A 72,089-nucleotide genomic window follows, 5' to 3' on the forward strand; every position below is an offset into this window, starting at 1 on the left:
AAGTTTGAACTATGAGCACTCAAAGAAAATATAATATTAAACATTCCCGGTATATGCATGATGCATGATGCTTTATATGCAAGCAAAAAGGATGTTCATATGGTTATTAAGGTATAGTTTACATATAGTTCAAATGATTATTGCCATCACATTTAAACAATTAATAATTGTGTGTCTATGCATGTAGAGAAAGCCAAATGATGTTCAACTAGAAGATGAAATTGGAATTTCTGAAGTTCTTTTGGCTATCGTAAAAATTGGTCCTTTTAGGGTTTAGATTTACGGATATGGGTCATTTTAAAACTTTGAGACCATATATGGATCGGCCAATTCCTTCAGCTGAAATATAGGTAATTTTATTACACAATGGTCTCAAAGATTTACTGATCCATATATGGTCTCAAAAGAATCTAATATAGTTTTATTACCCATCCATTCCTTCTGCTGAAAGGATATGATATGTATCAGACACAAATATGTATGTATGTCAAAGATGTGTTCGAGCAACGAATTATATAATCCTGATTCCTAGTATATCACATATGGTGCGAAAAAAATTTCAAAAAATGAAGTAGCTACAGACAGAGTGCAAAGGTGAAAAAGAAAAGGATTTTCTGTTTCTGTGTTTTTCTTCTTCCTCCTCCTTCCTCCCGTCTTTGGTGTTTCAGATCCTCTCGGCAGACCCACATTTACCTACCTACTCTTCTCCAAGGAAAGATTGTTAAGAAAAAAGAATCCAACATAAAGCAGTAAACAACGGTGGCTACAGGAGCTGTGCACTAGAAGGAATACGAGTGCCAACCCCTTCCGTATGTATTCTCTTAATTATCTCAAATTCAATCTCACTCTCATGTTCAACCTTTCTTCGCAACTTTGTTCTTATGCTTTTTCTTCTTTTCTTTTGTCTATATTACTAATACACATCTTTCTTTTTACTTGGTTCTTATGGTTTTGTTGTATGTTCTACATATTATGTATATGCACACATTTGGATGCATATTTTCTTTGAAGTTGTTCTTATGATGTTTGTCTTTGGTAATGTATCTTTTTTTGTCTACCAGTGTATATTTGTATATAGATGAATCTTTCAACTTGTTCTAATTATAATGAGTTTCATGGGCAGACTAGTTTGGCATTGAATATAAGCTAATGCATTTATTTCATTCCTTTTTTCTATGTCTTTCTATCAATGCATGCATAGCTTTGAAATTGCTTGTTCTGATTTGTTTCATAGGCTGATTTTGGCCAAATTAGATGTTATTACATATTGGGATGTCCTGCTTTCGTTGTCTTCCTCTCAATGCATTGCATAGAGCAATCGTTGAGATTTATGTTCTTATGATTTCTCATTGGCTTATTTCAACCTCTTTGGAAATGCTTGGATGAATTTTCAACAGATCAGGAAAACCTATCGTTAAGATCCCACCAATTTTGCCTGAACCTTATTTGGATATTTCATATTTTCATCTATCCGTTTCATATTTGCCTGAAGAAGAAGAAGAAGAAGAAGAAGGAAGATGATGGAAAGGAGGGGGATGGGAAGGATGAAACTTGGTTGCCATGGATTCTTCTTCTTCTGCTCACTCTTGGGTGGCTGTTGTTCTTTTGCTTTTTTGCTTTCGTGCCTGGAAAGCTATTGTTTGTGTAAATGTATTGTGTTAAATGTGTGAGTGACACCGGGGGCATTCCTCGGCACCATGTGACAAGCATTGCGTTTTCCTTCGGAGAGACCAGCACACTGCTCGCATTGCACATCTGAGGGTTTGTTCCATGGGATTGTCTTTGGAACCCTTGGTTAAAGTAATGTAACATGTGCCGAATTATCCCACAAATTAAGAAAATGCTTGTCTTAGATTAAATAGATAAAATAGTCCCAAAATTTGAAAACTTGGTTAGGCATAGTTGGGTGGTTATTTATGGAACGCTTCACAAAAACACACACTGATATACTATAACTATACTATAGAGAAGGCAACCAGTCAATTTATAAGAGTACTCATAGACAAATTTTCACCTTATTGAGATTCTGATAGATAGTGAGTTTAATTTGGCATAACATTCTTAATAGAGAGGCTTGGCTTGTTCATAATTTTACAGACAACATCTCCAAGTCTTTTTCTTTTCCATAAAAAATCCAGAAAAGAGGACAACAATGTGTTTAAGGAGACAAACATGAAGTTTAAACCTGTATTTTCTTCGAAATAAATAGGACATTAATTGAACGGGAGAGAAACAAGACCTAGACTATGTTTTCTCCTTTTTTACTTAGTTTTAATGAATTTTTTTTTTAGAATTTGATGGGTGACCATGATTCATAATAATTATCATAAACCGAACACCCCCTTGCATGGCATGGCTGCCTGAATGGATACGAATTGACACCAGTTTCAAATGCCAGGAACCATATACAATCACCCCTATTTTCCTCCACCACTGGCCCACTAATCCTCATTCATACACAGAAGGAGCCCCTACATATGAAGACGCTTACACATAAAACGGCACACTCTTCAACCTTGGTCGTGCGGCCCTCTATGCCCTTGTCATGGGTGGACTACCGCTAGACGCAGTCGACAGAACAATGTCACCACCACCACCACACCCATAACAACTCAAAGGGAGGCCACAAATGGAAGGAATATGTACATACATACTTAATGGCACGATACGACATCATAGCTAGCTAGCCCCATCAATAAGTTAGAAAAGACATGGATGCAAGCATTACAGAGTTACAAAAAGGAGGGAGGGAGCCTTTCCAAACTTAAAAGAGGATGCTGGATGGATTGATTGAATGAATGGAAGAGAAGCATAATCGATCTTCTTCTTCCGGCCTGCTACAGTAGTAACAGCAGGGCTCCTTGCCAGAGGAAGAAAGATGATGAGAAGGCGGTAGCAGCAGCAGCAGCAGCAGCTATGGAGTACAACAGAGTTGGCAACTGAGCTGAGGTCCAGCAGAATTTGTGCTGATCTGAATGATGAATTTAAAGCTGCTTACAGATAGATCCTTCAGCTATGCCCATAGTTCCATGTAGAATATCAGATATGTCCATAATTACTTGCAGTAGAACCTCAACTATGTCATGAATCCCGCACAGTGTTACTTATTCACAGATAGACAGCGTTCCTGCATCTTAATGATTTTTGAATGCTGTACTTCCTCATGAAATGCTCTAAACTTTAGAGGTTCAGATGTGTGCAGCTACTTTACTTTAAACTTTACAGAACCAAAGTTATGCTTCTACAATAGTTGTTAAACTTTATGGATCTCATATAATATTCAACTGGCATAGGTCGATTATGGCTGTTGCTGGTATAACTGGACTCCTAAAATATCAAGCTCAACTTCCATTGAAAAGTGCAGCAGTCCAATAAAAACGACGATGATGATGCGAAGGCTGGTTGGAGGAGGTAAGTCCTGTCGTTCCATCTATTGAGCGTCTCTACAATAGACTAGGTGATAACGAATTCCACAAAATAGAATCACGGCAGGCGCTAGGAACTTCTGTTGTCATAGAGAGGAAAGTACTTCAATGTACAAATGCCCTCAGACATCATTGTTCTTAGCTGCCCCAGGCTTCCGATCTATGATGATGATGACGAGGCCATCATTATCCTTTTCCGGGAGCAGCAATGATGGTTTGTATGCCTCTAGAGCAAACACTAGCAAGCACGATTGGGGATTTCGTAATGGAAAGCAAGATCAGGCTCCTGATGTTTTACAATTCCTCAATTCCTTGAGAAATTATGAGAAGGTAGGCGTGCCCAATGGTGCTGGTACTGACTCCAACCAGGGTTTTGAACTTCGTAGAATGCACCGGCTACTCTCATGCCTTGGCAACCCCCTTGTTCACTATCCTGTAAGATCTCATGAAACTAAGTACAATAACTATGAAATTTTTGCCAGCAGTGCTTATCTCATTCCCTTCGTACAGGTCATTCATGTAGCTGGAACTAAAGGAAAAGGCTCTACAGCAGCATTTATCAGCAACATTCTCCGTGCAGAAGGCTATTCTGTAGGGATGTATACAAGGTATGCTTCCCCAATTCTTACATATAGAACTATCTCTTAATCATATGGCTCTGCTGCATGCAAGGTATGATTCTCTATTTTTTAGTGCTATCTGCTGCATGAGCTGAGCACACAGTACACTGCTAAAGGCTGTTTGGAAATCCACGAAGCAAGAAAACATCATTCTTTTATGGGCTCTGCTCTCCTTGATAAGGGCTTGGAGGGTCAATATAAGGTTCAAAAGTGTTGGGCCCATTTTGAAAGCCGTTCTGTTGAGCTGAATGACAGCCATATTAACATCTTTTAAGAGGGCAAAATGGCTTAAAAGTGCGGATAGTACATTGCTGAATGGCAGCCATATTAACATATTTCAAGAGGCCAACAGTGCCTAATAGAACAAATCATAGATTACGTCTTACAATGTTTTCTCAATATCGACAAGAAAAAACCAAAATAAATACCACTATACATATGGTACTAAACAATCTACATATTTAAGAACTTATATTAAACTTGGATTGATGGAATCTTGTCCTCAAAATATTTCAAACACGGGCCACCTCAGCTGGAGAGATCTCCAAAGAGAGGGAAGACCTTTGGTGCTAGGCTGACAAGGCCGTTATCCAGATGGTTATGGCCTACGTGTTCAACATATTGGTGTTGCTTGATCTATTTAAACCACTTTCGAGTGTCTTGGTTGAGAATCCACTTGTGACTTTAAGCAGGAATGGTGTGGCTAAAGAAGTCATATTGTTCTCTGTTGATAAATGGCCATCCTTACACAACTTCTCTGTATGTCTCTTGAGTTCTAGCAAGTCGTAATCCATAGCATCGTTATTCTCGTGTTCCACGATATTGCGTAGTGGGTCAAAGCCTTGTTCGAAGAGGCAATGTTATCTCCCTGTTATTTCATAAAGAACACCATAGTGGCAGACCTAATTTTCTTCCAATTCCACCCTGATAGCACAGTTGGCATATCCATTCTTCCATAGGTTTGTGTGCATATTTGCCTGTCTCAATTTGTAACTGATGTGAAGATGTCTTGCGCTGATCTGTCACACAACAGTGTGCACGAGATAGATGTCTATCCATCCATATAAAAAGGCCTGTTAATAAATCGATCCAGAGACATATGTCAAAAGAGTGTCTTGAAGTGGGCCATCTTCCTACCAAGAGATGCTTTTGGAGATGATCCATGTTTTTCCAGTTTCCAATTTATTGATATTAGCTCGGATCACTCTATTATTCTATACTTTAATCATGTTTAGGGGTGGACAATCCAAGCCATGTGGGTGGAACCATTCTTGTGTTTCAGCATACCAACAATGGTTGTCTCCATTTAAAGCCAGCTGTTTTGATGATCTATATACCAATCTTGGGATACTGGTCACTTCAGAATAAGGTCTCAATTACTATCAGGGCTGCTCCCATCTCCACACAGAGTATATCATGGAGCACTAGTGTTTGGCTCTTTATCATGCGGGAAAACATCAAGACTAAAGGTTTGTTGAAATCTGTTCAATTATGAGTCAACGGAGAGGGAGCTTGAGAAGGGTCAAAAAGTGACATTTATACCTCTCTAACAAAAGTGCTTTGCCATAGGTGGCTCAATAACAATGGCCTCAACATCAAGAACTCACCACCCTTTTGATATGGTATACCTCCCCAAAATGACAAATGGAACAATGTATTGTGGCAAGCTCTATGGTAGCTCTACATCCAAAAGACTTGGATCATACTTAAGGAGACCCTTTCCCAAATATGTCAACTAGAAAGATCATTTTATGAACTGAAAAGGATAGATTCATACAGAGATCGAGGTACATGAACACCTACATAACATATAGTACTTCCAAAGCATGCCCAACTCAGGTTTTCCTCTCATCAACTAGAGATAGAGGCAGGACAAACACATTGCATACCTAAAGCCGAAAGATTTTGCAAATTATGTGAAGGAGAAATTGAAATCAAGGAACATTTTTTGTATAGATGCCCAGTTTACAGCACATCAGAGAGAAGTATGTCACCCTCTATGCAAAGTCCACCATTCGACAAATGATGGAGAAGGCTGAACAACAATATTTTGGCCAGATATTGTTCGGGCTTGAAAAGCATGGGGAATCAACCTTATATAAGCATGTGTGAGACAACAGAAATCTCACTTTACCTATTTCTTTCATATCTCCACACCCTCACTGACAACATGCAAGCAGTCGGCATAGAGAGAGCAAAGGAATGCCAATGATTGTTGATCACAAGTACTAGGATATATGGCACATGGGCCATATCACCACTAGCTCATGGAGATCATTGCGCACCATGTTCAATCCACACAAGGATACCTGGATGCACTTGTAACTTCTTCATAGCCTCATTCCCCTGCGCCACTTGTTGAACTTTGTCATAAGCTCATTCCACTGCACCAACCAAAGTCAGATATGATATCCAGGACAGCACTAGTCAACCCATACATATTAATTGTGCACTTCATGCTTGTAAACGATCTCCAAAATCATTTCACCACGTGCATTAAGATCATGATCATGGAGCTTTAGCAAACCTAGAGCTTTTATTCTTGTTCAAATATGGATAATGTGAATTCACCCATATTTGTAATCACGATTTGTCTCACATGCCGATTTTGGCTTGTAGACATTAGTATATCTTTCTTTCAAATATCCGATATACTTATTGTGGAGGAAATTCTTTTGTATAGACCTAAATTCTACATTTGTGACATATGAACAATGCTAATCATGCTATATTCTTCTTCACTTGGAGCCCTCATATGACGAGCATACATGAGAGGATTATTGCTGGAAAAACTGGAAAGCCAATTACACCAACTTCTTTTCAAGAATTGTTTAGAGATAATTGGAAGGCGTTAGATGCAGCTATAGAAACAGAGGAAGGGTCTCTCACCCATTTTGAGGTGAGCAATTTAACCTAGTCCTGAAACCTAAACGTTTCCTCATTAATGGTGAACTTTCCACACAGATCTTAACTGCATTGGCTTTCAAGTACTTTGCTGAAGTAGAAGTAGATATAGCTGTTGTCGAGGTTTGATTTGATATATACTTGAATATGTTGATTTCATAGCTTTTATTTTAGGCATAATATAAACACATTTACTTCTTAATTTCAGGTAGGTTTAGGTGGGGTACGAGATGCAACCAATGTCATTTCACCTTGTGGACTTGCTGTTGCTGTTCTAACAAATATAGGGAAGGAACATTTAGCTGCCTTGGGTGGATCACTAGAGAGCATTGCCTTAGCGAAATCTGGGATAATAAAGGAAGGCCGTCCAGTATGAACTCCAAATAGTTTCTGTTCATCAGTCCTCAATTGGAAATGCATGAATTTATAGTCTTTTATTGACTAGGTTGTATTAGGTGGACCATTGGACTCACACCTTAAGGAGATATTGTTTGAAGTTGCTGCCTCCAAAAATGCTAGGATTGTCACTGCTTTTGGTGAAGGTATGAAGTATGCCATTGCTGATATCAAGTGGGAAAAAGATCGAGTTGTCCAACAATGCAGCATCTCTATCAATAATGATTTTAAGGTTTGGCTTTAGTATGTTTAATCATGCATCTATAGAAGGAAGCTTGCTTGCGTTTTGAATGATACATCTGTTATATTAAAAAAAAAATGTAGATTACCAGAGGATGACTTGACCATGTGTCAGTGCATATTGTTTATATCTCTATAACCTTAGAAGTGAAAGTACAGTTTCTATTTCCTAATTGAGGTAACATGAAGTAATGGCATTTGTGTCTTCAGAAATTAGAAAACCAGTCACTTCAACTACAGATGTTGGGATGCCACCAACTTGATAACGCTCTCACAGCCATCTGTGCAATACAATGCTTGCAAGAACAAGGTAAAACTTACATAAGAAATTAACGTTTCTCTCCGTTATTGTCAAATCTTGGGCTGAATCGTTTTATTTACTGCATATATAACATTTTGGGCAGCAAAGTAACGTTCTGTCTGATTTTTGGCTAGGGTGGATGGTGCAAGACAAAGCAATCTGGGCTGGCTTGGAACAGACATGTGTTGCAGGCAGATTTCAAGTGATATCAAAAGCAGACTCTCTAAAGCTGCTCGGAGATCAGGAGCACTTGGCATTGGTTCTTGATGGAGGTGAATTTATTGCTGCATTTGTCACTACTTTTGGTATAATGATTTGCTAAGATTCTATTTCAATATGCAGCACATACAGAGAGCTCTGCAGCAATGCTAGAAAGAACACTAAGGATGGTTTTCATATCTGAACCAGTGGCACTTATCGTTGCAATGGCTTCAGATAAAGATTCCTACAATTTCTGCACACGACTCCTTCCAGGTCTGTACTCTAGTTTATTCAGGGAACTTATCCAGGTATATGTATATCTTTAGGTTTAATGTGTTGTCTAAGCATGGAAGGGAATGTATGTAACAGGAAGTTTGGCAAAGGTGGTGGTGACCACTGAAACCTCAATTTCTGGGGATGTTCACCGTTCCATGTCAGCCTCTGTCCTGATGGAAACATGGTATCGTGTGGCCAAAGAGTACAATCTCAATGCATATCGGTATGATGATCCTCAAAAGGCTGTCAATGAAGCTCAAAAGAACACATCTTGCATTGTCATAACAAAGGCAGATTCTGTGATCAATGCACTTAAGAGTGCCACTCTATTACTTTCTTCAACATACAAGAAAGGTGTAATATGTGTCACTGGTTCTTTGCACGCAGTGGCAGCAGTTCTTCCTCTGATACAGGATGAAACCAACCATACATAGAAGAAACTGGAAGACTCTTTGATTTGGAGAAGTTCAGAGAATTATGCAACCAGTGTTTCCCCCATTTTGCAAGAGTTTAATATATATGATGCTTTGATTGGTGAGAAATTATGCTCATGTGTTCTGGAACAAGGCAGCCTACCATCAATATATTGTATCTCATGATAAACTGTTTTTTAGTCAAATGTCTAAAACTGGTGAATGACATTCTAACGGAGGTGTTCCAAGGTTGTAAGATAATTCACAAATAGACATTTCCTGAAAATCAGTTTATCATGAGATATAATATATTGATGGTAGGCATTGCCTGATCATAAGAATGCTCAGTGACAGGGGAATGTCACAGCAAATAATTGAATTATTAGGGCAAATAAAATTTGGGGTGCTGCCATCATAGCTTTTATTGGTAATCACATTTATGTCTCGGCCAATTTGAGGAACATGAAATTTATAGTCCTTAATAAATCTCAAGTTTAATATATCCAAGCTGTTTTGAGAGATTTTTAAGCTCAATCCATATAGTTCAAAAGATCCAAACTATTAGTCATAGTTTTGGTTCAAACCAAATTAGTGGCCATTGTAACATCAATTTTCAAGAAAGGGTTAAACTTTAATGAATTGTTAGGGTTCAAAGTTAAATCATGATAATGTATATTAAATAATTCATATATGTAATCAATATTTCAAGTGTTCCCCAAAACTGTCAACCAGTAATTTGACACCAAATAAACCACAAATAACTAAGCCAAATAAACCACAAATAAAGGCTCAAACTAAACTAATCCAAACCTCGGAAACCCCTGAGTCAAATTCAAGTTAACAAATCTTTAAACTTGAACCAAATTGAGTTTATGCTCCTAAACCCATCCAAGGTTTGACAATCTGATTCAGGTCAAAGTGAATTATTGAGCATTCTTGTTCGTTTGTAAAGGAGTTTTGGTAGCTTGTAAGTATGTCCATTATGCACTTTTTAACCTAGTCCTTAGCCATTGGCTATGATTGAACCACATTGGAAAGTTGAATTTCCATCTAAAAACACCTCATAGATCTCTATCTTTAATCTAGGTGTTTAAATTCATTGTTGACAACATCCATGATAGTAACTCTCCATATCAATGTCATATTTATGATGTACCAAGACTAACATTCAAGCCTCTTGATGTGCCAAATCTATAAATCACATCACCTCACCCTCTTAGTATATAACGTTTCAAAATTTCCACAAAATTTCTTCATTGTCATTGTGAAATCATAGAACCATCAAGTTTACAGAAAACTTGGTTTCAAGTGAAAAATGTTCACCGTACACCTGGAAGCAAAAGGAAATTGGCATTAGTGGATGTTTGGAGCATATCTCCTTCCAATTACATCCAAATAAATCACCCTCGATATTTCTTTATTTGCTATTATGCTTCTACCCTAATGTAGCACTAAGTAGAAAGTAGGAAGGTTTACTTGCATCAGCATGTGTGAGTAGTACGTGAAATCGATGGAGAAAAGAACTCTTCCACAAATGATAGAAGTGGGTTGTGGTGCTAGTTGAGATTAGTGATGTCTCAAGCTTCCACTACTTCCTGTCCCTTGTGCCCTCTTTGAATGATCTCTTTCTCCCTCTTTGTTTTTTTCTTAGTCCCTATTTTGTTTTTCATGATATTGTATTTTTTCCGTTTGTTTTCAGCCAAAAAAGGGTTTTTGTTTCCTTATTTGTTTAGTGACTAGTCTACCCCTTGATAGTGGCATCTCAACAATAAGTAAAAAGTAGTGCAACAATTACACAAATAGCCCCTACCCTTTTACTATCATCGCATTTTAGTTGTGTGTTCCACTTGAGGGTAAAACCCCCCCACACAACTGGCATTACACAATAGGAGGAGGCCCCCCACATAATGAAGACACTTACACAACACATTGGCCACTCTTCAACATTGGGTGGTGTGGCCCTCCACACACCCTTGTCACGGATCGGATGGTCGCAGCTGACAGATACCACCACATGCACAACATCTCAAAGGGAGGCCACAAATGACGCAATAAGTACATACATGACTTAAAAAAAGTCAGGGCAAGGCAGCTAGCTATCTATATATAGCCCCTTCAATACGTAGTTAGAAAAGAAGAGGAGAACGGAAGGGAAGCAATGCATACATACATATATGTATTATGATATATGATATACTACGTAAAATTCGTGTTCGTCTAGCATAACATTCGTTATTCAAACATTCGTGTGTGTGTGTGTTTTTTCCCCTTTTTTAAAGTGTTTTTTTTTTTGTCTTTTTTCCTTATTTTAGGTTTATTTACCTCATAATAAATAGTTTATCCAAAAAGAATGGTATTTACCATACTTTGAGGTGTTTACCATACTCGAATGATTGAAGCATAAACATGATCAATCGGTCTTCTTCCTGCCTGCTGCTACAGTAGTAATAGCAGAACTCCTGGCGAGAGGAAGAAAGATGATAAGAAGGCAGTAGCAACACACACACACACACACACACACACACACACAAGCTATGGAGAGTAGAACAGTGTTGGCGACTGAGCTGAGGTGCCAACAGACATTTGTGCTGATCTAAATGATGAATTTACAACTGCCCACAGATGGATCCTTCCGAGTGATGGAGCCCAGGCCATTGAAAACATTTGGTGGAACCTACACATTGATAGGCAGTAGCAAAACACACTGTACACACACAAGTATGGAGAGTAGCACAGTGTTGGCGACTGAGCTGAGGTGCCAACAGAAATTTGTGCTGATCTAAATGATGAATTTACAACTGCCCACAGATGGCTCCTTCTGAGTGATGGAGCCCAGGCCATTGAAAACATTTTCCGGAACCTACACATTGATAGGCTTGGACGCTTGAGAGTGTAACGAGCGTCTGCATGTTTAAGCTCGAGTGTTGATATAAAAAGAGGTAACTGGGGCCTACGATGTCTTCGAACTGGACCTTCTGCGTGGATTCAAAAACTCATATCAACACTAGATAACAATGATGACAGCGGGATGGTGCAAGATAAAGTTTGGAAGTATTGTTAATCTGTTTGGATAGTGAAGGAATTATGATGACTTCGTGAAAATTATGAACATTTTTTGCCAAAAGAAACGTGTATGCATAACTCTCCAACCAAGTGGCTGAGTAGATCTGTTTGTTTGTTTGCATTTTGTTACTTCATTGTAGATTTTGTCCACCTTTTCCACAGGGGGCATTCCATCATTTTACATGGTGTACAGGATACAATTGATTGCTAATGGTGATCTCCAAAGAAGCCACCATCTTATGGAACGAGCTCTTCCAACATCCCTCAAATTTTTGGGAAAATCAACAGAACAAGGTGAAACACACTTATTCATCTCTGATAAATTTAGGAAGTCCTGTATATATGTACCCACACACACACATACACATGTATTCAATTCAAATCTTGAAATCTCTGATGATTTTGGAGGCCCTGTATATATGTGTGTATATGTATGTATTCAATTCAAACCTTGATTGGTGCCATTACAGAAAAGCTGCATGTATCCAGACTTCATTCACGAGGAAACAGGGAAAGCTTTATGGATACAGCGATGTTACAATCCACCTTGCATCAGAGAGAAATTAAAAGGACTCCTCTTGCTTGATGCAAAGGTTGTTGAGAATGAAGTGCCAAAAGTGAAGATTCATGACAGAAGTAGGGTTTGGAATCTGAAGCGTTGCCAGAAAGAGAAAAACATATGGAAAGCACGAAGGATTCATGCCAATCTTCTTGAGGAGAACATGATCGCAAAAAATGATCGTATTGCTACCACTCTGATTACTACATATGCTAAGTGTGGTGCGTTAGAGGAAGCACGGATAGCGTTCGAGAAGGTTCTAGTACATGATGTTGTATCTTGGAGTGCGCTCATTGCTGGATATGCCCAAAATGGGCTTGGCAATGAAGCGTTGGAATGTTTTACTCATATGCAAAAATCAGGAATTCGTCCGAATGATGTGACATACATTTGCATTTTGAAAGCTTGTGGTATTGTTGGGTCATTATGGATTGGGGAAGAAATAGAAGTTGAAATTAGAAATCAAGGGTTATTGGAGAAAAATATTGTGCTTGGCACTGCCTTGGTGGATATGTATTCCAAGTGTTGTGCAATGGAGAGAGCACAAGACGTGTTTGAAAAGCTTCCAATGTGGGATATCGTGACTTGGAATGCCCTTATTGCTGGATATGCCCGAAATGGGTTTGGTGATGCAACAATGAGATGCTTCAGACAAATGGAAAGTGCAGGCATACGTCCTGATGCAGTTACTTACACTTGCATTTTGAAAGCTTGTGGCATCTCGAGGTCTCTTGAGATCGGGGAATATATAGATGCCGAGGCCAGAAAGCAAGGGTTATTACAAAAAGACAATATGTTGGGTACTGCATTGATGAATATGTATTCCATGTGTGGTGCATTGGAGAAAGCACGAGAAGTGTTTGAGCAGCTTCCGGTGTGGGATGTTGTGTCTTGGAGTTCCATGATCGCTGGATATGCCCAAAATGGGCATGGTGGTCAAGCATTGAAATGCTACAGAAGAATGAAAGATGCAGGAGCCCCTCCAAATGCAATAACTTATATTTCCATTTTGAAAGCATGTGGCATGGTGGGGTCTCTAGAAATTGGGGAAGATATACATTCCGAGCTTAGAAAGAAAGGGTTATTGCAGAACGACATTGTACTTGGTAATGCATTAATGGACATGTATTTCAAGTGTGGTGCTGTGGAGAAAGCACAAGAAGTGTTTAAACAACTTCCATACCAGAATATTGTGTCTTGGAGTACTCTGATGGCTGGATATGTCCAAAACGAACTTGCCTATGAAGCTTTAGAATCCTTCAGACAAATGAAAAATACGGGAATCCATCCTGATGTGATAACTTATGCTTGCATTTTGAAAGCTTGTGGCATCGTGGGGTCTTCAGAGATTGGAGAAGTTATAGATTCTGAAGTAAGAAAAAACGGGCTATTGCAGAAAGATTTTGTGCTAGGAAATGCATTGGTGGACATGTATTCCAAGTGTGGTTCACTAAAGAAGGCACAAGAAGTTTTTGAGCAGCTTCCAGTACGAGATGTGGTATCTTGGAACACCATGATTACTGGATATTCCCAAAATGGAATGGGTGATGTAGCATTGAAATGCTTTCATAAAATGAGAAATGAGGGAATCTCGCCAAATGGGGTGACTTACGTTTGCATTTTGAAAGTTTGTGGCATTTTAGGATCTATAGAGATTGGGGAAAATATCAATGTTGAGATCAGAAAGAAAGGATTATTGCAGAAAGATGTCATTCTCAACAATGCATTAATGCACATGTATTTTAAGTGTGGTCAGTCAGAGAAAGCGCGAGAGGTGTTTGAACAGCTTACAATCCGGGATATTGTATCTTGGAACTCCTTGATCACTGGGTATGTACTTAATGGGCTTGGCGATGAAGCACTGAGCTGCTTCAGACAGATAAAAAATGAAGAAATCTGCCCTGATGTGGTAACTTATGCTTGTGTTCTGAAAGCTTGTGCCATTGTGGGATCTCTGGAGATCGGTGCAGATATAGAAGGCCAGGTCAGAAGACAAGGTTTTTTGGAAAAGAATGTCATGGTAAGCAATGCGTTGATAAGCATGTATTCTAAGTGTGGAATGTTACAGAAAGCACAACAAGTGTTTGAGCAAATTCCTGTACAAGATGTTGTATCTTGGAATGCAATTATAACTGGACATGTCCAAAATGGGTTGACAAATGAAGCATTGAAATGTTTCTTTCAGATGGAAAGTGAGGGAGTATTGGCTGATGAAGTAACTTATATCTGCATTCTGAAAGCTTGTTGTACTGTGGAGTCTCTAGAGATTGGTCAAACTATAGATGCCAAAGTTAGAGAGCAAGGCTTATTGGAGAAAAATGTCATTCTTGGAAATGCATTGGTGTGGATGTATTCAGAGTGTGGTGCACCAGAGGCAGCACGAGATGTTTTTGAAAGCCTTCCATTACGGGATACAGTGTCTTGGAATGCATTGGTTGCTGGACATATCCAAAATGGGCTCTGTGATGAAGCATTAAAATTCTTTCTTTCCATGCAAAATGAGGGAGTGTGTCCAGATGTAGTAACTTATATCTGCGTTTTGAAAACTTGTGGAATCATTGCATCTCTAGAAATTGGGGAATTCATAGATGCCAAGATCAGGACACAAGGGTTGTTAGCTGAGGACGTTGTGCTTGCCAATGCATTGGTTCACATGTATTCTGAGTGTGGTACAATAGAGAAAGCACGGGATGTGTTTGAAATGATTCCAGTGCGGGATGTGGTGTCTTGGAATGCACTGCTCACTGGATATACTCACAATGGCCTAGGTCATGTGGCATTAGAATGCTTCAGAGAAATGCAAAATGAGGGAGTCTGTCCAAATGTGGTAACTTATGTCTGCATTTTGAAAGCTTGTGGCATTGTTGGGTCTCTAGATACTGGGGAAGTTATAGATGCGGAGGTCAGAAAACAGGGGTTATTAAATAATGATGTGGTTCTTGGAAATGCATTGGTGAATATGTATGCCAAATGTGGCATGCTGAAGAAAGCGCAAGAAGTGTTCAAAGAACTTCCAGAACGAAATGTTGTGTCCTGGATTGCTCTGATTGCTGGGTATGGTCAGTCAGGTCATGCTAATCTAATTTTGGACATTTATAACAGAATGAGGACTGAAGATGTTGTGCCAAATTTGGCTACTTTCAATGTCTTGCTGAATGCATGTAGTCATGCTGGTCTATTGGAAGAGGGAGAAAAGTTCTTTGATGAAATGTATGCTGTCTATTGTCTCACTCCACAAATAGAACACTATACTTGTATGATCGATCTATTTGGACGTGCAGGATGCCTTGACAAAGTGAAAATCTTGCTTGACAAGGTTCCTCATTCTGACCATCTTCCATTTTTTCGGAGTATATTGGGTTCTTGTCGAAAATGGAGGAATGTGAAGCTTGGAAGATGGGCATTTGAGCAGTTGATATGGTTGGATGAAAAGTGTGCTGCTGCATATGTCGGCATGAGAAATATATATGCAACAGGTGGAATGCAAACTGAGGCAGATAGAAGTGACCCTTTGAGAGAGAAGAATAAAGCTTAGAATATATGAAGAGGGATGGATGCCACTCAATAATAGGATGTATATCCTATGGAAAGCAGGGGCCCATCAGAAATTAACACATCAAGGGTATTGCCAGATTTTCGAGATCGACTTAACGTCTGACAATAGCAAGCCGCTATCTACTGTACATTTCCTGGTTAATATACTCGAAGTTATGCTCGCTCGAGTTACATGCCGCTATCTACTGTACATTTCCTGGTTAATATACTCGAGGTTATGCTCGCACAAGTTACATGGATTTGTGGTGACTGCCATTCTCCACCTCTCTATCTATAGGCCATTTCGGCCTCTTAAAAGATATTGATATATTTTTTAAAAGAGTCGCTCAGAACCCAGGTACTGAGTATAAGCAAACAGAGATTCTTTTAGAAGACACACTCAATACAACCGATAAACTTTTACATATCCCTTTTTATATAACAAAATGGTTACTGTTTTGGGGATAGGAAAATGAATATTATTTATGGTGACAACCTTCTATTTAATTGTGAGTTTGTAAGTCCTGTCCCTTTAGACATCACATTTCTAACATTACATTTGAATCAAAAGAATGTTTATTTATTTAATTAATTTAGCATATCATAAGAAAAATCTTTGCTTCTTCCTTGCCATGAATCTTTCAATGCTGCTAGACAATCTATTATTGGGATCTTGATATTGATTAAGTTGAGTGTAATTGGTTTTTTCAATCCAGATTCATAAACTTTATGGCAAGGATGGTTGCATGATATGGCTAGGACCCTTAAGATCCAGAGTCAAAATCCCTAAAAGATCTATGTTACTTTGAATTAAGATACAAGTGGCCACTTTGACTTGCGTTAATTGCTTATTGTTATTGTGACAATTACAATAGTTACTATATGGGAAGTTTCTTGTTTCCCCTTTGTTTTTGGGAATTGTTTTTATAAGAACGTTAGATAACGTCAAAGCTCACTTAGGGGAATAATGATCTTAAACAAGTGAGTACCAAGTGCCAAACCAATTCCATAGAGCAATAGATTGTGCATCCATGGGCCATAAGTTGAGGAACTCAAAACTGATGATGAGAGAATTGAGAAGATAGTTAGGTGGAATAATGATTAAGGACCACACTTATAAATTTTATAACCAATTGCATGAAAAAGGAACCCATTGACATTTCACAAACACAACATCGAATGTTTAGAGGAAAAAGGTCACCAAATTACAAGGATCAATTTTGTTAGTCCTCATCATAATTTTTATGCCCAACGATTTAAACTATCCTAAAAAGCACAAAATCTAAACCCCAGAAAAAGCTTGGCCTAGGGAGCAACAGTTTGGGTCTCCCCTTATGAAGTGTACGATATTTCCTCAAGATGTTTCTAATCCTTTCCTGGGCGAAGAGGAAACTTGGATGGAACTCAGACATCTAAAGAAGATGACGAAATCATGCGGACACAAAACTGCTAGAGAGCAAAAGAAGAGGGATAAGAAGGTGAAGCCGAGAAGTATTATTTGAAGAATGCGTCTCTCTTCTTCATGTAGCCAGAATTCGAAGCCATTTCTAATACTCACATATTATGTGTGTGTGAAACCTCAAAATCGATTCCCACACACATACTTTTTATTATTATCGTAGTTACCTTACCCTAATGGTAAGTTGTTAGCACTACAAGCACTACGTTGTGGGTTCGAAACCCAACTTCCTCACCTCTTTATTATATACTTCTTATATATCTCTTAATTCACTAGATGCCACTGTGGAATGTAGGGGTTGAACCCATGACCACCTGGTCTCCATTGGGCAACCTTACCAATTGAGCTACATCCATCTGGGCTCTCTCTCTCTCTCCTTTTTTCTCACCTCCTTTTCCACGCGTGCTTTTCTCTCTCTCTCTCTCTCTCTCTCTCTCTCTCTCTCTCTCTCTCTCTCTCTCTCTCTCTAACGGCTCTCTCTGTCGCTGTCGTCGTTGTCGCCGCTGTCGCCGTCACCGTCGCCGTCGTCTGCAGCCGTTGTCTGCAGCCGCTGCAACCGTCGCCGTCTGCTCTCTCTCTCTCTCTCGCTCGCTTCCTCGTCTCTCTCTGTCACCGGCTAGTGTCGTCGCCGTCGCCGTCGCCGTCGCTGCCGTTATCTGCGGCCGTCGCCGTCTGCCACCGTGCAGTCGTCCACCGTCAGCTGCCGCCGTCTGCCGTCGGCTGCCGTCGTCTACCGTCGTTTGACGACTGCCACCGTCACGGGGTGTTTTCTTCTCCGTTCTTGATGTGGTGAAGTACCTTTTTCTCGACGAGTTCGTGGGTGGGTTCTTTTGGTGTGCTCGTCCCGTGCTACAAAATGCCGATGTGATTGCGACACACACACAAACTCGGCTAAGTCTCGAACCCATTTATTTTACCTTCTTTTTTTCTTATTGACACCACAATGACGTCTAGACGGACTAAGGAACTTAAGGATATACAAGACGAGGCTATAAGTAAGGAGGACTTTTTAGATATGTTTAATCGTTTAACAAAAATAGAGATGGATATGAAAAAATGGGTGAAAGACACCGAAACCTACAAGAAAAAAGATAGAGAGGAAAAAGATGCCCTCAAGGCCGAAATAGAACAACTTAAAGTAGAAAACATCGACCTTAAAAAACAACTTAAGGACATCGAGGTATCTCGAGAAGACGATGAAATATCCTCTATAGAGGATATAAAGGACGAAATTAAAAAAATTAAAGAGGAAGTTAATAATAACATAGAGTTAGCTAAAATGGGTTGGGTAGATGTGGTTAAAAGAAACATTAAAAAAGAAATAAAAGAGGAAAATATTGTTAACACCACCCTTGAAGAAGAGAAAATGCGTCAGGCCCGACGCTTAAATGTACGTGTCACTGGGCTCAAGGAAGGTGCATCCCCAAATGAGGACGCACAAACACTTGGGAAAATGTTAGGGTATACAGAGGCCCTACCTATCACCAAAGCATGGAGGGCCGGGCGTGACACAACTAGGAAGAGAGCCTTAGTCCTTCAATTTAAAGACTTAGACTCTAGAATCACTTTCTTTAAGAAGAGACCAATCCTTCGAGGAATGGATGGGGACCCCATCTATCTCGATGAAGACCTCACTAAGATGCAAATTGAGCATCGCAAGAGTTGTATGCCACGAGTTATGCAAGCTCGTAAAGAAGGCCATCGCGCCTTTTACCGAGACGGGCGAGTGATCATAAATGATCGCACTACTAACTAACGACGTGTGGCCCATGTGACAGAAAATGCACTTAGGATGACCCTATGGAATTGTAATGGCGCACTCTGGGCACACCCCGGCCGCCTAGAGGAGATACTAAAGGTATCTGATATACTTTTCTTGGTAGAAACACATCAGAGCCCAAATAGAGGACTCCCACGGGTCGAAGGATTCCGTTGGGAGTCCGCTTTTAGACAAACCTCACGTCGACACACTACTAGGGGATCTGGAGGTGTCGCGATACTATTTCGTAGAGAGCTACATAATAGGATAGAAATAATGAAGATAGACCCAGAAGCTCGTTTTATGTGGGTGAAAGTCTCCACAAGCAAAGACCATGCAATATTTTTCGCCATTTGTTACTTTCCCCCAGAAGGATCCCGTTATAATATTAGTGGCTTGACGAGATTAGTCGATGAAGGAATGCCACATGGGCCTTCTCCATACGAACCCCTATTGGATGACATAATCCGATATTCTTCCCAAGGAGAAGTATTTCTTGTAGGAGACTTCAATGCGAGAACCCAATCCCGACAATGCACAGTATTTCAGATGAATAGAAACCTAGAAATGGTAAATGTTGATCCTTTAGACATAGGCACCACACGTAGATCAAAGGATCAAGGTGCGGACGCCACGAGCTTTGGCCATCACCTGCTTGAACTTGGCAGTCGGCACCAGATGGTCATATATAATGGTTTAGCTAAGTGGCCGGGCTCGGAAGAGCTCACATGTTTCCCACATGGAGGAGGGGAAAGCACAGTTGACTATCTAATAGGGCGCCCGACAGCTACCCACTTGATTAACTCCTTCCGAGTGGCCCCATGCCCTATTGGCGCAGACCATAGCTTCTTATACTTCGAGCTAAAATGTGATATCTCTAAGGTCACCAAGTCTAGTCAACCATGCCATCACACCACAATACATTTCACACATGAGCTCTCTGACATATACTCTCAACATGTTCAGGCCCATCTCCCCTCCATTGATCCCTCTCTACCGTTAGAAAGCCTTAGTACAAAACTCACACACATCCTTCACTCCGCAGCAGCTAGCAGTTTCCCATATACAAAACACTCAAATCAAGGTAGATCAGGATCAATGCCACAAAATAAATGGTATGACGAGGATTGTAGGGACCTACATAGACAACTTACAGTATCGCAACTCAATGGTAGTATTACCTCCACACAAGCTCGCAAAGAAATGCGTAAGATGACACGTCGTAAGAGACGAGCGTGGGAGGCATCCCAATACTGGGAACTCTACCATATGCTCATGAGTAGCGATTGCGCCACGGCATGGAAGAGACTACGGGAGCCAAGACCACAAACACCCATCGAAGATCCCGAAACTTGGCACACATATACAGAGAGACTTTACCAAATCCCAAACCAACCACCTTTTCCAATGCCTTCCACACCCCGGCCTACCACGGGGACACTTTTCACGACCTCTAGGGTCATGAAGGTCATAAAGAAATTACAACATAGGAAGTCCATGGACCACACAGGATTGCGAGCAGAACACATTATATATGCGAGAGAGTGCCTAGCTCCCTTGCTAACTCTAATCTTCAATCGTGCCCTTGCGGAGGGTTTTCCACCACAGTGGACTATGAATACAGTGACCCCCATACATAAAGGGGGGGACCCCATGGACCCAAATACATATAGGACGATTATGATAGGCCATACCCTTGCTAAGTTATATGGTGCAGTAATGGAAGCAGAGCTTAGCGACTACATGGAGACCCTAAACCTTCGTGCACCTGAACAAGCTGGCTTTAGACGAGCCTTCTCCACTATTGATCACATCTTCACACTTAGATGCCTAATTGACCAAACTAGGGCTCGCAAGAAGAGATTATATTGTTGTTTTGTGGACTTCCGCAAAGCCTTTGACACAGTCCCTAGAGATCGGTTGTCTGATAGACTTAAAAGCTTGAGGATACCAGATGATATGGTATGGGCCATCTACGCACTATATGAACAAGTGTCCGGGTGTGTCCGATGCCCAGGTGGCCTATCCAATCGTTTCACTAGCACTATTGGTGTAAAACAAGGTTGCCCCCTATCACCGACGCTTTTTGGGATCTACATTGATGAGATCACAGATTTTATTGCTCGTGAGGGAGGCACCGGAGTGGTCCTTGGGGATACGCAGGTTCGTATCTTGCTCTATGCAGATGACATAGTTTTGCTCTCTGAATCCGAACACGACCTACAGAGGCACCTCAATGCCTTAGATGACTTTTGTGTACAACGAGGATTGGTAGTGAATCTAGGGAAAACGAAAGTCCTTATCTTCCACACATCGGCCCAAGTTAGAGCTAAGTGTCACCTAACTATCTCCCATAGCCCAGTCGAGGTGGTTGGATCGTACGTATATCTCGGAGTCACTTTTAGTGCCCGCTCAGGTAAATTTTCGATGACACAGGCAGCGAAGGATAGACTCACGAGAGGACATGCATCGCTCTCACTCCTAGAGAGACAATGCCACCAAGCACACTTTCAAGAGCCACGGACTAAAGGGTGGCTCTTTGACTCATTAGTGACCCCCTCCCTCATGTATGCATCTGCGGTTTGGGCTCCAGGATTACCATCCTTCATGTGGACGCAATTAGAGAGACCATTGGTGATGATGCTATCACGCCAACTCCGAAGCAAATCGACTGTACCACATGACATTATTAGGGCCGAGTTCACGTTACCCCCAATGCTAGTAGAGGCACTTTTTCAACTTGTAGTCTTTATTGATAGGATACATAGCCAACCACATGATAGAATATCTCATCAAGCCTTTAAGGCCTCTCGATCATTGTATGAGTCCGGCTATACTAGCTCATGGTATGGCATGATGGTGACTTGGCTTCTTGCGAATGGTCTAGACATTAATAACCTACCTCCCCTTAGGTACAACCACACGAGTGATAACACCTTAATCTCTCATGAGAACCGCAATAAAGTAATACGCCAAGAAATATGGCAAATTTACACTTGGTGTAAATGGATCACCCCACTAGAGCCACTCCCATCTAAAATGTCGTACTATAAGAAACACTTCATGCACTTCTCTGAGTTAGGTTTTATCACACGGCCAAAATATCTAGATGTATTCTTACCACATGCACTAAGGGTTGCCATTGGACAACTTAGAATATCGTCTCACCAACTTGAGATTGAAAATGGCCGTACTAGTGGAGTCCCTAGGGAGGAAAGGATATGTAGGTTATGTCACATAGAGATAGAGGATGAGTACCACTTTACTTGCAAGTGTCCAACCTATGCCGAGATAAGGGCAAAATACCAAGACATACTTGGTCCGTCTCCCACCCTCCCCAAACTATTAGATACTCTAGATATAAAGAAATTAGGCAAATACATTCTAGAGCTAAAACAACACAGAGAGAATAAATTACAAAATGTTGACAATAATGTTGCTAATGATCACGAACATGTAACAAATGCAGTTTTTCAGGAACCTGAGGAGACAACGAATGCCGACACACTTGCACCACTCGGCCTTTCCATTGATGAGGCAGAAAACCAGAGAAGAACCAGACGTCCTTGGGTGCCGGGTTTCCAAACAACTCAACGTGATGTGGACGCAATATTGAAAATAAGGGAACGTGAGCTACACCGCCTAGAAGCCATGGCTAGGGCACTCTCTACATTGGAACCCACATCAAGACCCTTTGACCCCCCACTTCTTTTCGAGAGGCTTGGGTGGAAATAAAATTAGGCTTAGTGTATAGTCACTTTCGAGTATACTACATATTGTACACTACTAGAACTCTTTTAGTTTAAGTTCTATTTTTTTTTACTTAATTTTATTTTTAGTTATGATGACTGGATAAATACTCTATTGTTGTAAACCAATTGTCTCATGGGCCAAATTTGGCCTTAGAAGACGTTAATACATCTTTCTTTCTTTCTTTCTTTCTCTCTCCCATCAAGCCTTTAAGGCTTCTCGAGCGCTGTATGAGTCCGATTATACTAGCTCATGGTATGGCATGATGGTGAGTTGGCTTCTTGCCAACGGTCTAGACATTAATAACCTCCCCCCCCTTAAGTACGACCACACGACTGATAACACTTTAATCTCTCATGAGGACCGTAATAAAGTAATACGCCAAGAAATATGGCAAATTTATACTCGGCATAAATGGATCACCCCACTAGAGCCACTCCCATCTAAAATAAGGAACTCTTTATGCACTTCTCTAAGTTAGGTTTTATCACGTGACCAAGATATCTAGATGTATTCTTACCACATGCACTAAGGGTTGCCATTGGTCAACTTACAATATCATCTCACCAACTTGAGATTGAGAATGGACGTACTAATGGAGTCCTTAGGGAGGAAAGGATATGTAGGTTATGCCACATAGAGATAGAGGATGAATACCATTTTACATGCAAATGCCCCACCTATGCCGAGATAAGGGCAAAATACCAAGACATACTTGGTTCCTCTCCCACCCTTCCTAAACTATTAGATACACTAGATATAAAGAAATTAGGTAGATACATCTTAGAATTGAAACAACACAGAGAGAATAAGTTACAAAACGTTGATAATAATGTTGCTAATGTTTACCAACATGTAACAAATGAAGTTTTTCAAGAATAGGGGGAGCCAATGAATGTCGACACACCTGCACCACTCGAGCTTTTCCTTGATGAAGCAGAAAAACAAAGAACCAAACGCCCTTGGATGCCGGGTTTCAAAGCAACTCGACGAGATGTAGAAGCAATAAAGAAAATAAGGGACCGTGAACTACACTGCCTAGAAGCCATGGCTAGGGCACTCTATGCATCGGGACCATGGGTCACACCCACACCAAAAACTTTTGACCTCCCACTTCTTTTTGAGAGACTTGGGTGGAAATGAGATTAGGCTTAGTGCAAAGTTTTGTACACTACTAGAACTCTTTTAGCTTAAGCTATTTTCCATTATTTTAGTTTTGATGATTGGATAAACACTGATTTTTGTTGTAAACCAATTGTCTCATGGGCCAAATTTGGCCTTAAAAGACGTTAATATATCTTTCTTCTTTCTTTCTTCTCTCTCTCTCTCTCTCTCTCTTCGGGAGACTTGTCCAATCACAATGCAAGAATAGAAGCAAGGCTTTACACTTACAGGTTTCAACATCAATGGTAAGTTTATTTTCTTCCTCCTTTCTGCTCTCTCTCTCTCTCTCTCTCTCTCCTTGAGGCTTGTCCTCTACAAGAATAAAAGCAAGGCGTTTCACCTACAGATTTCAGCTCGGATATTTGAACGATATCATCACCCCTTTCACCTACAGATTTCAGCTCGGATATTTGAACAATATCATCACCCCTTTACAAGCCTGCATCATCTCTTTGAAGGCATTTTAGGACCCAACAACACAGGTTTTTATCTCTTCTTCTTTTATATGTTAGTTTTTCTGGGGAAACCCCCCCTAATTTCTTGAAGCTGTAACCTTTTTATTTTGTCTTGTTGCCTATTCATGCTTTTCATTTTGGAAAACCTGAAATTTGAAACACATTGAATCCTACAAAAAACTAGTTTTGTTTTTGCCTTGTGGCGGGGTTTTGATATATTGTTGATCAAGCTAGAGTTGCATTAGACATGAGTATTATAAGGTGAACAGGGCGCTCATATGGCAAATCTCGGCAAAAAGCATTGGGAAGCGGTGAAAGGTATTATGAGATACCTCAAAGGCACAAAGGACTTGTGTATTTGCTTTGGAAAGCAGAAGGCATCTGTCGTCGGTTTTACGGATGCGGACTATGCTGGTCACGCAGACTGCAGGAAGTCTACTTCAGGGTATGTGTTTACTTTCACAGGAGGAGCGGTCTCTTGGATCTCCAGACTACAAAAGTGTGTTGCATTGTCTACTACAAAGGTAGAGTATGTTGCTTCCAATGAGGCATGCAAAGAGGCTTTATGGATTTCATATCTAGTGAGAGATCTTGGCATTACAGAGTTACCTATTCTTCATTGTGACAGCCAGAGTGCTATCATGCTAGCTCGGAATCCCATCTTTCATGCAAAGACGAAGCACATAGAGGTGAAGTATCACTTCATTAGAGATGTACTTGACAGCAAAAACATTGAGCTTGTCAAAGTACATACAAATAATAATCCTACAGATCTTCTCACGAAGGGTCTTCCAGCTGAACGATTTGCTCATTGCCGACAGATGATGAGAGTTGGATAGATGTATGTATGTAGTTCAGGTTTGTACATACTTGGACTTAGCTGACTTTTTTTTTTGTTTTTTTCTTCTCACGGCACATTGCCTTTAGGTGGGAGGTTGTTGGGAATAAAGGGCCATCGTGCCTTTTATTAGTGCACGAGTGTGAACGCACTCGTAGCACACTTTTGACTTGTATATACATAATATCGAAAAACCAAAAAAGAGGTACACTCTTTGTACCCAAGACAACGTGCATCTCTCTCTCTCTCTCTCTGTGTCTCTCACTCAGACTCTCTCCCTCTCTGTTTTTGACCTAAACCCTAATCCTCGTGCTGCCTTCAAGGGGATGTCCCACAGAGGGTGTGGACAGGAAAGAATGTGTCTTATCAGCATTTAAGGGTGTTTGGATGCTTGACCTATGTACATGTTGCTAAAGATCAGAGGTCAAAGCTGGACAACAAGTCCAAGCCTTGTATATTCTTGGGGTACTCGGAAGATGAGTTTGGGTAGAGAATGTGGGATCTCCTTGATAAGAAAGTGATAAGAAGTCGAGATGTTATATTCATGGAAGACAAGACAATCGGACACTGGAAGCAACAAAGACCAGAGTCGTCTTCCCAATCGACTACTGTTTTGGAGTCAACACTAGTCGATCACTCCCACACAACCAGTCGGTAGACAACAGCTGGCTGATGAAGCCGAATTTGACTTGGCCGACACTCAATAGCAAATAGATGCACACGAATCAGAGTCGGATGATGAGCTGGTAGAAGAAACCGAATCTGAGTCAGTTGTTGAAGGAAGAAGATATCCACGAAGAAAAATGAAGACCTCTCGGTATCCAGCCAATCAATATATTCTCGACTGATGAAGGGGAACCAGAATGCTATGAAGAGGTCATGACTGATGTACATAAGGAGAAATGGTGTAATGGATTCCTTGCATGAGAACCACACCTATGAGCTGATGGAGCCTGCTTGATGGAAAGAAGGCACTAAGAAACAAATGGGTCTACAAATTAAAAATTGGAGAAGACAGAAGTACACCTAGGTATAAGGCCCGTATTGTAGTGAAAGGTTTCCAACAGAAAAAGGGTGTTGATTTTGATGAGATTTTTGCTCCAGTAGTGAAGATGACCTCCATCCGGACTGTTTTGAGTATGGCTGCGAATATGAATCTGGAAATTGAACAATTGGATGTTAAAACAGCATGCTTGCATGGTGAGTTGGAAGAGGAAATCTATATGCAGCAGCCGGAGGGCTTTGAGGTGAAAGGAAAAGAAAATCTTGTATGTAGGTTGAGGAAGAGCTTGTATGAACTGGAACAAGCTCCTCGACAATGGTATAAGAAGTTTGAGTCCTTCATGTTGGAATATGGATTCCACAAAACACAAGCCGATCATTGTGTATTTGTGAAGAGGTATGATGAAGGTGATTTTAGGATTCTTTTGTTGTATGTGGATGATATGTTGGTTGTTGGACAGAATGCTAAAAAGATTGCAAGCTTGAAGAAAGCCTTGAGCAAATCTTTTGCCATGAAAGACTTAGGACTGGCAAAACAAATTTTGGGAATGCATATAGTCCGGGACAGGACTAAAAACATGCTATGGCTGTCAGATATATGTGACGAAAGTTTTGCAAAGGTTTAACATGCACAATGCGAAATGTGTTGGATCTCCATTGCCGGTGAATTGTAAGTTAAATTTAGGACAATGTTTGAAAACTGAGAAAGATAAGGCAAAGGTGGCGTATGCCTCTGTTGTTGGGAGCCTAATGTATGCTATAGTCTGCACGAGGCCGGACATTGCATTTGCTGTTGGGATAGTTAGTCACTACATGAGTAATCCTGGAAAGGAACATTGGGCAACCGTAAAATGGATACTCAGATACCTCAAAGGTACTTCGAGTGTATGCCTTAGATATGGCTCCGGGAAACCTATGCTCGAACGTTTCACAGATTCTGATATGTCGAGTGATATAGATTCCGGTTGATCCACATCAGGGTATGTGATAACTTATTCAGGGTGAGCTGTGTCATGGCAATCAAGATTGCAAAAGGATGTGGCTTTGTCAACCACAGAGGCTGAATATATGGTTGCACTAGAAGCTGGAAAAGAATTAATTTGGATGAGAGATTCTTTTAATGAACTAGGAATGAAACAAGAAACATTCGTACGTCATTGTGATAATCAAAGTGCTACTGATCTCGCTACGAATGCTGCCTATCACTCTCGTATAAAACACATTCAAAGAATGTATCATTGGTTGCGAGAGAGAGTAGAAGAATATGAGTTTGTCTTAGCGAAGATTCATACTGACGAAAATGGATCAGACATGCTTACTAAAATCTTGCCTACGGAAAAACTTGTTGCGTGCCGACAAAAGGTTGGTTTGGTTGGCTCTTCCCCTACAGGAGTGAAGGGGGAGTTTGTTATGTAAGATTGTCCCTCCTTGTGGGGGAGTTGGCTGGCCAAATTCGGTTAGAAAGCCGAAATGGGATTTGGTCGTGTTGAGAGACAAGCTCAACATTTGTGCGTAATACGATGCATAACCAGTGCGTAGACTGGGTGCATAAAACCGGTACGCAGACCGGTGCGTAGAAAGGCCGTATTGGTGCGTAGACCGAAATGCCGTTAGAAAGATATTCCTCGTAAGGAATACTTTTGGGAGTAAGTGTCGAGGCTCATTTATGAGCAGTCAAGTACTGTCAGTACTTGTGTCAACCCATTGTCAGGGCTTGTATAAAAGTGCTCACTGAGCACATCCTATGTACAGATTGAAGATTATTTTTGAATTTAACTTCTCGTGTTACTCTCTCTCTCTGTCTCTCCCGCGTATACTGAGTAAGCTCAAGCTCTCCATTAAACCTGAGTTTTCTTCCTTCTATTCGGTCTTCATACTTGCTTCTGCACGTTACTTTTTACATGGTATCAGAGCGTGAGGGTTGAGAACCTCTCTGCAGCCGACACAGCTTGACGAAGAAGAACAAGAAGAACGATGGATAGAGGCATGGCGAGCTCGCTTCCAACATAGAAGCTCAACAGAACCAACTACGCGTCTTGGTCCTACAAGATGCACCAATACTTGCTCGGGCACAGCTATTGGAGTTATGTTGAAGGAGCTAATGACGCGGCACCCGAATCGACACACAGAGACTTCTTGTCGTGGGAGCAATCGGCAAGCAGGGTATTATACTACTTCGCGTCGTGTGTGGGCGAACAACTATTGAGCTATGTTCGGGATGCAAAGACGCCGAAGGGTGCGTGGGAAAATGTGAAGAAGATTTTCGCCGCGAGCACCACAGCCAGGAAGCTTCAGCTCCGACAGGAGTTGAGCAACCTACGACAACGCGACTTGTCGGTGGCAGACTATACCTCGAAGATCAAGGATATCTGCGACTCCCTCGCCTCCATAGAGGTGAACATCGAGGAGAGCGAGATGGTCCAAATCTGTCTCGGAGGTTTGGCGTCGAAGTTTGGAGCATTCCGAACGGCTGTGTGTACCCGGGAGAATATGCCGTCCTTTTTCAACTTACAGTCAATGCTCCTGGTAGAGGAGAACCACGCGGGTGCGTCTACAAGCACACACACCGACAACATAATGCTGTACACGGAGGGAGATAGGCCCCGTGGACGTGGAGGACGAGGCGAGTCGGCGCGTAATGGAGGCGGCCGACGAGATCAAGGAAGAAGGCACCGAAGTGATGCCGACAGCAACTCCGGACCCTCCGAAAACAGGGGGAGTCGAAGCGATCAGAGCCGGCAAGGGAAGGCCATCACGGAATGCTGGTACTGTGGCAAGAAAGGCCACAGGGAGAGCGAGTGCTGGAAGAAGTGCGCCGAGTCGGAGAGGTCTGGTTCCGGACATACCGACAAAGGAAATCGGCAGCGATCGCACTACGCCGAAGGATCCGGAAAAGCCGGAGAAGGGTCAGTCTTCGTGACGAGACACGAAGCAAACTCAATGAAGCAGTCTGCCTCGCAATCAGACGAGGTGTGGTATGTCGACTCCGACGCGTCAAACCATGTGACGTGGCACAAGGAGTGGTTCTCATACCTTGAGAAACCGACGCAACCAGGAGTAGTCGCAACTGGAGACGACACTCCGCATCTGATTGCGAATGTCGGTGAAGTTCCCTTGAGCCATGTCGGGCAGAAAGGGAAACTTATGAACGTGTTACACGTCCGGATCATCACGAAGAATCTGGTGTCGGTCGGGTAGATCGTCGACCAGGGGATGCAGGTTCGGTTTACGCATCTTGGGTGCTTCATTGAGGAAGAAGGCCGTATTATTGCGCAAGGGCACAAAGATGGGAGGATGTTTATCCTCGACTCTACTGATGGTGGCACCGCAATGTTTGCGAAGGGAAAAAAAGTCGAGTCAGACATCGACTTATGGCACAAACGGATAGGCCACGTCAACTACCAATGGCTTCAAGACCTGCAATCGAAACAAGTGGTGTTTGGATTGCCCAAATTTAGTGGCCGGAAGGCACAAATTTGTGAAGCCTGCCAACTCGGGAAGCAACACCGACTTCCTTTCCCCAACGAGCGAAACCGGAGCCGGAACAAGCTCGACCTTATACACTTCGATGTATGGGGGCCGGCACAAAACGTTAGTCTTGGCGGGAGCCGATATTTCGTCTCCTTCATCGACGACCACACGCGGCACACGTGGATCTACCTCATTGAGAGGAAGAGCGAAGTCTTTGACTGTTTCCGGGACCTCAAAGGGTTCGTGGAAACGGAAACGGGACGAAAGATCAAGTGCCTGCGGTCGGATAGCGGGAAAGAGTACTTTTCTGGTCAATTCAACGGTTATCTACAACAAATGGGAATTCGGCGCGAATTCAGTTGTAGATACACGCCGGAGCAGAACGGCGTAGCCGAGAGGAAGAATCGGTCAGTTGTGGAAGCGGCACGGGCAATGCTGGAGGAGAAGAGCATGCCCAAGTTCTACTGGGCCGAGGCGGTAAGGACCGCGGTATACATCCAGAACCAGATCGGAGACAAAGTGTCGGCGCACGAGCTATATTTCGGAACGAAGCCGAACTTGCGACACTTGAGGGTGTTCGGTAGCATTGCGTATGTGCATGTACCGAAGGAGAAAAGGAGGAAGCTGGACGCAAAGGCCGAGAAATGCATCTTGGTCGGTTACTCGGACGAGCAGAAGGGTTATAAGTGCTATAAGCCTCGCACCAAACAAGCGCGTGTTAGCCATGACGTTGTGTTTGACGAGTCCGCGTCCTGGTACCAGCCCCCGACTCCGAACCCCGACTCCAATCCGAGTTCTGACGATGAGGTCAGCGAGGCTGAGATGCCTTCGGATGAGCCCGAAATCGAGACCCGCGAAGAGCCGGCGAGTAGTGGAGACTCGGTCGTGCATTCCCCGCGCAGGAAGCCGAGGAGACGGCTTACGCGCAAAGAGAAAGGGAAGAAGAAGGTGTCGGATTCCGGCACGGATAGGGACGAGTCAGACCGACGCGAGTCCGACTCCGAGGGAACCGGTGATGGGACTTTAAAGGTGAAGTCCGCGTCGACCGAGAAGGCCTCGACATCGGCTGATGTGAGATTACGCCGATCTACCCACCAGAAGAATCCTGTTTTGCGGTTCGGATACAACGAGTACATGGCGCATCACTATGCGTACATGACCCGTATAGCGGAAGTGTGTGAGCCGGAGAGCTACGTAGAAGCGGCGAAGGACGCGAATTGGTGCACCACGATGGAGGAAGAGATGCACGCATTGGCGGAAAACGAGACCTGGGATCTGGTTGACACACCGAAGGGTGTGAAGCCGATCGGATGTAGGTGGGTGTACAAGGTCAAGTACAACACCGACGGCTCGGTCAACCGATACAAGGCCCGGTTGGTGGCAAAAGGTTACGCGCAGAAACACGGCATTGACTACGATGAGACGTTTGCGCCGGTCGCGAAAATGACGACCGTCCGTGTTTTGCTCGCAGTAGCTGTGGTGAAGGGGTGGCACCTACATCAGATGGATGTAAAGAATGCGTTCCTGCAAGGTGACCTTGAGGAACAGGTGTACATGGTACAACCCCCCGGATTTCACTCTAGAACGAACTCCTCGGCAGTATGCCGACTGAAGAAGTCCCTTTACAGACTGAAGCAAGCCCCGCATGCTTGGAACATGAAGATCACGCAACAACTGCGTCGGATGGGCTTCGTCACGTCAAAATCAGACTCTTCCCTGTTCATCCGGAAAGGTCGACTCAGACCGGTTAGTAGTCTACTATATGTTGATGACTTGGTCATCACGGGCGCCGACCTAGGTGAAATCGACCGCGTGAAGCTCCAGCTTGCGGCATCGTTCGACATGAAGGATCTGGGGGACCTTCATTACTTCCTCGGGATCGAAGTGATCCGCACCCCCGAAGGCATACTAATCAACCAATGTCATTACGCGCTGAATATGCTCTTCAAATTCGGGATGGCAGACTGTAAGTCCGTCTCCACTCCTCTGGATAGGACTGTCAAGCTTCGCCCCAATTCCGGCAAGGTTTGCGACCTGACAAGGTTCCGACAAGTTGTCGGAAGCCTTATCTACTTGACAATCACCTGACCCGATCTCAGTTATCCGGTCGGGGTGATCAGTCAATTCATGGCGCGACCTACCGAGGAGCACCTTCAATGTGCGCAACGCGTACTACGGTACGTCAGCGGCACTAAGGACCAGGGACTGCTATATCGGACCGATATAGCCTCGTAGTTGGTCGGCTACACCGATGCTGACTAGGCCGGCTGTGTCGCCGATCGCCGATCCACGTCCGGACATGCGTTCTCTCTTGGGAGTGCCGCGATAGCGTGGAGTAGCAAGAAGCAGCCGACAGTTGCACTGTCGAGCATCAAAGTCGAGTACAAAGGAGCGGCTGTCGCAACATGCGAAGCCATATGGTTGAACCGGCTACTTAAGGATCTGCAGGTGGAGGTGTCCGATCCAACGATGATCTACTACGACAACCTTAGTAGCATCCAACTCGCGAAGAACCCCGTCTTCCACGCACGGACCAAGCACATTGAGGTGCACTACCATTTTGTCCGTCAGCGTGTCCTTTCTGGTGAAGTCGAACTTGAATATGTTCCGACAGATCGGCAGACGACCGACATCTTCACCAAGCCTCTTGGTCTGGACAAGTTGCGGCAATTTTCGGGTGCGCTTGGGTTGTGTCACTTCGACGTGCCAAACTTGAGGGGGAGAAACGTCCTAGATGACCACGAAAGGGAGCAGGAAAGGAGCGGAAAAGACCTCGGATCGGCTGAAGAAGCCGAGAGCGGATCCGCGGAAAAGTCCGGAAGCGGACACAAGGGGAGTAACCGAAAGAAAGAGCCAAAGCCAACCAGGCATGGGGGAGATGACGCCGTCAAGGGCAAGAAGACCGGAGACGAGTTGGAGACAACCAACTCGGACGAGAGCGAAAACCGATCGAAGGTAGCCGAGTCAGTGCGGATGTTTGATTCAGATACACTAAATAAACTGAGGGCCGAGCGGAAAAGAAGGCGGCAGGAGAAGCGCCAACACCGCGACAGCAAGGGACCTGTGAAGGGCCGTGGGAGCAGACAAGCAGACCAAAAGGGTCGAAGCGCGCGGAGTCGAATAGGCCGAGGAGCGCGAGTGAGGCGTGGAGCTAGGAGAAGCCGGAGCATAGGTCCGACAGAGCAGGCGGAACCTCAAGTTGAGCTTGAGGGGGAGTGTTGAGAGACAAGCTCAACATTTGTGCGTAATACGATGCGTAACCAGTGCGTAGACTGGGTGCATAAAACCGGTACGCAGACCGGTGCGTAGAAAGGCCGTATTGGTGCGTAGACCGAAATGCCGTTAGAAAGATATTCCTCGTAAGGAATACTTTTGGGAGTAAGTGTCGAGGCTCATTTATGAGCACTTAAGTACTGTCAGTACTTGTGTCAGCCCACTGTCAGGGCTTGTATAAAAGTGCTCACTGAGCACATCCTATGTACAGATTGAAGATTATTTTTGAATTTAACTTCTCGTGTTACTCTCTCTCTCTGTCTCTCCCGCGTATACTGAGTAAGCTCAAGCTCTCCATTAAACCTGAGTTTTCTTCCTTCTGTTCGGTCTTCATACTTGCTTCCGCACGTTACTTTTTACAGGTCGAATGGGAGTCGGCCGAACATATGTATGTATATATACATACATACATATACATATGTATATGTATATGTATATGTATATGTATGTGTGTGTGTGTGTGTAGGTGTGTGTAGGTAATCGTATATATGTATATGAGATGAGTTAGTATATATAGTGAGAGTCGAACTAGCTGCGTTTGTATGTGGGATAACTTACTAAGAGTAAAAACAGTGATAGAAGCGCGAATGTGAACTTAAGTAATTGAGCGCGTGAGGTGTAAGTGAATGTGTTGCAAGAGTAGAGCGATATAGAGAACGATAGAATGCTAACACAATAGTGGTTGTGCAAGTGACATAGTGCAAAAGCTGAGCGTGAGAGGAAACAAAGAAATGAGAGTGAAACAGAGAAGAAAGAGAGACAAAACAGAGAAGCTTTGGAAGCTTCAAAAGTGACAGATACCTACAAGTTAGGGTTTGATGCACTCGGCTGAATTTGTGGTTTCAGATAACAACATGACAGTACATCCATACCAAATCAGGTTCTATCATTCCATGTTTGTATTTCTTCTTGTCTCATAGTGGAAATTTCTGTTTGCCGTGGTTTTTCCCTGAAATCAGGGTTTTCCACGTAAATCGCGTGCTCCTTGTTTTTCGTTTTGTTTGTGTCTCAGTATATTAGTGGTTTACGTCTGAGTAAAATCTTTCAATAGGGTCATTGAAAACTTTGGGGTATTTTGGTAAATATTCAAACGTCAAGGGTATTTCTATTCAGATATTATTTTAAAACCAGTTGAAAACTTCGTCATAAAATTGTGATAATTTGTTCTCCTTATTGGCAGAACAAGTACTTTGCGGCATCGTGCAGTAGACTTGAACCTGAAAATCTGTGCCAATGGCTATATTGCAGTTGTAGACTTGCTAAAACTTGGAGTCAAAACAATGGCTGGGATACCGTTGAGTGTCTACACTGTGGAAGATGTAATGAAGATGCCACCTTGAACTGCACTAGAATAAGTTCCATAGTTTTAGCAATGACATATAAATCTTGCAAACAACTTTGATTGAGTCTTTGTGGCCTATGTTTCTCTATTGTTTGATAGTTTTTTATGCACACCTTTCTAGTTGTTTTATAGTTGGTTTTGACCATCACAACACAAATGTGGTAGTGACATAATTCATTGGTTTTTCTATCAACATGCAATATCTTTAATGATGGTTTATTTGTTTCACAGATTGGATTTTGACTCGAGAGATTAAAGATTACAAGAAAATACAGTGTTTTCATTCTTTTTGTTTTCTTTCTATCTACGTCTGTTTTGTTGGAGACTCTGGATTGTTTTCATGTTCTTATGTTCAAATTCTTGGTAAAGGCATATTTGTACATTGTAATTTGTGAGTGTTTTTTGTGTGGAATTATTTGTGTAGGCTGTAGAACAAGACAATAAGCAACGTTTTGGATTATTGGAGGAAGATGGCGTCCTCTTGATAAGGGCTAATCAAGGACATAGTCTAAAAGTACGTGGAAAGCTATTTGAATCTAGTTTTGGAAGAGTTTCTCCAATTGGGAGATTTTTGCTTTTCTTGAGTGATTGGCTCTTTGTTTTAGGCCGTGGAAACAGAGAAGTTGTTGAAACCAATCTTGTCAGCTGATGAAATTCCTGGTAAATTTTGGGAATTAAATCTACCATGTGTTTATTCTATGAAATTTTATAAGAATGCCATTTGTGAATCATCATATCCCTTTATGGGAGCTTTCGATAGGCATGTGTAAATTAGTTCTCACTTTATATTATTTGACAGTTTGTATACATGGTACTTCAATGAACAATCTCGATTTAATACTACGTTCTGGATTAAAAAGGATGGGGAGAAATCATGTACATTTTGCAACCGGTTTACCGACGGAGGATGGAGTAATAAGTGGTATGCCAATTATAATCAGGTTAAATCTGAAGTATATATTGAGATCAAACTTAATTAAGCCATGACTCTCTAAACTTTCCATTGGATTGCAGGAATGAGATCTTCCAGTGATGTTATAATATACTTAGATTCTAAGAAAGCCCTTGAAGGTCTGAGTTTTCATATGCTTCGTTTTGTATATGAATTTGTTCTATCTACATCTACATAGACATGCCATATTGTGTCTGAGTTTTCATATGTTTCATTCTATATATAAATTTGTTCTATCTACATAAATATTCATGTGCCATATTGTCTCCAGATGGCATGAAACTATATATGATAATGGAGTAATTTTGACGGAGGGATTTGATGGAGTTGTATTAGCCAAGTACTTTGCACAAGTTGCGAAGTGGAGAAAATGGAAAGTTGTTCCTTTGAATTTGACGGTTAAGAAAGATTTGGAATAACACATGATCCTATTGCCTTTCTCATGACCCTAAAAAGCTATAAGGATCAGAGTGGGATCAAGGAAGGATGATCAGTCAAGGATTGTGGCGATGATTGAGAAGATGGTACTGTCAACAGACACTAATAGAGGGTACGTGCGAAGGGGGTGGGGGATATCTAAAAATCCAAAAGCAATGCATTTAGTACCAATTCCACTCCTCACATTTCTTATTGAGATTCATCTAAAAAAGGTATTTATGATCATTTTTAATGGAATTCATAGCAAAAGGTATTATGTTCACTGTTTTCCAACAGGTTACTATGTGAAGTAGCCCATAGATGAACATTTATCTATCTGTAAAGATATGCACACCAGTGAAATGTGGTTGATAAGAGTTCATTTAGCTCCTTTGTTTGGCATGCGTACATGCAAGGACTTTGAATGTTTAGGTGTGTCGTGATCAGTGTCATACTCTATCTTAAGATATTCTTCTCAACATCTTTCTCGAAGCTTTAAGTAAATGAGTTTGCCACGCAAGACCTTGAAAATCACTAAATTTCTTGATCTAGGACTTTGGATGGCTTTTTTGCATTGATTAGGAGTTCTTAAAAAGCTCTAGAAATAATTTTTGAGCAACAGAAGGTTCTAATATTCTTAGACTTATGCAGGAATATTCAATGATCTCATTATATAACCCACCCATGGCTCAGGTCCATAGCTCAGAAGTTTTGGGTTTTTACCAATTTTATTGTGCAAGTCTTGTATGAAGTAATGCACTAGTCTTGTATTGAGTAATACTGTTTTGTGAAATCTCAACCTTTTATCATTTTGTATTTCATCCTTGTATACGTGACAATGTGAATTAGATACATCATGATATAGCCATTTGAACCATAATAACATATATAGTTTTTACCTTTACAATGCACATCGTTGGATCTTGTCCTTTTCATACCTTAATGAATAACACTATCTCATATCATTGAATCTAATTCATTGAATACTAGAATTTAATGCTCCTCTTCATCAAGAACTTTTTCGAGGGGGATTTGTAGTTATAAGCTCTTCAATGGTGGCTTTGAATGTTTGAGAGCAATTTTTTTCGAGCTCTTGTAGCAAATCTTTGTAACATTTATTTGAATAATTATCAATCTCTTGTGTGCGCCAGTAGTTTGGCAAGACTCCCACCTTGGACTTGCCTTACCACAAGTTAGAATATGTAAGATTTTGCCTCCAATTTTCATGGGGCATCTAAATGGAAGGGTTGTGAGCATAACTTGAATATTAGAGTTCAATATTATAATGTCTTCAGCACAAAGTTCAATTGATCATAACGTGTGCACAAGTAGTATAGTAGTGATTGTTCATTGATAAATGATGCAATCAAGCCCCAAAGCTTTCTCCCCAAGCAATATCAATATCAATATCAAATTCACTACACTACAAAGCATGGTTACCTAGCATAGGAACATTTTGGGAATGAGGATATAAATTCGAGAATGGAAGCTGGGGCCAATAGCACACAACATTTGAATTTTCAAATTTTGAATAGAAAAGTGATGCATAGGTACAAACTTATGAGCAAAAGCATGTCTAAGGACCAACATTTGACCAAATGCATGTTTAGTCAATCATATGTAACAATACTCGGTAGCCATTTGAACATTCAAAATATTATGCAATATATTTCTACCTGTAATAAAACCATATTGAGATGGATGAATAAGTTGAGGTAAAAATTTCTTAAGTCTGTTGGATAATAGCTTTGCAAACACTATGTACAACCCTCCCATCAATGAAATAGGCAACCATTGATGAAATGACTCCGAAGATGGTACCTTTGGTATCAATTTGATTAAGCCCACCTTCCAGCTCTTAGGCATGAAACCAGAATCCCAACATTGTTGAAACATTTGTGTGAATGGACTCTTAAGCATGTTAGCATACTTCTTAAAAACTTCATTTGTAACACCATCCCAGCCATGGCTTTTACCATTTGGACAGTGTAACAATACCTTTTCCACCTCAACTTCTTCAAAATCGGCATCCAATTGTTAACAAATATTTGTATTCATGACACTCCCAATTACATTATAAAATTCTTGTCGCGCTTTCAAGACATCCTCATTAATAATCATCTCTGGCCCAATCAAATTCTTAAAATGAGTAATACATAACTCAATAACCTTCATTGGGTATACAACAATGTCATCCCCTATCTTAATTTGTACCACATTTGTACGAGCATATGGCAGTCTTAATCCTTGAAAAAACATATGAGATTGTGATTGATTATCTATAAATCCCTCCTTTAATTGGCGTAGTCTATAACTTTGACAAGACAAATTCTTCACAATTTCCTGTACTTGAACTTGAACATCCAAAAGTTCTTCATCATGCGGATTATTCATCAATAGTACATTGTATTGCGTAAGAATATATGAGAACTTATCAATCAATTTCTTACATCTTTTAGCATTAGTCATACCATACCTACGATGAATATCATTGATATTTTGTAGTGTTATATCCTATGCATGCCATCCTTTTGAAATAACTTGTTCTGAAAACATGCCAAAAATTTGTTGCATATAGGCATCAAATAAGGAATGTAATAATAACGAAGAATTAAACCTCAAAGGAACTCGATGAAGCAATGTTTTGTACATGTCTACCCCATGTTTTATTAAACTCAAAACATATGGGAAAATGATCCGATGTCACAACCTCTTGCATAATTGACATATTAAGCATCTCTAGCAAGGACTCATCATGCATAACATACATTCTATCTAACCTACTCGATGTTTCCTTATATTGCATAGACTGAAATGTAAACCCAACCTCATCTTGATGCAACCAATTCCATACATCTAACTTCAAAACCTCTGATGCCAATTTGTCCCAAACTGCTTGCTCAAGAGAATCCATCAACGAGAATCTTTAAGTAGATTGTGAAGCATCAACACACATATTAAAATCACTCATTATCAAACCAACACGGCCCAATGATAGTCGTGAATACATTGAAGACCATAACTCAATGCATTGATTAACACTATTGGGTGCATAGATTTCTACCAACCATATCAAATCCTGAAAATACTTTACCTCCATCACCAAAAAACATCCATATGGACCATTATAGACTATATGTGGACAAAATGAATCACGAATAATCATGACAAACATCCATATGGACCAAAGTATACTTCGTATTCAAGAAGGGAAAACGAAGTGCAATGAGTTTAATGGTGCTCGACCTTTCATGCGATTAGGAAATTCCACGGCAATGGTCCCGCGAATTCGAGAAGTTACCACCGGAATGGCCAGCCCAATTGCGAATTCCGCAACTGCCACCGTTAACACTAGTAAAGTGAGTGATTAACCCATCATATCATCCGAATAGACAGAAAATACCGGAGAGTTCAAATTGACAGCCAATAACATTAACTCAATTAGCATCGGCATAATAGTAATATTCCTTCTATTTGAGAGAATTCCCTGAATACCTGAAAGAGAGGAAATCATGGAAAATGTCAAATATTTGACCAGATCCGTAAGAAAAAGTCTTTCTTCGTTTCATAAAAATCGTAGTGAGATTGGTTCTTTATAATCATGGCTGTTTAAAAAGAAGTGAAAAGGGGCAAGTAATCCCATATACCAATATAGCGAAAAGTGACCGAAGCATGATGCAGGTTCGGTTGAAAGGAAGAACCCGCTAGCCCGCCCTGAACAAGGGCAAAGCATTCCGTAGGTATATAATCTAATGTGCACTTTCCGCATCCTACAGGACTTGAACCTGTGACCTTCAACTTAGAAGGTTGTTGCGGAATATCCACGCAAATGTAACATAGATCCTGCTAAATCATGACACTTATGTTCAACTGCACATAAAACATCCCATTCTTTATCAAATAAAGTTTTCCATAATATATATTTCTTATGAGGAGAAGATGCCCCTCTCACATTCCATGATACCACTTTCATTTAACACCTTTGGTAAGAACTTGCTCTTTATGAGCAAGTGTATTCATGAATGTGCGAACTACTTGTTCAAGTGCTGCATAAGGATTCGTGTGTACTACATCCCCCCCACCAATACTAGGGTTTTGTTGTCTAGCTCCACGACGAAGTCCTTGATTTAATTGAGGTCGCACCACCCTTCATGAAGAATCAAATTGTAATTGATTGAACAATCTTTGGTTTCACACTTGTTTCTACCAAGGATTTTTCTTAAACCCCTCCTTCAATCTCAAATTATCTTTTGGGAATGCCTTACCATTAGTATTTTTTATGTCCCTTTGTATGGCAACACCCTTCCCTTTTATCTTATGCTTCACTTGATGCCACTCTCCATCTTCAACATTTGGGCCATCATTAATACATACTCCATTCTCCTCTCCAACACCTCTAACATGACCATGAACTTTAGGATCTCACTCTAACCCACGAGATGTTCCTTCATCCCTAACCATATCAACCATTGAAACAATATCCTTCTCACCATCTTCCTTATTTTTCCCTTTGACATTATTTTCCGGGAATAGTTCACCATCATATTGGCATTCAACCATAAAATGCCCCAATTTACCACATTTAAAACAATGTCCGGCAAAAGTTTCCCATTGCAGCTTAAAACGAAATTGACCAAATCGAGATGTATCAATACTCAACTATCCTGGACGTTTACAACTTGTATCCCATAACATGCAAAATCTTCATTTGTTCAATGAATTAACATGAGGAGTAACCAAAACTTTACCAATTTGAGACATTAATCCTGGTAATCAATCCCAAAAGAACGAGTTACTACAATCAACTGTCACCCAAATTGGGCATTGTTGTTTTAATAAATCTTTATAATCCACCACTGGAACCCATTCCATCACATGCACTAATCTTCTATCAAAAAAGATTGGTACTTTTGCCATCAAAGCCGTACGGTGTTCTGACGATCGGAAAACCACATAATAGAAACCTCTTGGACCCACATACACATCCTCTTGGACAAAATTACATCAGAAACATGTTTCAACCTTATTCTTGGAAGTTCCGTAAAATCTAATAGTCATGTGTTCGTGCAAGCATTCAAACGTTTGAAAAAGGGAAAAATACGTGCTCCTTTTCTTTTTCTTTTTTTTTCATTTGTTTTCATTATGTACAAATTTAGCTCATAATATAGACCATAGTCAATACAATCAAACGTGTGAATCCAATCCCAACTTTGAGTTGATTTACCCACCCCATGCACGTTGGATTGAATCACACGCGAATGCGAATGCGAATGATACGTATGATACGTATGACAAGTTTGGAACGTCATTGCGTTTTTTCTTCTTCTTCCAGTTCTCCATCACCTTCACCCACACCATTATTTCTTCTGTATCTTTCTCTTCATTTTCTGCTCGTCTACTTCTGCATCTTCTACTTACTTCAGTTTCCGACCATTATTTCTTTCTTCTCCTCAAGACTTTCTTCACCTTCAGTTCGTCTTCATCATCATCATCATCTCCTTCTTCTTCTTCTTCTTCTTCTTCTTCTTCAATTTCCGAGTAAGTTTCTTTCTTCTCCTCAAGAAGACCTTCCTATTCTTCTTCATCTTCTTCTTCCATTGCTGCATCTCCATCTCCATCATCATCTTCTCATTCCATCGCTACATCACTTTCTTCTTCTTCTTCTTCTTCTTCTGCAGAATCTTCTTTCCTTTTCTTTTCGATACTCTATTCTTCTTCCATTTCGGAACCTTTCCTTTCTTCTTCTTGCATCTGTATTTCCAATTCGTCCATGGAGATCTCGAACATGGAACCTAATCCACCTCATAATGACAAAGACAGTGAAACTTTTCTGAATGACTTCTTCTATGAGAACATCCAGGCCCCTAAATGGATTGATTTCGAACTTCCCGAAGCACCTGTGGATGACTACGAGTGGTTCTGCAAAAGACCTGGTAAGGATATGACAATATCACACATCGAGGAATTATAACAGATCTCTTTCCTAAACGAATATCTGCAAGATGTCTCTCTAATTCCTTAAAATAGTTCATTAAACATTTCCTTAAAATGGTCCCGAAAACATCGTTGTTTCTTGGAACATTCAGTCGTTTTAAAAAAATCTAGAGTTTCTTAATTTGTGCCTACGTGATTTTTAACTATATTATGACATACTAACATCTTCAGGCGTTTATTTGATTTTCTTTTTATATTTGTAATCAAAACTTTTATTGGCTATTATTGGATAGACTGGCAATGAAAACTGGGTGTTGTTTTGACTTGGTTTTGACCCTACAAAATCTCTAGCCATGTTTATACATCAACTAATTGGTTTCTGTTTCATGATTTGGTTTTCATTGCTTCTACTTTACGTTACACTTTTTGTCACATTGATAGTGCTTTATCTGAATCACGTCATTATTTGTACTCTAATGTTTAGGTTGTTTTACTGCTACATGAATAATTTTATGAATCATATTTCATGCCATCATTTTGTCGTTGAAGGTTGCCCACACGAAAAGGAGCTTATTTGCCAATCACCTAAGCCTGAAAAGGAGCTTATTTGCCAATCACCTAAGCCTAATATTCAAGCTCAGGTGAAAAGCTTTTTATCACTGAAATATTTTATTCAAATTCGGAGCAATTTTTTTTATTTTGTCTAGATTAACGTTTTGAGCTATTGGTGACAACTTTATTTAATGTTTTACTCTCTACGCGATTTGCAGACTATTCCAGAAGATATGTGTATGAGTCGAAGATCATCTTCTAGGACACACTTGGTGGTACCGTCTTCCTTTGCAGAGAAGGTGATTACTACATGTGATGGCCTTGCTTCTTCTCTCTTCATCTCTTTTTTCTGTTGCTTCTAGTTCTCATTGATGGCCACGGATTTTATTTCATCCTCGTTCCTGAAATTGTACATGGTAATGATGATGTTGTACATGGTAATAGAGAGAAAACCAAAGAGTAGTCACTTGATTTTTTCATTCCTAGTTTTTTCTATTGTTGTGGTGGAAAGAAATGTTTCTTTACCCCCAAGAAACTCACTTCCAGACATTATACTGTTTGTTTCCAATTCTGGTTGCCATTTTTCTTTCTTCCGAAGAAAATAAGAAATTGTATTTCTGGCTGTCGGGTTTTAGTAATGGAATGTCAACTCACTCTTTGGATAATGACAGTTTAAATGCCAACCACCCTTTGGACAATGCCAACCCAATGTCACTAGTTATGGAAGGAAGAGATATCAAATACATAAACCTTGTCACTAGTTACGGAAGAGATACATATTGTAGAAAAAAAGTGTAGGAAGTAGCTACCCAATGTATATATATATAGACATGCGAGATGTCACTTTCTTACAATGCACGAAGATGGGATTACCAGACTATCGAATTTGGTCTCACGTTTTAGGATTACCAAACCCTAGGAAGATTGGCTGTTTATTGTGCTTATTGGAGATGATATCGAAACTAACTGTTAATATAGCTATTAAACATCCAAACCGTTCTTGAAACTTCTTAATATAGCTATTAAAGTTATCTGGTAATGGTGATCTCTACTCTAGCAATGCTGCAAACTATTTATGCTACTCTACAAATTAGGACGCATTTGAAGCATATAGAAGCACACATGGTCAATAAATTCTTGATATTGTCATAGAGATAACAATGCTCTTTCAACGTGGTAATTCATATAGGTGATCCTCATGTTGTTGCTTCTCAGACTTCCCTATACTTGGTTCTAGGAAGTTCCCAATAAGTTGCTGTACTTCCGGCAAAACTTGAAAGTATTCTCCTTCTTGCATACACTCCATAGCTAGGAAAAACAAAGCTTGCTAAAGTTCCCATCATGCTCACCATTTTATGATCTAGCATAGCTAGGAGTATTGCCATAATTATAGCATAAGATACTTTCATTTACCATGTACCTTTGATTGTCAATTAAAATTGCTGCAATTAAAAATCGGAATCATGTTTGCCGCCTAAAATGGGGCATTGTTGTGGCAATGCTTACTGGGGAATGTTTTGGTTGTCTGAGCCCAGCCCTTGTCTGTCAGTCGCAAGAGGATGCCAATTTTTGTTCCGTTGGTGTAAATTTCGGTACTTTGAACCATTTGGACAAACTGGATTCACGTAATTTGGGCAGCTGCCTATCATTATCTTTTGTTTCTTCGTCCTCTTCCAGATAATATTTTCTATGATTGTTTTCAATTTGCTTAAATCTTTGAATGAACATTTAAGAGTGTTTGAAGTTGAAAGCTTCTACATTTCTGTGGGTTTTTGTCTCACAAGGAGGTTTACCACTAGTAATATAAGGCTGAGAAATAGAAAAAAGAAGTGAGCTTGCACGTTTATCTATCCATTATTCTTCATGTCAAAATAAATTGAACATGTTACAACAAAGCTGAAATCTTTGAATGAACGTTTGAGCATTGAATGAAAGCTTCTACGTTTCTCTGGGGTTTTTGTCTCACACGGAAGTTTGCCACTACTAATATAATTAGTGTTGAGAAAAAGAAAAAAGAAGTGAGCTTGCACATTTATCAATCCATTATTCTTTATGCCAGAATGAATTCAATATGTTACAAGAGATTGTATACAGAAATGTATAAAAAGCCTTACGCATTTCATGAATCCATTACAACCGAAGATCAATGCCATTGCCATCAAATAGTAATGATTTGTCCAAAATATGGGATGACTTCTTTTTTTTTTTCACATCACAACACTTTGCTTGCACTCGAGATTTCACATGTACAAAAAATGATTTTGAAGTCGAATTGTAAAGAACCATATCTTTTCATGGAGTTTGGTTCTATTTTTTTTCATTAAAAACATTGGGTTGGAAAGCTTTAAGGTGAGGTAAATATTGAACTGTAAAAAAGTTTCCAATATTCCTTATCAATTTGACAACACTTGGGAGGCTAAAAGCAAACATCATCAGTTGCTTCTTGGAAGTTTTTAAACCTCTGGTTTTTACTTGTTTGCAAACTTTTACCTTTTCATATTTTGCTTCGACGTATCTTTATGAGCACCAGGAATGATTGTTTGAGATAATTCCTGTGCACAAATACATAACATGAAGATTTGCAAGGTGACTCTTAGGAGATATTTTTTTATGGATTTATCAAATGTGCATTAGAGTTAGTATCGAATATACATCCAAGAGATCTATGCATTAAATTGCAGATCATGTAGCCATTTAGCATACAAAGTGTAAGTGCGTGTGTGGGCACACACCTGTGCCTGGGCCTTGGAGTTGCCAGTTTCCACCAATGATTGAGCTTGATTAATGCTTGCAATAAAAAACCAATGATGCAATGAATTACAATGGTTAGAAATATACAGGAATAGGCCTTTTTACTAGATCAACTATCTTCGATAAAATAGACTCAAACTTGAGCAGCACTTTCTTGTTGTTGATCGAGTAATCGCATGAGATGTACAAAATAAGGTTTTATAGTAGGATCAATAAATCTTTAATGGAATAGCCTCAGACTTGATGAGCGATTTCTTGTTAGCTTTGCCCATTGTGACCTTTAAGGACCACCAGAGCATAGGAGTGGAAAAGCCAATATACCCCACAATCACAAAAGCCCTCAATATCCCATTCTTGTAGTAAGGTGAAGCCATTACGAATAATAAACTCCCAAAAATCAAGAGCCATGGAGTTACTAACGGAAAAAAGTGCAAGTCCAAAGCATATGATGTAGCCATAAGAAGAGACAAGGACCCAAAAAGACTAAGGCCCCACCTCATCAATGGATGTGTTGTTATTGGAACCATTAGAGATGGCATCAAAAAGCTGACCAAAATGCAACTAGGCACCATCACCTTCGATTTAAGCATTCCTACATAACTAGAACCATAGCTTGTCCAAACCATCTTCTTGTGTATGGAAAAAGATCAGCCATAAAGAATTGCTCCTCAGGTCGCATGCATCGCATCATCACGACCACGGCCACCAATAATGTTGCATACATTGCTGCCTGTATGTAAAGAACCAGAGCTTCCTCGGTGTATCTGTTGTCAAAACCACACAATGAGGGTCATGGTTAGTGGGGCATCGAAATTTGAATGGTCCTTTGTAAAAAAAAGGGCCTCACTCTATAAAGCTATAGGTTGGGAAGAAGCATACAAATAAACATACACTGATAGAGTCAGTTAAGCCAAAGATAGGCTAATAATAAGTTCATGGACAGTCATTTGGTGTGGAAATTGCACAAGGCTTAGGTGTATAATCAATACTCATGATCTGTTCTGCACAACTTGCAATTGGCATCTATTCTTTTCTAGTATAGTTTATCTATTGCATCAAAAGTTCCGTGCTGACTGCAAGCATATGTCATGAGATACTATTCAGCCTATGACTTAATTGCAATCCAGACCCTACAGGTGAAAAAAAGGTTGTCTACAACGCTAATAAGAACTCTATATTTAGCTTATATTGATCTCACCTACCTGCAATTGGAAATCAACCCCCATCCATTAAGAAGAAAACAACACAAAGCAAATCTGTATGAGAAAGAAAGAATGATGTTGTGTTTACCCAATAGTAGATGCCCTCATGTCATGCCAAGCTAGGCCCAAAGGCAAAATAGGCCAAGACCACCAGTACCAAGGCTTAAGTTACAATAATATGAGGCGTCGTATTTGATAAAACAGGTGATCGATAATTTCCAACAACTAAAACCTCATACAACTAAAATCAATCATTTTCAACAACTAAAACCTCATACAACATGACCAAAATCAATCACTTTCAATCATAAAAATCTCATAGTGTTGTGTGAAATTCTTAGAGAAAGAGAGAGGGTCTTGCCTTCAGAACAAAAAAGGCCAGTATGGAATATGCTCTCATTCATTCCTGATGATGGCTCTTGTGCTTCTGTAACTCCCTGCACGTCTGAACCTATGGTGAGCAAGAAGGAGGAGGAGGAGGAAAAGAAGAAGACCATGATCAAGATTGCTTCTCTTCTTCTTCTTCTTCTTCTTCTTCTTCTTCCTCCTCCTCCTCCTCCCCAATTCCTCACCTGTTGCTTCATCTCATGAGAATGCAAGAGCTTCCATGACCAGAGCATCATGTATATGGCGCTGGCCTTTTTCTGGGTATAAAAGGCCTTTGGTTCTCTATATGTACATACTCTCTCTGTCTCTCCATCTATCTCTCTTGGTGGTCTTTGACTTTATGACTCTTTTTTACCTTGGTACATGTATGTCCCTATGTGTTTATATGTATATGGATGTGTATGTGTATGTGTATGTGTAAGTATTAAGGTCAAAGCCAACCCTAATTGTTCAAATAGCAACCAATGCACATTGTTGAGTGATAAGGTGGTTTTTCATGCTTGCTACGAAGAGGGTTGCTTTCTTGAAAAAAACAATTGTGATTCTCAAACCATGTTGTATCAAAAGCTCTTTTAGATATGCACAAGAAGACCCTTACATGGAGTTTGCCTTTGTGTTTCATCGTAAACATGCCATCATAATGATCATGACCAAAGTTGTGTGATTAGTGAGTTTCAAACTGATGGTGGCATCACTCTCTTCTTACAACAATCTACCTTAATCGTTGAGCTCTTTGTGGCAATGTGGTTTTCTTCTACCACAACATAGGCTGAATATCGAAGAATGATAGCAGCTTTCCTCTTGTAAAGCTCGGGTTCCTTAATGGAACAAATCATTGTGAGAGCTTGTCCATGCACATTTCAACCATTTCTTGCTCATCGACCCACATATTGATGAAGGCAAGAGCATCATCACACACAGACTAAAACTTTGGGGTGTAGTCATAGATGGACACAACTTTTTTTCAATAATATTTAACTCCTACGAGAGTTGAAGTGTGTTGTTCAATGGCCAAGACAACCTTTAGATTTTCCTTTGTTCCCTTAGGTGTCATCACATTGGATGGAGGGTGAAGTTTTGATCATAGTGGTAGAGAGGGTTGGAACAAGTGAGGACACTGCATCTCTCGCAAGGATGGTACAATCGGGAATTTGATTGTATGGTATGAGAGGGGATGATCATATTGGAGGCAATAGGCATTTAATATAGACAAGGAAATGTCTTGCACCAGCACCACAACTTCACAAAAACTTTTTAGGTTTCTAGAGAACATGGTGATAAGTCGTGTATCAACCGTTGCTTCAAAGTCTTGTTGATACGAGGGTAGCATGGTGATCAAAAGATCAATCATTTGTCTCCTTGTGTGGCATATATTGACATAGATAATGATGCCCCAAGTAGTGTAGTTGTGACTTAGAATATAAAGATTCAAAGTAATCTTTCAATGCATAGTTGGGTATTTCAAGATCATTATTGACAAAGTTGGTCATGACCTTAGCATTTTGATTTTCATAGGATTATTGTCATGAGGGTGGGGGGAAATTGGCTAGTTTAAGTGACCTTTAAAGAAGATCCATTGTGCATTAAGGGAATCTAACTAGGGACATTGTTGGGAGAGGGCATAGAATGCAAGTTCCATGCAAATATGTAGTTGTGTAGTGAACGACTTTCAAAAGCATGTGTCATTGAAGAAAAGGAACACAATGGGGATTGCATGCTAGACAGTTCTTAAATCAAATTACCCACATCATTGAAACATCTTATTGTGTCATGCGGGGACAAATGTTGATCATACCCACACTTTTCCATTGTAGAGTGTTGGGTATATGGCTAGGACAATTTGTTGCTCAATGCCAATCTCCAGGTGGAGATTATATATTCTCAATCATCTATTAATGTACCGCAACCTTTGTATGAATCCACCGTGGGAACCATTGGCCCATCATTATGGGAAGACACTCCCTTGGTGTGATCAAAGTCTTTTGAGACTAAGAGTTGTCATAAGTCTTGCCACCATACCTTGTTCCGTTCATCATTTTGGAAATGCATAGGGTATCAAAAGAATGGCAAGTTGTCAAAGAATAACTTTTTTTTTTTACGAGGGTTATATAATGCATGGTTAGGATTTGTAATTACCATAGTTTAATGATAATCTTTCTTAATCAATCGATTCTCATATTTCACCTTCAGCTAGAGTGCTCACACATCCCTAATCACAATTCTTCACTTCATTTTCTCTAAGTTCATCAAATTTCTCGTTTTAAGCAAGAGTTCTTTCTTAGTCCTTCAAAAAAGCATCAGGTCCAAGACTAATAAAATGATAGTTTTGTTTTTTCCAAAAAATATAAAATGGTAGTTAGTTATCTGAGCATCTGACTAAGAAATAAAAATGTAGAGAGATAAGTTTGAGAAAGAAACAATACATTTTTATACCCAAAAGGAATTGCAGTTTGAAATCTTAATACTTCCTTTTGAGGATTATATATCAAATGGATAATCACAGAAGAAACATGGAGCAAAGTGTCCTTTCAAGAGCAGACAACCATTGACTTCTTAAAAAATGAGCCTTTTGTTCCTGTTTACTTGCATTCATCGCTTGCTTGTACTCAACAGTAATAATAGTACCTGACAATACACACCATCTAGGTTTTCGTAAGTTTAACCCTAACTGGTTAAAACAGAGAAAAACTCTAAAAATAACCAAGTTTTTCTTTATTCCCCAATGCCTCCAAGTATTCTTTTTAATAAATGCGGGTATCTTTCTCCAAATGTTGGTTCAAAATGTCCAAGTGTCTCATATGCTGATATACACGGAAGAGGGATACAACATGAAATTTGATGTGCACATTGAGCAGAAAATCATTACTAAGGGGAAAAGACCAAATTGTTAGAAAGAATGACTGAATGTTGTGTGACAATGTTATGGCCTAGCATGTTAGAGGAACAACTAACAAACCAGCATGGTATATATGAATATATAAGGTTAGGAGAAGAGAAAATCTCTCTTTAGAGCAAAGGTCCTTTCCAAATTTATCAGGCCACAAAAACTAAAATGTCGTGCTATTGCTCTGGAATAGGAAATTGGAATAGCAATCATTATCCATCTCATTGTCTCATGAACTCTCACCCATGTTGGTGTCTTTGTAACTGGAGCTATGCAAGGATTCATCAATATGTTTACTCCCCCAGATTCCCTGTTGTGTGGTTAGAGTTTCAACCTCCAACAGTTACACGAGGATAATATCTGGAAGTTTTCTCAAACTAACAGGCCAAATTCTAATGACTATTACTCATACGGCATCACAAAATTCTCTTAATGCTGGAATTAAAAATGTACACGATCATTATGTGGTCACGATTTACCCATCTTTCTCAGATGGAGTGACAATAACAATATCTAGAGTTAAAACAAGCATCCCCATGACTGATTGTGTGGTCCTCATGCTACCTAGTGATGTTTTTAAAAACGAGATCAATCAAGGTATGGCTATATGAAGGCTCATGTTACTGACGAATGTTTACTACATAATTAGCTTTCAATATATTGCCATAGAATTTTGGGTATTCAGGATATGAAATAATATAAGTGGGAAGTTGGTTTTGGCTCATTAGTGAGAGGCTCACTGAGTCCTACTATAGCTGAGTTTTTAGGTCTCCCCTATAAATGAATTTCATGATCTCCCTAATTACAACATTGTTTCCCCAAGTTAACACCATTGAGGCTTTTTAAGCGTTGATGTTTTTAAAAATCATCTTTCTCAAACTCACAATTGCATTTATCTCCTTTTTGAGCTAAATCAACAAATGCAATGAAAATAAATTGAGGTTAGGTTAACACATACAAGAGGTAACCATCATGACATGATCGTCATGACTTTCATAACTATAATAGTTTTATCGCCTCATCCCTCACTTCAACTACAATTGTTAACATTGATATATGTAACTATAATCATCAGAATTTAACATCTGATATCAATACATTGATCCATATGTCGATTTCAAAAGATTTGGCTACAAAACGTATATACTATTGTGGCACTATATTCTAAAGCAATTTTCATGTCTGAACGTAGATTTCCTTGCCTACTAGACGCTCATGATTCATGCATTTGTAATTTAGTAGAACCTTCCAATATTTCAAGAATGAATGTTGAAAGTCGGTTGGAGCACCAAACAAAAACAAATGAAAGTTACACAAACCGCTTTAATGCGCGAGGAACAGAATCATTTGAGAGCTTTGGTTTCTTGGCCATGGAGATTTCTTGACTCTGAGCTTCAAGTATCGGCCTTTTAGCTGAGATGATATTATCTTGTTTACATTTCTGTCTCCTACCAGGCTTATTTCGCCCTTTTAACTTATTCTTTAAGACAATAGACTTTCCAGCTAGTATTGCAGCAACCCTATTTGGCTCTAAAGCTTGTCGGCTCTTCATCTGATGATGTTCAGTAGGATCACGGCGAACAACTCCTATTTGTTTCGGATCGAGTACAATTGATTCAGGCTGCAATTTAGCAAGAAGAGAATGAACCTCAGCTTCTCTCCTCTGCTTAATCGTCTCAAATGGATTTGCAACGTAAGTGTCAAAGTTAGCCTCCCCTGACCCTGGCACAAGACTAACTTTGACACTTACGTTGCTAACTTATCTTCATCAAATATCACTCGTCGACTAAATATAAATCTTTTGGATTTTGGGTCATATAATCGATAACCCTTATAGCCATGAGGTTCGCCATACCCAACAAATATTGTGCGAACTGCGTGATTATCTAATTTTGATCGAGTTTCTAAGGGTACGAGTGCATATGATGGACATCCAAAGATTCTTAGATTTTCATAATTTGGATTTTTTCCAAACCACAAGGAAAATGGAGTTGTCCTAATTGATCGACTATATGTTCTATTGAATATATAACAAGCGGTTGAAACGGCCTCTTCCCAATATGTTCGGGGAAGGTTTGCAATGGCGAGCATGCTACGAGTGGCGTCCATATACAACCGGTTTCGCCGTTCAGCCCTTGAATTGTGTTGGGGTGTATATGGGATGGTAAACCGTTGTTGAATCCCATGGTTTTGGCAATAAGTTTGGAAGTTTTGGGACTTGACTATTCTGAGACATTTTCACCCGTCCTCCGTATGGCATCTTTTCGGCTCCTAATGGCTCTAGCCACCATTCTTGATCTCGAAGTACATCATTTGGATGTACAAACGGCATTTCTACATGGTGATTTACCTGAGGAAATCTACATGTCCCAACCTCCTGGGTTTGAGTCACAATCTCAACCAAACTATGTGTGTCGATTACATCGATCACTTTATGGACTCAAACAATCTCCTAGGTTATGGTTTCAAAAATTTAACAATTTTATGCTCTCACATGGCTATTCTAGATTGTTATCAGAACCAAATATATACATTAGACATAATCATTCATCTAATCGGTTGTTAGTGGTAGCATTATATGTTGATGACATTCCTATAGTCGGAACACCATCTGAAATTACTCAAGCAAAGCTAGAGCTTTCCAAAGCATTTTCAATAACAGATTTAGGTCCCCTATCTTATTTCCTAGGCATGCAAGTTACGCGTAATCGTAGTATGGGCACCTTGATCATTCATCAAAATAAATTCATTAATGAAATTTTGAAATCCTTCGGAATGCTAAACATTAAACCTTGCACTACTCCCTTATCATTAACATGTAACTTAAGCATATCTGATAGTCCAACCACAAAAAGAGATATTAATTTTATGCAACAATTTCCTTTTAAACAATTAATAGGAAAACTTCGATATTTAGTCACAGGGACTCGTCCTGACCTTTGTTTTGCAATTAACTATCTTTCACGCTTTATGCATAACCCTGGTCTTATGCATTGGAAATCACTTCAACGAGTTATGCGATATTTAAAACACACATCTAACTATGGATTAACATATAAACGATCCCAATCCGAAAGACCAATCAAATCACTTGTTGGTTGGTCTGATTCGGATTGGGGGGGGGACATTGATTCTCGTAGATCTACTGCTGGTTTTTCTTTTATAATGGCAGGAGCAGCAGTGACGTGGCAATCGAAAAAACAAGAATCTGTGACACTCTCATCTGCTGAAGCTGAGTTCGTAGCAGTGGCATTGGCTGCTAAAGAAGGATTATGGTTGCAAACAGTGATAAAAGAACTCCAACTATGTGGACCACTCCAATTGAAAATCTTCTGCGACAATATATCATGCATCTACTTAACGAAGAATCCAAAGCACTCAGAGAAAACAAAACATGTGGATTTAAAATATCACTTTATACGAGAGTTAGCCGAAGAAAACAAGCTTACATTAGAGTTTACATCAACAAATCATATGTGGGCTGATTTTCTAACAAAGGCTCTCCCTCCGGACAAATTTGAAACTTGTTGTGAAAATTTAGGATTACAACGGTTCACAACTAATTAGTTTATGGGGGGGTGTTGTAATAAACTAATTAGTGTAAATAAGTAAATAAGAAAGTAAATACAAAACGTAACCTTATGATATGAAAAGGTGCACCCCAAAAATAGGGTGCACCTATAACCACCACATTCTCTCTCTGTGGTCGGTTGGTTGGTTGTAGAGAGAGAGACACAAACACACATTATCATAAAAACATTCTTTCTCCCTCTCTTTCTCTCTCTCCCTTTCTCCCTCTCTTTCTATTTCTCGTTTACCATATGGTATCAGAGCGGTGAAGGAGTCCAACCCCACCAAGATTTGTGTCGCGGTGTTAATAACGAACGTGCGAATTAAAGAAACGACTTTCGACCATGTCAAACGGTGGAGTGATAGCAAATGTGACGGCAAATGCCGCCCAGGTATCGTCTCGCACTTATCATATTGAAAAATTGAATGATAAAAATTATCAACCATGGCGTATGACCATGGAAATTATATTAGAACAACATGACTTGTTAAAAATCGTCGATGGAACCGACGTGTGCCCCGACCCCACAAATGCACTTGGTGTGCAAACATGGAAGCGGCGTGATTTAAACGCTCGCTTAGAACTTCTCCTTCATATGGAGGACACACTTAAGCAAAGTGTGAGAACCTTGACTACCTCCAAACAAATATGGGATAGATTAGAGGCTGATTACCTCCATACGGACGTTACGTCCCAAGTTGCAAATTTAAAAACATTAATAAATATGAATATGAATGAAAATGATGATGTTGATACATTCGTTAAAAATTGGAGACTTCGACTTGATGATGTAATCCTTTCAGGACTTAGTTTGCCAAGTTCCGTTCAATCTGCCCTCTTGTTAGCCGCCCTACCCCCATCATGGCAACCATTTATAAGTACAAAATCCACATCCGCCAACATTAGTGTCCCAACATTAGTTGCATCAATCTCACAAGAAAACATACTTCGTAGGGCAATAAATCAACCCTCCTCATCTCACACCGCACTTTATATCAAACATCCAAATTACAATAAAAAACCTTACAATAAACCTAAATCAACATACCAACCTAATAACTCCAAATTTTATTCACGAACCTCTAAATTTAACGATTCAAGGAATCATAACAAATCTAGGTTCCTTAGATCCTTTTGTAAAAATTGTCAAAGGAGCGGACATGAAACGAAAGATTGTTATAGGAATTCTAACAACGGGAAAAGAACATATAAAGAAGACCAATCTTATAATGCATCTCATGATGACTACGATCCAAATAATCACATATGTGATAATGACCAAAATTCCGATGAAGATAATGAAGATTCTTTCATTGCCTTCATGGCCCTCACTTCATTTAACAATTCTCCCACTTCAACGTGGATTCTTGATACAGGTGCCACATGTCATCTCACCTCAAGAGTTGAATGGCTCAAAGACTATAAGGCCTTAGAACATCCTTTCCCGGTTAGATTTGGGAACAATGGGGTTGAATATGCCCTTGGACATGGGACTGCTCATCTTGAACTTTCTGATGGGAACTTCATTGAAATCAATGAAGTTTACTATATACCTAACATAGCCAAAAACTTGATATCTGTCAATAAACTCACGAATGATAATACATCCGTCGAGTTTTATCACAAATATTGTATCATTCGTCATAAGACACCCTCTGGACGAGGCTATGTCGTCAATTGTCCAAGACAAGGATGTCTTTACCTTCTAGGCCGCTCTGTGGTACCTGCTGAAGAAGCACACCACATAGATGATTCAAACACATCAAACTATATGACCTTATTATGGCACTATCGATTAGGTCACTTAAACCATCAAACAATGGTTCACATGGCCCGACAACATATAGCAATTGTCTTTACTCTTCCTCGTAAATCGAAATTATCCCTTTGCGAAGGGTGTATATTTGGAAAACTTTCTAACTCGCCATTTCCATCCCATCCTACAACGACCACCAAACCCCTCCAACTAGTACATACGGATATATGTGGTCCTTTGTCTACCCCATCCCTATCTGGAAATGTATATTTCCTAACATTTATCGATGACTTTACTCGGTTCACGATGGTCACGTTTCTCAAGACAAAATGTAGTGATCAAGTCCTTGAGAAATTTAAAGCCTACCACAAACTTGTAACAAATCAACAAGATTTACCCCTTAAAGTACTACAATCAGACAATGGTGGAGAATTCAAGTCCCAAAACTTCCAAACTTATTGCCAAAACCATGGGATTCAACAACGGTTTACCATCCCATATACACCCCAACACAATTCAAGGGCTGAACGGCGAAACCGGTTGTATATGGACGCCACTCGTAGCATGCTCGCCATTGCAAACCTTCCCCGAACATATTGGGAAGAGGCCGTTTCAACCGCTTGTTATATATTCAATAGAACATATAGTCGATCAATTAGGACAACTCCATTTTCCTTGTGGTTTGGAAAAAATCCAAATTATGAAAATCTAAGAATCTTTGGATGTCCATCATATGCACTCGTACCCTTAGAAACTCGATCAAAATTAGATAATCACGCAGTTCGCACAATATTTGTTGGGTATGGCGAACCTCATGGCTATAAGGGTTATCGATTATATGACCCAAAATCCAAAAGATTTATATTTAGTCGACGAGTGATATTTGATGAAGATAAGCTAATATCTAATCCTCACCCACATCATGGCCATGAAAAGATACAAGATGAGACTACCATGTCTAACATTGAATCTAATAAAGAAATAATATCATCACCTACTAATTCTTGGCGGGCTCCACAAATGTCCTCGGAAATTCAACAAGTCACACTTGACCATATGCCAATTAACCCTCCTCCACTAATGCATTCATCTCTAGAGGTTCGCCTAGAAGTCCCAGTTTCAACCAATGACTCCAACTTATTGCCCCTAATAACCAAACAATCACAACAAACTGATGTACATACTCCAATTTTAAACACTAACTCTACGCAAACTAAACAAAGGCTTAATAAACAATTTAGCACTCATAAGGAAAAGCCTTTAGATAGAACACAATTAACTCACATTGATTATTCAGGTTCCCATCCTATTCAAAATCTCTTGATCCCACTACGAAGATCCTCACGCCTTAATGGTAAGGGGAAAACCAATGGTCACAATGATGCAAAAGTAATTAAAATAGGATGTAGAAATACCTCATATCCCACTAATAGTCAACATGTAGAAGATAAAAATTGTTGTGACAATGCGAAATCACCTAGTTCACTTAGCCCTACATCGACTCCAAAGAAAGTTCGTACTATTCAAGATCTTTATGATCACACACAAAAAATTGATGCCCTTGTTGCGGACCATCGATTTGAACCTGAGTTTGCTTTTTCGGCTCTTGGTTCCCCGACAACCACATCAGACGTCTCTGATGATCCCTTAACTATCAATGAGGCATTGCAAAGTCCAGATCGTGTAGAATGGCAAGCCGCCATGGCAAAAGAACTTGAATCTCTTGAGGCCAATAAAACATGGACTCTAGTACCACTCCCAATGGGACGCTCACCTATTTCATGCAAATGGGTGTTGAAGAAAAAACTAAACCCTGATGGTACTGTTGCACGTTACAAAGCTCTACTTGTAGCTCGTGGTTTTTCTCAAGTTGAAGGACTTGACTATTCTGAGACTTTTTCACCCGTCCTCTGTATGGCATCTTTTCGGCTCCTAATGGCTCTAGCCACCATTCTTGATCTCGAAGTACATCATTTGGATGTACAAACGGCATTTCTACATGGTGATTTACCTGAGGAAATCTACATGTCCCAACCTCCTGGGTTTGAGTCACAATCTCAACCAAACTATGTGTGTCGATTACATCGATCACTTTATGGACTCAAACAATCTCCTAGGTTATGGTTTCAAAAATTTAACAATTTTATGCTCTCACATGGCTATTCTAGATTGTTATCAGAACCAAATATATACATTAGACATAATCATTCATCTAATCGGTTGTTAGTGGTAGCATTATATGTTGATGACATTCCTATAGTCGGAACACCATCTGAAATTACTCAAGCAAAGCTAGAGCTTTCCAAAGCATTTTCAATAACAGATTTAGGTCCCCTATCTTATTTCCTAGGCATGCAAGTTACGCGTAATCGTAGTATGGGCACCTTGATCATTCATCAAAATAAATTCATTAATGAAATTTTGAAATCCTTCGGAATGCTAAACATTAAACCTTGCACTACTCCCTTATCATTAACATGTAACTTAAGCATATCTGATAGTCCAACCACAAAAAGAGACGATATACCACCACTATGGCCAATACCCATACTATCTTCATATGGGCAGAAGCAAAAGTCTTGTATTTGCCATCCCTTTGGTAAGTGATGTGTCATGTAAGGCTTAGATTGCCTTGAAACAAGTGCATCTTTCCATATCTCAACATTAGAGATTTGATCAACCGCTAAAAGACCCCGTTGGCTTACATCTAGCGATTTAACTGGTGATTTTGAGAAGTAAGCATGAAGAGGAGTAAGTTTCCTCAAATCAAACACTTTAACCTTCCCATCCATACCAGCTGTGATCATCTGGTTTCCTTGTGATTCAAAAGCTACGACGGTCACAAGCCCACGATGGCAAAGTAAGGAAACAAGTGGCTTGCTCATATTAGGACTCCATATAGTTACAGTTCCATTGCTATGTCCAAGACCAATAACTGCATTATAGGGATTCATTCGCAGCACATCGCATCGTCCTAACCCGGACTTGTGCTGGGCCACACTAGTACCAGTACTAGTATCTTGATACCTAAGCGTACCGAATTTGTCGACTGAAACAAGCAAGAAATGATGTGGCAGAAATTCTAGCTCCAAAGGATAAGTGTGATCCTGCAGAATTAGTTAACAGTGTTATTATCAAGCATCAATAGAACCAGCAAAGGAATGGCTGCTGATACAGTTCAAAAGAAGTTATATACTTTCAAGCAATGAATCTCTGTTCCTTTCTTGTCATATATGTAAACATATCTGCAAAAAAGACAAGGATGAGAAGAAGATTCGGTGGCTGTGCTATTTACTTAGGCTTGGTGCACAAAGTTTAGGAAAACTAACTTCTTCTGAGCAGCTGCATAAAACAACTCATTATGCAGGAATTATACATCCCTTGTCGTTTCGGCCACCTGTTTTGCACATTAACCAAAGTCAATTATAATTTCATCATCAAACTAGAAATTTATGCTGATTGCCAACACACATACATAAACTCTCTCTCTCTCTCTCTCTCTCATTAACTGTAGTGAAAAAAGAATTGACAATGCTACTCTTTTTAAACATTGACATTCAGAAATTGGATATGAACATGGTGTTCCTTGCATCTAGTAAAAATCCATGCACAATAATTAACATCTACTATGTGTTCACTTCTTCCTCTGTTTCCTTTCCATATCTAGACACAAGCATGCTGAAAGATGCAAACTAGAAATATGCTATACACTATTGGTCCCCCAGAAAGGGATTGGTGAGTTATTAAAATATACTATATGTATACTAAGTATTAAAAATGAAAAAGCTTCCATTTTGTTTTTGTTCCAATTTCTCAGCCTGAATTTGAGGATTCAAGATAGAGCTTAATAGAAACCAAAATAGATGTAGATTTACCACGCATAGTAAAACCCTATAGTTTGTTATTAGTGATTAAGGGTAATCGTTACCTGCAATTCTGATACAAGTTGGGATTCCTACCAATTCATGATTGCGAGGTGACTTTTCCTTCCTCCAATTACTAGATAGCGTCCATTACGAGTGAAATCAATTGCATAAGGTCCCAGAATTGTATCATCATTATAAGTTCTCAATAAACAGAAAATATCCTACAGAGACATTATGGGGATATCAAAAACTAGTAACATAAATTGAAATCAAGGGATCATGCTCATGGTTATTTATGAATTTTCCATGCCTTCAATTTTCAAGATCACTAGAGATAACCTTGAAGTTGACTATCGAAAGCCTTTCGGGCACTCGCCAATTCAACATTGGGAAGAATGGCTTCTTGGGAAAAATTCTTTGTTTGTTCAAGTCCTTCAGCTTAACCACTGCATCAGAAACAACCACTAGATAAAAAATCTGCATAGAAGGTGTGCTTGCAATCTCAAATTTATCAAATACAATGTGTATAAACATTTCAGAAATTGGTACGTACACGGCTTCATTAAACTAGCATGCGTACATAGGATGATTATTGAAGAGAGAAAAAGGCACAAACCTGCTCAAATTTCACAGCAGTACATGCAAACTTCCCTATTATCTCTTCTCTCTACCGAAGCTACCCTCTAAGCTTCTTATCAGTTAGGTCCTGTTACAGATGAAGGATCAAAGATGTGGTACATGAAGGTATTTCTAGAGAGCGGAGGATGAGGGATAAATTAAAACAAAAAACCAGCAAAAAAATTGACTATTACCTTCAATGGAACCCTTCCACCTCGAGCATATTTGATTTCTTCAGGAGTGAGCTCTGGCAATGACTCTGAATCCTCCATTGCTGCTCCCAAAATTCCACCCTTGAAATTTCTGTGTCTAAAGAAATATTAAATTAATATTTCAACAAGCCCTAAATTTACTGCAATTAAAAAGTTCGCAAATGCCCTTCATTTCTCTCTGCCCTTAACCTATTTTCAATTAAGTAAAAACTACCTTTATTTCCCTAAATGGCCCTAAATTTTCATTAATTCTACGAAGCCACCTAGAATAATTACTTGTGCTATGTGAGAAATTATATGGTCAATTTTCTCTTTTCCTCTCTTTCGACAATTGACCAGGGGCATTTATGGAAATAATGAACATCTTGGCAGTTATTTCAAAGGTTTTCCTTTTTGTCCATTAGCTTCTTGATGCCTAATATCAATGTTCAATTAAAGAACCAATTCCAAATTTCAAGTCTAACATTCCCTGAAACTTTGAAATTTTCACTTGGAATGTAGAAAACAAGACATGCTTCTCTTTTTTTCCTTTTGAAATACACACATCCAATATGCAGAGAGATTGTCTCTGTAAGATTACTCAACACTAATAAGCTGACATGTTTTTTCCTTGCAACATTATAAGACACAATCGAGAAATCAGAGTGGTCAATCACTTTCAATCCTCATCTATGCAAGGACAAAGAATTTACTCTGCACCTCTTAATCCTCATGGAAGTTCAGAAGTGCTCTCATAAATATTATGAATCACGCTGAGAAACTATGCAAAACCTCCTTTTTTATTAACAACTACAATTTTTATATTAGCTCAAGTCTCTCGCAATTCATTTCTTAGTTGATAGATTAAATTATCAGATTAATTTCTATATAGAAGGTCTACCCGTTTTTTTTTAACAAATTCTCAAGCATAATAAATATAGCTTAGTGATCTAACAATTAATAATTCCCAATCTATGGCATTATATTCCGGTTTTAGATCATCACATGCATGTATTTCAGTTCAAACCATTATATTGTGTAGATTATGCTAACAATCAACTTATATGCCATTCGTCATATGCGTGGATTTATCTTCAAATCAAATCATGACAGATTTGTATATGCATGTGCAGACCATTCAGTTAAAATATGTCTATAATATTTTCAAATTATTTGGCTCAGATATGTGTGTTTATGTTTCGAATCGTTAGGTTTTAAATCTGTGCAATCTGATAAAAAGGGAGTGTAGAAAAATCTAAAAATATTGAACCATATACCTGGTTTTAAACTTTGTTTCGTTCGGCAAGTGAGGAGGTAATCGAGCAAATCTGCTTCCACGAAGAGCTCAACGATCCTCTTCCGAAAGGTTTTCTAATTGAGCATCGTTTACCTTGATACTTTTCTTCATTCTAAGTTTGAATATGGAAAATGAGGACCAGATTAGGGTTTTGATCATCAGGTAAGAGAAACTCGCCCGAATATCTTAACAGGGCTCATCTTGGATTCTTGATACTTCTCTTCATTTTAAGTAAGGAGAAGATTAGTGTTTTGAGCATCAGGAAACACAAGAATAAATTAAAACGTAAGAGTATGGCCGACGTTGTAAATACATTCAGGTAAAGAGAATTTGCGTGGCCGCGCGCGCGTGCGTGTCAGAGAGAGAGAGAGAGAGAGAGAGAGAGAGAGAGAGATTAGCACTTGAAGAAACCCTAAGATATGTTCAGAGGAAACCCTGAATCTTCTTCTCCACGCAGGAAGAGGAGGAACCTCATGCAGACCATGTCATTCAAAAGACCTCCGAAATTACCGTGAATAATAACCATGGTTATGTGTATGTGTATGTGTATGTATGTATGTGTATGTGTATGTGGCTCGTGTCTATTCTACATCAAATCATAAAGAGGGTTGGCGAGGGAATCGCGGCCACAGACGGTGTAGGTCGCGCATGCGATATGCACCGTCAGATTTCGATAAGGAAGAACACGCGAAAAAAAAAGTTGTCAAAGGTCGCCCAACTCTGAGTCGATGGTCGCCCAACTCTGATTGTTGCAAGTTGCCCAATAGTTTTAGGTCATCCAACCTTGACATTTGCAGGTTGCCCAACCGATTGGTCGCCCAACCAAATGTATCATTTCGACCAAAATCTTCAAATAAGCTTGTTCATTACCCTTAAAACTTACAATAACATATCAAACAGTCACAAAATCCAACCTTAAATTATTCAAAATCGACGATCTTTACCATACTTATGTTAAAACAAATAATCATATTAAAACATAAAAGTTAAAAGTTAAAAAACTTAAAACAGAGAACGTAAATCCACTTTAAACACCGTAAACCCAAATCAAAGGATGACATACTTGAATAAGGAAACTTAAAACATAAATCAACATATTACATACTCCCAAATGCACTCATAAATCAACATAAATCCACTTGAAACATTGTAAACCCAAATGCACCGGTCCGCAAAACCACTCAAGCTATGTTTATGGCTCATCCGAAGATGATGGCAAGATGCAACCACAATTCTTGCAACAATCAACATTTGAGTCCCTTGATCTAAAGGTCAAGGCATCACATCTTCTCTGTTGCACATATTGGCAACTGCCTCCTAGCTCGACTTGCGCCTCTTTGCATTTTTCATGTGTGTGCCTTGGAAGTGTTTGGGGAGCTGCCAATAAGATCTTGTGAAATGTTGATTGATGCTCCCCTTTTTGCACCAATTGCTAGCTTACGCCCTATGGATCCACGGTCTTCTTCATTGGTTGGTTTCAGTGCACCTAGGTGATACACCAACGCCTGACCTATTTCTTCAATGAACTCCATACATGCCAAAATTGTTGCACGGTCGAGGGATCGTAACCCTTGCCTAAGACATTGAATAGCACCCTCAACCGTTTGTATTTTCGACTCCCATTCCTCCATTTGTGATGTTATAGGGTTTGTCTCCTCGACTGGTTCTACCTCTGTCTCCACTTCCATCTCTGTGAAATGGTCATTGCACATATAGGTTGCATGATCTATAAAAGGCAACGACCCACATAGATGTGGCATGTGCCTCTCTATAATCATCCTGATGCCGAGTATATGCTTACATTTACTCGTAGGGTCTTGGCAATCACAATATGAACATTGGAGCAATACATTATACCATACATTCGGTTTTGTCAAGCTCAATATTTTTAACCAATATCGAGGCTCGTCCACAATATGCATTGTCACATCATTAGTTTCATACCTCTCTAGTAGCCTTTCGGCCTCTTTAAGTCTTGTTGTTTGATCCCCACAATTTGCACGTGGTGCAAATCTACCACTCTCACATATTTCTTGTCGTTGCTTGTACCATTCAATAACAGTACCCCCGATGCAAGTGCCAGTTTGACTGTCCTCGATTAAAACATGCACAAGATCGGTAATTGATCGGTTTATCCTCCCTCTTAAGGTAGTATATTTGATAAACTGCCAATGTCTCTCCACGAGATTGGTAGTGTCAACATGTCCATAGTTGAACATTCTACCAAATTTGGGCCACAGTTTCCTCCACACACATGTCAGGCCACACCATCCTCCTTCTATATATTGCCAAACACCTGGCTTGTTTGCATATTCTACCTTTAACTCCTCACATTGGGCATTGAATGTGGATTTCGTAATGCATTGCATGAGCTGGCACATTCGATTATAAAGATGGTTTCTCTCAGTTGCACTTACCTTTGGCAACAAGTTGTCCAACCATGCTTTTTTTGCGTGGAAGTGACACAACAAAAGCCGACAATGTGTTTGCGACCTTTGCCCATTTGTAACTATCCAAGATAATCAGTCTGTTGCAACCACATTACTTATGGCATTATATGATGTCCAACTTTTATCGATGACTATGGCATTTGGCCTCACATTGGGCATCCGTGCAAATATGACTCTCAAGCAAGTTTCTAAAGCTACTTGCTCATGGTTAGACCCCTTATCAGAATTACATATCATGTACCATAATGGGATACCAACTCCCATGGCATTTGGGGCCACAACTGCATATAATGGCAAGCCAAATTGGTTTGTTTTAAACGTGGAGTCGATTGCCCAAGAGTTGTTTATTGACAATCGCTCACACATCTCTAACATCCATTCATCTTGGAGCACCAAGATGAATGGTTGCCTTGCGGGAGATCCATATTCACCAGGCAAGTAGGGTTGGACATGAGCCACCTTCCCAAGATCTCGGAGGGCATAGGCATCTTGCATCATCAAAGACCAATCAACCCCTGACATGGCACTCCCAATTTTTAACTTGTTGGCCATGTTATTAACCTCCTTTGGTATCATAAAGAACCTATAACTCACAAGGTCTAATGGACTAGCCTTGGACTTATGATATGCTTCCTTACACATGCTCATCCGTGCCACATGAAACCCTAAACCAACATCAAAAAGGTAATCTCTACAACAACTTATAACATTTGGGGCCACTGGCAAATAGTACGCATCTGGTCTACTTCTTGGTACATGACCCGTATGAGGTCCATATATTGAAACGGTCACTGTCCCATGGTCAACCCCGCCATTCATTCGAGCGTTCACATGAAAACTACACCCACATCAAGATGAATGCTTTCTACGTCGAGTGCATGGATATTGCTTGTTGGCCACACCGCATCGGTGACAATTATACCTAGTTACATGTGCACCCCTTGTGATCCCTGTATGGAAGCGTGTGTGATACCTCAATTGAACATCTATGAGCATATCATCAACCCTATGTGCCTCTATCTTGATCACTTCTATGGGTCTAGACTTTTTATATTTCACGACACTTGTCCCCTCCATGTCAGATGGAGTTAACCTCAACACAACTTGACAACCACATTGGTCAATCACTGCTTTCACATACGCACTAGGGATCCCATGGTCACGAAGGTCATTGGACCAAAGTCTCTTTAACTTTGACAGAGTACTTGTCAAAGAACGGTGCGATGCGCCGCAATGTGACACCAATACTATCTCCCTCCATTTCTCTACGTGCGTAATCTGAAGATGAGGCGATGCCTTAAGGTGTATTGCATTCTCATTTCTAAGCGTGAGACAACTCTTCATGCGCCTCCATGCATGTAAATTAAGAGGTGCACCCCTTGTGAGTGTGCTTAATATTTCAAATGTTACCTTAACTTGACCCAATAAATCTTTAAGCATTAAATCGTACATGAAGGGATCAACCTCCTCCGCCCCTTCTTCGGATGAAGCCGACTCATAGTCTTCGGATGTAGACGAATCCTAGTCTTCGTCGATGGTTGCGGAGTATGGTGATGCATAAACCATCCTCAGAATCATACAAGGACGTTGTCATGCCTTACAGCTCCGGATCGTTGCGTGAGTCGGGTGGGAACCGCTGGGGTTTTCGACTAGGAGGAATGAAAATTCTAAGGCAATTAAGAATATGAAATATATTGTAAGAACGAAAGATTTAGGGTTTAGGGTTTAGGGATTAGGGTTTAGGGTCGGGGTTTAGGGTTTAGGGTTTAGGGTTTAGGGTTTAGGGTTTAGGGTTAAAATGTTCATACCTGGCTCGTGTGATATCGGATTTTTGTATTCAAACATGCGTATCGAAGCTAACAACGCTAGCTATGATATGGAATTAAAAAATCAAGCTTTGGAAACTCAGGTCGAGAGATTTTACAAATATTGCAAATTTGAGGAGGTAGTAGACAAGAGCCCGTTAGGAAATGAATATGTTCATACCTGGCTCGTGTGATATCAGATTTTTGTGTTCAACCATGGGAATTGAAGCTAAAAACGCTAGCTATGATATGGAATTAGAAAATCAAGATTTTGAAACTCAGGTTGAGAGACATGAAGAAATTAGCAAATTTGAGGAGGGACTTGACAAGAGCCCGTGAGTAAATTAAAATGTTCATACCTGGCTCGTGTGATATCGGATTTTTGTGTTCAAACATGCGTATCGAAGCTAACAACGCTAGCTATGATATGGAATTAAAAAATAAAGCTTTAGAAACTTAGGTCGAGAGATTTTACAAAATTTTCAAATTTAAGGAGGTAGTGAACAAGAGCCCGTTAGGAAATGAAAATGTTCATACTTGGCTCGTCTGATATCGGATTTTTGTGTTCAACCATGCGAATCGTAGCTAAAAATGGTAGCTATGATATGGAATTAAAAAATCAAAATTTTTAAACTCAGGCCGAGAGACATGACAAAATTTGAAAATTTGAGGAGCCCGTGAGTAAATTAAAATGTTCATACCTAGCTCGTGTGATATCCGATTTTTGTATTCAAACATGCGTATCGAAGCTAACAACGCTAGATATGATATGGAATTAAAAAATCAAGCTTTGGAAATTCAACTCGAGAGATTTTACAAATATTGAAAATTTGAGGAGGTAGTGGACAAGAGCCCGTTAGGAAATGAAAATGTTCATACCTCGCTCGTGTGATATCGGATTTTTGTGTTCAACCATGCGAATCGAAGCTAAAAACGCTAGCTATGATATGGAATTAAAAAATCATGATTTTGAAACTCAGGTCTAGAGACATGAAGAAATTATCAAAATTTTGAGGAGGGACTTTAGAAGAGCCCGTGAGTAAACTAAAATATTCCTACCTGGTTCGTGGGATCCCGGATTTTTGTATTCAAAGATGTGAATCGAAGCTAAGAATGCTAGCCATGATATTGAGTTGAAAAATTATAATTTGGAATCTCAGGTCGAGAGACATGACGAAATTTGAAAATTTGAGAAGGTAGTGGAGAAGAGCCCGTTAGGAAATGAAAATGTTTATACCTGGCTCGTGTGATATCGGATTTTTGTGTTCAAACATGCGTATCGAAGTTTGAAACGCTAGCTATAATATGGAATTAAAAAATCAAGATTTTGAAACTCAGGTTGAGAGACATGAAGAAATTATCAAAATTTTGAGGAGGGACTTCAGAAGAGCCTGTGAGTAAACTAAAATATTCATACCTGGTTCGTGGGATCCCGGATTTTTGTATTCAAACATGCGTATCGAAGCTAACAACGCTAGCTATGATATGGAATTAAAAAATCAAGCTTTGGAAACTCAGGTCGAGAGATTTTACAAATATTACAAATTTGAGGAGGTAGTAGACAAGAGCCCGTTAGGAATTGAAAATGTTTATACCTCGCTCGTGTGATATCAGATTTTTGTGTTCAACCATGGGAATCGAAGCTAAAAACGCTAGCTATGATATGGAATTAAAAAATCAAGATTTTTAAACTCAGGTTGAGAGACATGACGAAATTAAAAAATTTGAGGAGGGAGTTGAGAAGAGCCCGTTAGGAGTTCAAAATGTTCATAACTAGCTCGTGCGATATCAGATTTTTGTATTCAAACATGCGTATCGAAGCTAACAACGCTAGCTATGATATGGATTTAAAAAATCAAGCTTTGGAAACTCAAGTCGAGAGATTTTACAAATATTGCAAATTTGAGAAGTTAGTGGACAAGAGCCCGTTAGGAAATGGAAATGTTCATACCTGGCTCGTGTGATATCGGATTTTTGTGTTTAAACATGCGTATCGAAGCTAAAAACGTTAACTATGATATGGAATTAAAAAATCAAGATTTTGAAACTGAGGTCTAGAGACATACAGAAATTATCCAAATTCTAAGGAGGGACTTTAGAAGAGCCCGTGAGTAAATTAAAATATTCATACCTGGTTCGTGGGATCCCGGATTTTTGTATTCCAAGATGTGAATCGAAGCTAAGAACGCTAGCCATGATATTGAGTTGCAAAATTATAATTTGGAATCTCAGGTCGAGAGACATGACGAAATTTGAAAATTTGAGAAGGTAGTGGAGAAGAGCCCGTTAGGAAATGAAAATGTTCATACCTGGCTCGTGTGATATCGGATTTTTGTGTTCAACCATGGGAATCGAAGCTAAAAACTCTAGCTATGATATCGAATTAAAAAATCAAGATTTTTAAATGCAGGTTGAGAGACATGAAGAAATTAGCAAATTTGAGGAGGGACTTGACAAGAGCCCGTGAGTAAATTAAAATGTTCATACCTGGCTCGTGTGATATTGGATTTTTGTGTTCAAACATGCGTATCGAAGCTAACAACGCTAGCTATGATATCGAATTAAAAAATCAAGCTTAAGAAACTCAGGTCGAGAGATTTTACAAAATTTTCAAATTTGAGGAGGTAGTGGACAAGAGCCCGTTAGGAAATAAAAATTTTCATACCTGGCACGTCTGATATAGGAATTTTGTGTTGAACCATGCGAATCGTAGCTTAAAACGCTAGCTATGATATGGAATTAAAAAATCAAGATTTTTAAACTCAGGCCGAGAGACATGACGAAATTTGATAATTTGAGGAGGGACATGAGAAGAGCTCGTGAGTAAATTAAAATGTTCATACCTGGCTTGTGTGATATCAGATTTTTGTATTCAAACATGTGTATCGAAGCTAACAACGCTAACTATGATATGGAATTAAAAAATCAAGCTTTGGAAACTCAAGTCGAGAGATTTTACAAATATTGCAAATTTGAGAAAGTAGTGGACAAGATGTGAATCGAAGCTAAGAACGCTAGCCATGATATTGAGTTGCAAAATTATAATTTGGAATCTCAGGTCGAGAGACATGACGAAATTGGAAAATTTGAGAAGGTAGTGGAGAAGAGCCCGTTAGGAAATGAAAATGATCATACCTCGCTCGTGTGATATCGGATTTTTGTGTTCAACCATGGGAATCGAAGCTAAAAACACTACCTATGATATGGAATTAAAAAATCAAGATTTTTAAATGCAGGTTGAGAGACATGAAGAAATTAGCAAATTTGAGGAGGGACTTGACAAGAGCCCGTGAGTAAATTAAAATGTTCATACCTGGCTCGTGTGATATTGGATTTTTGTGTTCAAACATGCGTATCGAAGCTAACAACGCTAGCTATGATATCGAATTAAAAAATCAAGCTTTAGAAACTCAGGTCGAGAGATTTTACAAAATTTTCAAATTTGAGGAGGTAGTGGACAAGAGCCCGTTAGGAAATAAAAATTTTCATACCTGGCACGTTTGATATAGGATTTTTGTGTTCAACCATGCGAATCGTAGCTAAAAACGCTAGCTATGATATGGAATTAAAAAATCAAGATTTTTAAAATCAAGCAGAGAGACATGACGAAATTAGAAAATTTGAGGAGGGACTTGAGAAGAGCCCGTGAGTAAATTAAAATGTTTATACCTGGTTCGTGTGATCCCGGATTTTTGTGTTGAAAGATACGAATCGAATCTAACAACGCTAGCTATGATATTGAGTTGAGAAATTATGATTTGGAAATTCAGGTCGAGCGACATGACGAAATTAGCAAATTTGAGGAGGTAGTAGAGAAGAGCCCGATAGGAAATGAAAATGTTCATACCTTGCTCGTGTGATATCGGATTTTTGTGTTCAACCATGCGAATCGAAGCTAACAACACTAGCTATGATATTCAATAGAGAAATCAAGATTTGGAAACTCAAGTCGAGAGACATGAAATAATTTGCAAATTTGAGAAGGTAGTGGAGAAGAGCACGTTAGGAAATGAAAATGTTCATACCTCGCTCGTGTGATATCGAATTTTTGTGTTCAACCATGCGAATCGAAGCTAACAACACTAGCTATAATATAGAATTAAAAAATCAAGATTTTGAAACTCAGGTCGAGAGACATGACAAAATTAAAAACTTTGAGGAGGGAGTTGAGAAGAGCCCGTGAGTAAATTAAAATGTTCATACCTGGCTCGTGTGATCCCGGATTTTTGTGTTCAAAATGCGAATCGAAGCAAAAAACGCTAGCTATGATATGGAATTAAAAAATCAAGATTTTGAAAATCACGTCGAGAGACATGAAGAAATTAGAAAATTTGAGGAGGGACTTGAGAAGAGCCCGTGAGTAAATTAAAATGTTTATACCTGGTTCGTGTGATCCCGGATTTTTGTGTTGAAATATACGAATCTAATCAAACAACGCTAGCTATGATATTGAGTTGAGAAATTATGATTTCGAAATTCAGGTCGAGAGACATGACGAAATCAGCAAATTTGAGGAGGTAGTACAGAAGAGCCAGATAGGAAATGAAAATGTTCATACCTTGCTCGTGTGATATCGGATTTTTGTGTTCAACCATGCGAATCGAAGCTAACAACACTAGCTATGATATTGAATAGAAAAATCAAGATTTGGAAACTCAGGTCGAGAGACATGAAAAAATTTGCAAATTTGAGAAGGTAGTGGACAAGAGCTCGTTAGGAAATGAAAATGTTCATAACTGGCTCCTTTGATATCGGATTTTTGTGTTCAACCATGCGAATCGAACCTAATAACACTAGCTATCATATGGAATTAAAAAATCAAGATTTTGATACTCAAGTCGAGAGACCTGACGAAATTAAAAAATTTGAGGACGGAGTTGAGAAGAGCCTGTGAGTAAATTAAAATGTTCATACCTAGCTCGTGTGATCCCGGATTTTTGTGTTCAAAGATACGAATCGAAGCTAACAACGCTAGCTATGATATTGAATAGAAAAATTATGATTTGGAAATTCAGGTCGAGAAACATGACGAAATTAGCAAATTTGAGGAGGTAGTAGAGAAGAGCCCGTTAGGAAATGAAAATGTTCATACCTAGTTGTGTGATATCGGATTTCTGTGTTCAACCATGCGAATCGAAGCTAACAACACTAGCTATGATAGGGAATTAAAAAATCAAGATTTTGAAACTCAGGTCGAGAGACATGAAGAAATTAGCAAATTTGAGGAGGGACTTGAGAAGAGCCGATGAGTAAATTAAAATGTTCATACCTGGTTCGTGTGATATCGGATTTTTGTGTTCAAACATGCGTACCGAAGCTAACAACGCTAGCTATGATATTGAGTTGGAAAATTATAATTTGGAAACTCAGGTCGAGAGACATGACGAAATTTGAAAATTTGAGGAGGTATTGGAGAAGAGCCTGTTAGGAAATGAAAATGTTCATACCGGGCTCGTGTGATATCGGATTTTTGTGTTCAAACGTGCGTATCGGAGGTTGAAACGCTAGCTACAATATGGAATTAACAAATGTAGATTTTGAAACTCAGGTCGAGAGATATGAAGAAATTATCAAAATTTAAGGAGGGACTCGAGAAGAGCCCGTGAGTAAATTAAAATATTCATACCTGGCCCGTGTAAAAACGCTACCTATGATATGGAATTAAAAAATCAAGATTTTGAACCTCAGGTCGAGACAATAGAAGAAATTATCAAAATGTGAGGAGGGACTTGAGAAGAGCCCGTGAGTAAATTAAAATGTTTATACCTGGCTCGTGTGATCCCGCATTTTTGTGTACAAAGATACGAATCGAAGCTAACAACGCTAGCTATGATATTGAATAGAAAAATTATGATTTGGAAATTCAGGTCGAGAGACATGAAGAAATTAGCAAATTTGAGGAGGAAGTAGAGAAGAGCCCGTTAGGAAATGAAAATGTTCATACCTGGCTCGTGTGATATCGGATTTTTGTGTTCAATCATGCGAATCGAAGCTAACAACACTAGCTATAATATGGAATTAAAAAATCAAGATTTTGAAACTCAAGTCGAGAGACATTAAGAAATTAAAAACTTTGAGGAGGGAGTTGAGAAGAGCCCGTGAGTAAATTAAAATGTTCATACCTGGCTCGTGTGATCCCGGATTTTTGTGTTCAAAGATACGAATCGAAGCTAACAACGCTAGCTATGATATTGAATAGAAAAATTATGATTTGGAAATTCAGGTCGAGAGACATGAAGAAATTAGAAAATTTGAGGAGGGACTTGAGGAAGAAATTAAAATGTTCATACCTGGTTCGTGTGATCTCGGATTTTTGTGTTCAAAGATACGAATCGAATCTAACAACGCTATCTATGATATTGAGTTGAAAAATTATGATTTGGTAATTTAGGTCGAGAGACAAGACGAAATTAGCAAATTTGAGGAGGTTGTAGAGAAGAGCCCGATAGGAAATGAAAATGTTCATACCTGGCTCGTCTGATATCGGATTTTTGTGTTCAACCATGCGAATCGAAGATACCAACACTAGCTATGATATTGAATAGAAAAATCAAGATTTGGAAACTCAGGTCGAGAGACATGAAAAAAATTTGCAAATTTGAGAAGGTAGTGGACAAGAGCCCGTCAGGAAATTAAAATGTTCATACCTAGCTCCCTTGATATCAGATTTTTGTGTTCAACCATGCGAATCGAAGCTAATAACACTAGCTATCATATGGAATTAAAAAATCAAGATTTTGATACTCAAGTCGAGAGACCTGACGAAATTAAAAAATTTGAGGAGGGACTTGAGAAGAGCCCGTGAGTAAATTAAAATGTTCATACCTAGCTCGTGTCATATCGGATTTTTGTGTTCAACCATGCGAATCGAAGCTAACAACACTAGCTATGATATTGAATAGAAAAATCAAGATTTGGAAACTCAGGTCGAGAGACATGAAAAAATTTGCAAATTTGAGAAGGTAGTGGACAAGAGCCCGTTAGGAAATGAAAATGTTCATACCTGGCTGC

General features: G+C 39.7%; 3 protein-coding genes, 2 long non-coding RNA genes and 1 pseudogene across 13 annotated transcripts; 3 read left to right on the top strand and 3 right to left on the bottom strand.

Moving 5' to 3' along the window:
• The first annotated feature begins 628 nt into the window (after positions 1-628).
• GLA1 (Folylpolyglutamate synthetase family protein) lies at positions 629-9,055 on the top strand. 5 transcript variants are annotated; one of them, XM_087337436.1, is made up of 12 exons: positions 629-809; positions 3,294-3,411; positions 3,493-3,860; positions 3,936-4,033; positions 6,794-6,944; positions 7,010-7,072; positions 7,158-7,319; positions 7,395-7,577; positions 7,796-7,895; positions 8,021-8,158; positions 8,229-8,360; positions 8,457-9,055. In XM_087337436.1, the coding sequence occupies exons 2-12, from the start codon at positions 3,384-3,386 to the stop codon at positions 8,795-8,797; spliced, it is 1,764 nt and encodes a 587-aa protein (XP_087193562.1). In that variant the 5' UTR covers positions 629-809; positions 3,294-3,383; the 3' UTR covers positions 8,798-9,055. The 5 variants fall into 5 exon arrangements, with proteins under 5 accessions (XP_087193562.1, XP_087193565.1, XP_087193566.1 ...); XM_087337439.1 differs by having other exon boundaries at positions 3,568-3,860; XM_087337440.1 differs by having other exon boundaries at positions 3,577-3,860.
• A 2,509-nt stretch (positions 9,056-11,564) lies between these two features.
• On the top strand, positions 11,565-16,357 carry LOC147849528 (pentatricopeptide repeat-containing protein At2g39620-like). 4 transcript variants are annotated; one of them, XM_087337434.1, is made up of 3 exons: positions 11,565-11,715; positions 12,002-12,133; positions 12,310-16,357. In XM_087337434.1, the coding sequence occupies exons 2-3, from the start codon at positions 12,050-12,052 to the stop codon at positions 15,931-15,933; spliced, it is 3,708 nt and encodes a 1,235-aa protein (XP_087193560.1). In that variant the 5' UTR covers positions 11,565-11,715; positions 12,002-12,049; the 3' UTR covers positions 15,934-16,357. The 4 variants fall into 4 exon arrangements, 3 of the variants coding, with proteins under 3 accessions (XP_087193560.1, XP_087193559.1, XP_087193561.1); XR_015531774.1 differs by having other exon boundaries at positions 11,568-12,133; positions 12,310-16,105; positions 16,168-16,357; XM_087337435.1 differs by having other exon boundaries at positions 11,571-11,715; positions 12,033-12,133.
• A 25,147-nt stretch (positions 16,358-41,504) lies between these two features.
• On the top strand, positions 41,505-42,455 carry LOC147849529 (uncharacterized). The gene is made up of 2 exons (XM_087337451.1): positions 41,505-41,747; positions 42,298-42,455. Exons 1-2 carry the CDS (start codon positions 41,585-41,587, stop codon positions 42,453-42,455), a joined length of 321 nt encoding a protein of 106 aa, XP_087193577.1. The 5' UTR covers positions 41,505-41,584.
• LOC147849530 (uncharacterized) lies at positions 42,250-42,483 on the bottom strand. The gene is made up of 2 exons (XR_015531776.1): positions 42,367-42,483; positions 42,250-42,333 (listed from the first exon to the last, which is right to left on the bottom strand). It is a non-coding gene; the product is annotated as an uncharacterized LOC147849530 (long non-coding RNA).
• A 2,354-nt stretch (positions 42,484-44,837) lies between these two features.
• Positions 44,838-46,441, bottom strand: LOC147849531 (uncharacterized). Its single transcript, XR_015531773.1, has 3 exons — positions 46,342-46,441; positions 45,033-45,815; positions 44,838-44,852 (listed from the first exon to the last, which is right to left on the bottom strand). It is a non-coding gene; the product is annotated as an uncharacterized LOC147849531 (long non-coding RNA).
• A 4,335-nt stretch (positions 46,442-50,776) lies between these two features.
• LOC147849532 (putative U3 small nucleolar RNA-associated protein 7) lies at positions 50,777-59,251 on the bottom strand (annotated as a pseudogene). The gene is made up of 6 exons (XR_015531772.1): positions 59,057-59,251; positions 58,780-58,938; positions 58,181-58,248; positions 58,048-58,096; positions 57,372-57,958; positions 50,777-51,278 (listed from the first exon to the last, which is right to left on the bottom strand). The product of XR_015531772.1 is annotated as a putative U3 small nucleolar RNA-associated protein 7 (transcript).
• Positions 59,252-72,089: the final 12,838 nt, after the last annotated feature.

This window comes from Azolla caroliniana, unplaced genomic scaffold (assembly GCF_043228905.1).
Source record: "Azolla caroliniana isolate FFs.n. ecotype wild unplaced genomic scaffold, voAzoCaro1.0.p SCAF_36, whole genome shotgun sequence".
Taxonomy (NCBI): domain Eukaryota; kingdom Viridiplantae; phylum Streptophyta; class Polypodiopsida; order Salviniales; family Salviniaceae; genus Azolla; species Azolla caroliniana.

Coding starts and splice junctions, on each gene's coding strand:
- LOC147849529 (XM_087337451.1), top strand. CDS start 41,585: ATGGAGATCTCGAACATGGAACCTAATCCACCTCATAATGACAAAGAC. Junction 41,748..42,297: donor GTGGTTCTGCAAAAGACCTG/GTAAGGATATGA, acceptor TTGTCGTTGAAG/GTTGCCCACACGAAAAGGAG.
- LOC147849528 (XM_087337434.1), top strand. CDS start 12,050: ATGGTGATCTCCAAAGAAGCCACCATCTTATGGAACGAGCTCTTCCAA. Junction 12,134..12,309: donor GGGAAAATCAACAGAACAAG/GTGAAACACACT, acceptor GTGCCATTACAG/AAAAGCTGCATGTATCCAGA.
- GLA1 (XM_087337436.1), top strand. CDS start 3,384: ATGATGATGCGAAGGCTGGTTGGAGGAG. Junction 3,412..3,492: donor GCGAAGGCTGGTTGGAGGAG/GTAAGTCCTGTC, acceptor GAATCACGGCAG/GCGCTAGGAACTTCTGTTGT. Junction 7,320..7,394: donor TAATAAAGGAAGGCCGTCCA/GTATGAACTCCA, acceptor TTTATTGACTAG/GTTGTATTAGGTGGACCATT.